This window comes from Nuphar pumila, chromosome 4 (genome assembly GCF_984573655.1).
Source record: "Nuphar pumila chromosome 4, dmNupPumi1.hap1.1, whole genome shotgun sequence".
In the NCBI taxonomy this organism is placed as follows: domain Eukaryota; kingdom Viridiplantae; phylum Streptophyta; class Magnoliopsida; order Nymphaeales; family Nymphaeaceae; genus Nuphar; species Nuphar pumila.
In genome coordinates this window covers 48,094,199-48,166,287 of record NC_143252.1, presented here as the reverse complement: position 1 = coordinate 48,166,287, position 72,089 = coordinate 48,094,199, and the positions used below count along the sequence as shown (strand labels likewise).

Sequence of the window (72,089 nt, the reverse complement as noted above, 5' to 3'; positions counted from 1 at the left end):
GGTACTTTTGACACACCATCGTGTGATGGACAAATATTACCCCTAGAAAGTACTCAGGATGTCGCTCCACCCACTCATATGCCTTCCCCCAACTCACCAATATACACACCAACCCCAGACTCACCGCAGTATATATCAGATACTTCGGTGAACACTCCGGCTTCACCATTGTACATATCGGATTCTTCGGTGTACACACCAGCTTCACCGCAATACATACCAGATTCTCCAGTATACACTCCAGCTTTGCCGGCCTATGCGCTGAATGCCTCGCCACATTACACCCCCACAACTCCTTTTCACTGGCAAGGAGTCTCGAATGAAGATTTGCATCCTTTTCCCCCTCTGCGAGGGTTAAGGCGCACGGGTATCACAAGAGAGTACTTGAAGAAGTACTCTCATCATCCCTAAAGGAGATGAAACTCATTGGTTTTTGTACCCATGGGCAGTTTTTGTTTTTTTGACTTCTTGTAATGCCCTCTTATACCAGCACTGTTGGGCTTTTGTAATCTCTATTACTCGAAAATACGATAACCTTTTTGATATTATTCTTCTCCTTCAAGTGTTGACTTATGTGTAATCTGTTATTTTAAGGATGGTTCGAGGTTCGTCTGACGAATGGTCAGATCAGCGGGGATTCATCATGGATTCTCTGAGTGCATTGGCTAGCGCCATGCGAAATCAAGTGCACAACCAAGTACCTACCCCAGAACCAAGCCACCCTGCGCCAGTATCGTATGAAAAGTTCTTAAAGCTCGATCCTCCAACCTTTACAGGCATGCCCGACCCCGATGCAGCTGAGAACTGGATTTTGGAAGTAGAGCGAGTATTCCAAGTTTTGACAGTCCCAGAAAACAAGAAGACTATTTTCGGTACTTTCAGACTTTTGGGTGCCGCCCGCCATTGGTGGGACACGACTCGGAATATACAGTTCTCGACAGATTTGTTTATTCCTTGGGAGACCTTCAAAAAGGCTTTCTTGGAGAACTATTTTTCTCCTCATGCAAGGGAGAGGAAAAAGGTGGAGTTCTTGGAACTTTTCCAAGGCACATCAAGTCTACTGGACTACATCTCTAGATTCCAAGAGTTGGAGCGTTATTGCTCCAACTTATTCGAAGATGATCGGTAGCGGGCGGGGAAATTCATCCGCAGATTAAAGGAAGGACTCCGACCAAGGGTCCTAAACAGCATGCCATCGACTCTCTCTGCAGTTGTTGCTGCAGCCACTCTCCTGACCGAGGATTGGGAACGCTCCAAGAGCACCCAAAGCAAGAAGCTACCCGTTGCGGGTAGCAATCAAAAGAAATATCCCTCTGGCAGTCAAACCAAGTGACCGCCCTTTTTTGTAAACAAGGAAGGTCGAAGAAAGCCATATCCTCCTTTAAAACGTCAGTGACCTCAGGGCAACCCTCCTGCCCTGCAGCAGGCGAGCGATGTCTGCCCCAAATGCGGACGACCTCACCCTGGGCAGGCATGCCCTCTTCTTATAGGCGGATGCCTGTACTGTGGCAAGATGGGCCACTTCGCTCGTGAGTGCCGCAAGAAGGCGGCTGACGACATCAGACGGAATGGTGGAGCACCTCTGCTCCCCCGACCACTGCCGCAACTGCAACAACAACAACATTCTTACCAGGCGCATCAACCATAGTCCAGCGGCCAGAAGAAAGCACTGGGACACGTTTACACTGCCACAGTCGAACAGCTGACCAAAGGCGAGCTTGTGCAAGGTACCATCTTGATTGCTAACCAAGCAGCTTTCGTACTCTTTGATTGAAGTGCCACTCATTCTTTTATTTCCGTAAAATTTGGTGAACTCTTGCACGTACCTGTAAGTTCGTTAGATAATGCTCTCAACGTCTATAACCTGATTGGGAAAAACACTATTTGTGCGACCTACGTGCCAGTTTTGGACGTGGTCTTGGTGGATCGACATTTGCCAACATGCACTATCCTTCTAGATATGACCGAATTTGACGTCATCCTAGGCATGGATTGGCTGCACAAGTACCATGCCAAAATCTTTTGCCATGAAAGCAAGATTGTGTTATCTCCACCAGGGATGCCTAAGGTGGAATTCAAGTTCGCGAAGGCGGTCCGTGCAAGCAAGTTGATTTTTTTTCTAAAGGCACAAAATTACCTGAGAAGGGGATGCACTGCCTTTTTAGTTAGTGTCGTCCAGTCTAAGCCGACGCAAGTTTATATAAGAGATCTGGAGGTGGTTCGGGATTTTTCGAACGTCTTCCCAGAGGAGCTATCAGAACTTCCTCCACCACGAGAGGTTGAATTCAACATCGAGTTGCTACCAGGTACTGTGCCAATTTCTAAAGTTTCATACCGTATGGCGCCAGCCGAGCTCGAGGAACTCAAGAAGCAGCTACAGGAGTTGATGGATTTAGGATTCATTCGCCCTAGTGTCTCGCCTTTGGGAGCTCCTGTTTTATTCGTTAAAAAGAAAGACGGATCATTGCGGTTGTGCATCGACTATCGAATGCTCAATCAGGTCACGATAAAGAATAAGTATCTGTTACTGCGTATCGAATATCTGTTCGATCAACTGCGGAATGCCAAGATTTTCTCAAAGATCGACCTTAGGTCAGGATACCATCAATTCAGAATTAAGGGAGATGATATCTTCAAGACGACTTTTCGAACCAGGTATGGACATTTCGAGTTTACTGTCATGCCTTTCGGACTCACCAATGCTCCTACAGCCTTCATGGACCTCATGAACCGTGTGTTTAAACTCTTTTTAGACACCTTCATCATCGTGTTCATCGATGACATCCTGGTGTACTCGGAGACCTGGGATCAACATCGCGAACACCTGATCATCATTTTAGAAACCTTGCGGAAGGAGCGTTTGTTTGCTAAATTCTCTAAAAGTGAGTTTTGGCTCAAGGAGGTTATGTTTTTGGGACATGTTATATCCGAGAAAGGCGTATCCGTAGATCCTGCCAAGGTGGAGGCCGTACTAAATTGGCAACAACCGAGGAATGTTCGTGACATCAGAAGTTTCCTTGGATTAGCTGAATATTATCGAAGATTTATCCGACTTTTCCAAAATCTCTCTACCTATGACAAAGCTGCTAAAGAAGGAGGCTAAGTTCGTGTGGGACGATTCGTGCGAAAACAGTTTTCAGTTGCTAAATGAGCGACTTACTACCGCTCCTATCTTGGCCTTGCCTTCAGAACAAGGTGGCTTCGTGATCTATACTAACGCTTCTGGGACAGGCTTGGGCTGCGTCCTAATGCAGAATGGTAAGGTAATCGCCTACGCCTCGCATCAACTTAAGATTCATGAGAAGAATTATCCGACTCATGACTTGGAATTAGCGGTTGTGGTGTTCGCATTGAAGATATGGCGACACTACTTATACGGGGAACAATTCGAGGCTTTTACGGATTATAAGAGCCTCAAGTACTTGTTTTCACAGAAAGAGCTTAATATGAGGCAACAACGGTGGCTAGAATTTCTCAAGGATTACGATTTCACCCTTCCTACCATCCAGGAAAGGCGAACGTGGTAGCTGATGCTCTCAGCCATAAGGCTTCTAGCATTTCCATCAACCTATTATACGTTGGTTTGAAGTTGATTGAGGACTTGGTCTCATGGAAACCGTTTGCAGTCTCGTCAAATTCTATCAGTCTTTCTAATCTAATAGCTCAACGTGAGCTATTAGCCAATATCTTTGCTGGGCAAAAGACTGATGCGCAGTACGAGAAACTGAAGGCTCGTACACAGCAGACCGATACTCCTTTTCGACTTAAGAACGATGGAAGCATTTGGCTCAAAAATCATCTTTGGGTCCCAGATGATCCTGTTTTGAGAAACGAGATTCTCGAAGAGGCCCATAAATCAAAATATACGATTTACCCGGGAGGTACGAAGATGTTCAAAGACTTGCAATGCAGATATTGGTGGAGCGGAATGAAGCGAGACATGGCCGAATACATCTCTAAGTGTTTGACTTGCCAGCAGATTAAGATTAAGATCAAGAATCAACGACCTGGCGGAGTGATGCAGCAGATGGAGATCCCACAATGGAAGTGGGAAGACATTACTATGGACTTTATCATCGGTTTGCCTAGGACACGAAGAAAGAACGATGCGATTTGGGTGATCGTTGACCGACTCACCAAATCGGCTCATTTTCTTCCTATCTGTATTAGTCAGTCCTTGGACAGTTTGGCGAATCTCTACATTCGTGAGATTGTAAGATTGCACGGTGTTCTGGTATCTATCATCTTCGATCGTGATTTGAGGTTTACCTTGAGGTTTTAGAGACAACTTCAAATCACTTTGGGTACGAATTTAAAGTTCAGCACCGCTTTTCACCCTCAGACAGACGGACAGTCTGAACGCACAATTCAGACTTTGGAGGATATGTTGCGTGCGTGCATGATGGACTGGAAGGGAGAATGGGATTCTCATACCAGTCTGGCCGAATTCGCGTACAACAACAGTTATCACGCTAGCATCGCGATGGCCCCTTACGAGGCCTTGTATGGAAAGCTTTGTCGTTCGCCTCTCTACTGGGATTAGGTTGGCGAGCGAAGGATGGAATCTTCTGTAGTATTACAACACTACACTTCGCAGGTGCAGATGATACGAGAGCGACTCCGTACTGCACAGAGTCGGTAGAAAACTTACACAGATCATCGTCGTCGAGAGCTCGCCTTCTTGATAGGAGATATGGTTTTTGTTAAGGTATCTCCCACAAAGAGCGTATTTCGGTTTGGGAAAAAGGGAAAGCTAAGCCCTAGATTTGTCGGACCGTTCGAGATCCTGGAGCGGATTGGTGAAGCAGCTTATCGTGTGGCTTTACCTCTTCAGTACGCTCAAATCCATAATGTTTTTCACATATCCATGCTTCGAAAATACGTTCACGACCCATCACACATCATCCATTATGATGATGTAGACATTCAGAAGGATTTGTCTTTCGAGGAAAGACCAGTCGAGATCGTTGATCGTCGAGATCAGGTGCTTAGATCAAAGATGATATCTCTTGTAAAAGTACGTTGGAAACACCATGGGATAGAAGAATGTACTTGGGAGCCTGACTCTCATATTAGGGAGAAATACCCTGACTTGTACTTTGATCGATAAGTTCAATTTAATTTCGAGGATGAAATTATTTTAAGGAGGGTTGGATGTAAAACCCAGTTTTAACAACAACAAAAAAAGATCGGACCCGGGTCAGGTCCAGACCCGACCCAGATCCAACCCGTAGCCAGCCCCTCGAAAACCCCTTTTCAGAGGGGCTGGCAGCCCACGGTAGAGGGGGGTCTCCGGCGACACAGTGGGCGGGCCCTGTGTGCGCCCCCTCCTTATTAAAAGGTGAGAGGGGAGAGGGGAAGGCTTACGAGCCTCCCCCGACCCCCCGACTCTCTCTTTCATCTCGTCTCTCCACTCTGTCTCTGCTCTCTCCCCCGACTCTATCCCTCACTCTCCTCCTCAGCGAGTCCCGCCGGTGACGTCCCGATCCCGGCGAGCTCCCTTCACGGCGATCACCTCGCCGGCGAGCCACCTTCCCGGCGACCTCCCTTCCCTCAGCAGCCCAGGTAAGCCCCCCTTCTCCCCTCGTTTCCCTTCTCCCCCTCTTTTCTTCCTCCTCCCTTTTTTCGTCAGGCAAGGGGCTCCGCCCTCCTTGCCTTCCTCTTTTTCAGCAGGCAGGGGGTTCCGCCCCCCTTGCCCTTATCTTCTTAGCAGGCAAGGGGCTCTGCCTTTTGCCCTTTTCATCATTCTGGCAAGGGCCATGGCCCCTGCCCTTCCCTTTTCATGTAGGGGCCGATCCCTTCTCCTTAAAGAAAGGAGGCAGGAGCCGAAGGCTCTTGCCTCATCTCTCGGAAGCCAAGCAGGGGCCAATGGCCCCTGCCCCTCTTTTAACCGACAGGGGCCTCTGGCCCCTGTCTCTTTTTCTGTCAAGCAAAGGCTCGACAGGGGCCTTTGGCCCCTACGCTCCCCCTCCCTATTCATTTCCTTGGCAGGGGCCATCGGCCCCTGCCCCTTTCTTTTGAAAAGTTGGCAAGAGACGAAGGCTCCTGTCCCTCTTTTCTTTAAAACCCAGCAAGTGCCTCGAAGGCCCTTGCCCCTCCTTTTGAAGACTCAGCAGGGGCCAAAGACCCCTGCCCCTCTTACTGTTATCACGGCAGGGGTCGATGGCCCTTGCCCTCCTTTAGATATCCGGCAGGGGTCGATGGCCCCTGCACCTATCTCCTTTAACGGCATGGGTCATTGGACTCTACCGCGTTCTTTTTCGTAAATGTAGGGGCCGATGACCCCTGCATTGAGTTACGAAGAAACCGAGTTTTTTCTCTATCTTTATTCATTTTATGCATGTTAAACAATGTACTTTTGCAGTGTTACGCAACGGAGCTCGTTCGCACCCCGCGAACTAAACCAACGATCACCTATGCTCGTAGACGACTTCCTCGCAATACCCCAAGGTAAGAGAAGTTGCACAAGGACTTAAATAATTAAATCAAGCTTAAATAATTAAAGATCGAAAGGACTTAATGATATATTTATATACATATACGTATATAAGTACACTTTTAAATCAAGGACGCGGTTTCGCGATCCTTGTCCTTTGCTTTCGCATTTCCTATTTCTGTTTGTCATCGCGCTTTGCGCCCAGGCTTTTGTTCTAGCAATTACTACTTACTGTCTTTTAATTCAAGGATGCGGTTTCGCGATCCTTGTCCTTTGCTTTCGCATTTCCTATTTCAGTTTGCCGTCGCGCTTTACGCCCAGGCTTTTGCTTTCGTATTTACTACTTACAGTCTTTTAATTCAAGGACGCGGTTTCACGATCCTTGTCCTTTGCTTTTGCATTTCCTGTTTCAGTTTGCTGTATCGCTTCTCGCCCAGGCTTTTGCTTTTCGCATTATTGTCTTTTGTTTTTACCTTGCCATAGACTCAGCATATTTAGGAGGAATACCTATTCCACTATTTTTTCCCGATATGTTTTGGGAAAACCCTTGATCTGGGGCAAGATCAAGTTGTTGGGTGATGGGTTCATTTGTGAAGCACATTTACCAAAACCAGTGTCGTGACTTACATAGCACCCAGATACTGCATCATCGGATGTTAGATTCGAGAAAATCACATGTCATATGTTGGCAAGTTGTGTGTCGTTTCGAAAGATTTGAAATGTTAAAATAGCTTTTTAAAAAAACATTATATCTCTGCGAAACACACTCTTGAGGCTCCTATTAAGGACCTGTATCCCTTTCCTCGTAAGTGTACTCTTGAACATGTGAGGCATGTTAGTACTACGTCAATTGGATGAGAGGGTCTTATGACCTCGATTAGTGCTTTGTGCACGTTGTTGAAAACACATATAAAAGTGGGATCGCCTTCATAGGCAAGATGCTTATTTTGGTCTAATGGACCAGAGCATGATGAATGAGGCAACGGCTAAGAAACCCCGTCGAGCTCAATTCAATCTGGCTTCGTCAAGAGAGAGGACGAAGGGTACCAACTCCGATGGACAAACCATTTATGGCTTTTTTTAAAAGGGCAAAAGACCTGTTTTTTCCCAATCATCAGAGGTTAGGGGGGATTGGGGCTACAATAGTTAGCCTAACACTTCTGCAGAAGTTGGATGCATCCCTATCAGGCCTTGGGGACTTACTCTCTCGACCATCGGTCGTCTCCATAGGAATAGGATTCAGTTAGACAACTGAGGTATCTTAAAATACTTAACATAATGAACACTCGGCTTGGACTCGACTGTTTCGACTCACGTGCCATGTATGTATCCGCATGGCCGGTTAACAAGTAAATACTAAATTGAGCATGCTCGCCTTTTCAGTTTGTTGTGCTTAGCTTGTTTCTTCAGTCTATCGGCTTAGTTTGCTCGTTACTACCTGCTGCATAAATTATTCATGCCTAATTTAGTTCTTTCTATTTTTGTGCTATCCTACTAGTTTTTTGCAAAACTAACTCATTTCATGGGTACAAGTGACGAATAGGTGCATCAGGCGATGGTGCAACTGCGAGATGATTTAAGGATCCACTGTTTCTGCTCGTAGTTCTTCTCCTGGACATTTTGGTTTTTGATACGGTTTTTCTTAGAGGAAATCCAAATTTTGTACAAACTTGATACTCTCTTTAAATAGAAGAAATGGTTTCCTAAGTATTATTGCAGATCGTCCATGGTAAATCTTTTGTTCTCTCACTAACGTGCCCAAGGTTGTCAAACATGTCCTTTTTCTTTTAAAGAAATCGTTTCCGATGATTTTAAAAATAAACTCTGTAAAGAAAAGGAATTTTTCAACTATTTCAAGAAAATTATAAGGTTCAAAATTTTGGGGCGTTACAGATTAAAGGTTGAATCAACTAATCACTTATTTATTAATGAGATATTGAAATCTCCATACTTTATAAATAGAGGGTTTCACCTTAGACTCTTCAAGATATTTTTCTTGTGAAATAAAAATTTTCCCTTTCTTCTGCTTGACCTGTATTCCAAGAAAATATTTCATAATTCCTAAATTTGTCATCTCATAGTCCTTTATAATGTCCTCTTTAAACTTGACGACCATTTTTGTATTTGATCCAACTTAGATCAAATCATCTACATATAAGCAAACAACTAGAAAATTTGTTTCATCTTTCTTCACAAATAGAGATGCTTCGCTTGGGCTTCTTTGAAATTCTTTCTTTTGAAAATATTGGTCTATTTTCATATTTCAAGCTCGCGGTGCTTGCTTTAAGCCATATAAAGTTTTCTTTAACCTAAAAACTTTTTATTCATGTTCTTTCTTCTCAAAGCCAAAAGGTTGCTCAACATATACCTCTTCTTTGAGTTCTCTATTAAGAAAGGTATTTAACATGTTGAATTGTAAGCCGATGAGCACTCCAATGAGTGTCAATGAGAAGCTAACAAAAACAAGTGAGAATTGGCCCCACACTTTGTGATTGCTTCTTGCGAGCCATCTGATCTAATAGGCTCAGATTGAGAGTATTTTCTTTCTACAAAGAGCAAAAAAAGCACTCTCGAAATCATTAATGAATGGGCTGATGCTCACGAGAATGGAACCCTAACCAGCCGTCTAGTGGCCAAGCCCCCTTCGATTGCACCAAACCCCTTGGGGCTGGCCAAGCCCCTTCGACTGCACATCTCATGTTGAAACCGTGAGATAGTTAAGAGCGGGTCCATGCAAGTGTAATTTGTCGTGAAGATAAAATCAAACATCATATATAATAAGACAATTACTACTTTGGCTCATATTGGCCTTGCCCATTAGGTTCATGATGTTGCTCATGGCTCTCTTTCTTACCATTATCTCATTATTCGGGTTTAATTGATTCATGGGTAGTTTACATATAGGTGTTTGACCTATGGGAAATTCACATTTAGGTGCCACTAGTTTTAAGTATTTATGTTAAAAGCTTACTTTTAGATTTTAGATTTTTGTTTGTCCTAGGATATGATCTTAGCAAACACTTGGTTTAGGAAGAGGGAGTCTCACCTAGTAACATTTAAAAGTGGGGTTAATACGAGTCAGATAGATTTTTTCCTACTTAGAAAGAGAGATAGGGGTTGTTGCATCGATTGTAAGGTTATACCGGGAGAAAGTATAGCTACACAACATAGAGTCTTAATTTTAGATCTTAGAATTAGACAATGGCGCAAAAGGGATAGACATAGGATAGATCCTAGAATTAAGTGGTGGGCACTGAAAGGAGCTAAACAAGGAATGTTTGTAGAGCAGGTAGTTAAGGAAGCTGATTGGTGTCTCGAGGAGGATTCAGAATCAATGTGGAATAAGATAGCGGGTGGCATGAGAAAAGTGGCTAAGGAGGTATTGGGTGAGTCTAAAGGCGGTGCACCACTAGGTAAGGATACATCATGGTGGAACAAGGATGTCAAATTAGCTATTAAGGTTAAAAGAGTGTTATAGAAATCTAAGTAAGAGTCGTGATAATGAGAATTTGGAGAAGTATATGATAGCAAAGAAGGAAGCTAAAAAAGTAGTTCGAAACGCGAGGGCTAAGGTATATAAGGAGGTTTATGACAAGTTGGATACCAAAGAAGGCGAGAAGGATATTTATAGGCTTGCAAGGATGAGAGATAGGAAATCGAGGGATTTGGGTATGGTTAGATGTATCAAAGATGAAACGCAAAGGGTTTTAGTCAAAGATGAGGAGATTAAGGAGAGATGGAAAGATTATTTTGATAAGCTATTTAATGATAGTCATGCTCAAGATCTTGGAGACTTCTCCATTTCTTTTCATGAGATAAATCGTGACTTCATGCGCAAGATTCAAAAGAAAGAAATTGCAGAGGCTTTGAAGAAAATGAAATCAAAAAGGGCAGTTGGCCCAGATGGTATACCTATCGAGGCTTGGAAATGCTTGGGAGAGAAAGGTTTAGAATGGTTGAAAAATCTTTTTAACTTGATTTGGTGAACAAATAAGATGCCTAATGAGTGGAGGAAGAGTACTTTGGTGCCTTTATATAAGAATAAGGGTGATATACAAGATTGCACAAACTATCGTGGTATAAAACTCATGAGTCATACTATGAAACTTTGGGAGAGGGTGATTGAGTCTAGGTTGAGGAAGGTTGTCATGATATCGGATAATCAATTTGGTTTTATGCCTGGAAGATCAACTATGGAAGCTATACATCTTCTTAGACAACTTATTGAAAGATATAGAGAGAGGAACAAAGATTTGCATATGGTTTTTATTGATTTAGAGAAGGCATATGATAGAGTAACTAGGGACGTTCTCTGGTGGACAATGATGAAGAAAGGTGTTTCTCTCAAGTACATTAGTATAATTAAAGATATGTATGAAGGAGTAGTAACCAATGTCCGCACTTGTGGAGGGGTGACAACCAATTTTCCGATAACGGTTGGGTTACATCAAGGATCTGCTTTAAGCCCTTTCCTATTTGCGATAGTGATGGATGAGCTTACGAGATCAATTCAAGAAAATGTACCGTGGTGTATGTTGTTTGCTGATGATATTGTTTTGATTGATGAGTCTAGAGCTGGGGTTAATGCTAAGTTAGAATTATGGAGACATACATTGGAAGCTAGAGGTTTTAAGTTGAGTAAGAGTAATACTGAATATATGGAATGTCGGTTTAGTAAGCAACGAAGTAGTGATGGGAGTGTAGTGAAGCTTGGTGAGCAAGAAATACAGATGAATGATTATTTTAAATATTTGGGATCCATCATTCAAAAGTATGGAGAAATTGATGGAGATGTAAATCATAGGATAAAGGTTGGGTGGATGAAATGGAAAAGTGCAACTGGAGTGTTGTGCGATCGTAAAATGCCATTGCAGTTGAAGAAAAAGTTTTATAGGACGACTATTAGACCCGCTTTACTATATGGTACGGAATGTTGGGCTGCCAAGAGACATCATATTCAAAAAATGAGTGTAGCTGAGATGCGGATGCTTAGATGGATGTGTGGAAATACAATAAAAAATAAGATTCGGAACGAGGAGATACGTAAGAAGGTAGGTGTTGCACCCATTGAAAATAAGATGCGAGAGAATCGTTTACGGTGGTTTGGACATATTTGGCGAAGGCCTAATGATGCTCAAGTTCGAAGGTTGGAGAAATGGGAAAATATAATAGTTAAAAGAGGTCGGGGTAGGCCTAGGAAGACTTGGATGGAGATGATAGGAAAGGATATGAATGCTTTGAACCTCACCGAGGACATAGCATTGGATAGAAATGATTGGAGGAAAATGATTCATGTGGAAGACCCAAAATGAATTTCTTTTTTGGTTCATATCGCTGACCCCAATTGTTTTGGGATGAAGGCTTAGTTGGTAGTTGTTGTTGTTTGTTGTATGTTAAAAACTTACTTTTCAAGAAATTGCACAAATGGTATTTTTAATCTTAGTTACCTAAAGCATCAAAGGTCACTTCTCTGAAACTCACTTCACTTCCCTAAAAGAGGGGTAGCGTTGGAAAACTCTCTTCAGAAATATGAGAAACATAATTTCTTTTGGCGGGAATCCCGTTGCCTTCTCATTTCCCAAATCAACTCATTTTCACTTCTTTAAGCCTTATTTCATGCAACATTCTTACAAAAGTGCTGAGCCGACAATCTTTATGTAATCCTTTCTTACCGTAAATAAAATTACTATTGTGAGAGTACAAGCCTCAGTTTTTATCACCACCTGCCACTTTTTGTGTAAATCTTTTTATACCTCTACCCCTACGAAAGCATTAACATGGAAAGGCTAAACTGGTAGAATTTTTTAAAAAACAGTAGCGTTCCCCATGTAAAGTCTTTCTTTTATATGAAAAAAAAAGATATTTTAATGTCTTCCTCTTGTTTCTTGTCATTCTCACTCACTTTTCCTTTACTTTTTACGTTTTTAATATTAAACAATAATATATATTTTTATAACAAGCTTTTAAGTAATAGCATCATGATCAGGTGCAGCAGCATACCAAGCAATTACATGGCACCTGATCTCCCCTCCCACTAGATCAAAATCTATCAAGATAGCATCATGGCAAGGTGCCTTAAGCTTTTTTATTTTAGAGGCCCCTTAAGCTTTTCTTATGCACAAGGCCCTGCTTGTTTGGTAGGAGCAGCTAGTGCACGTCACCTTGTGTTGGGACGTTCCAGGTTCAAAACCCAATGGTATAGTTGTATAACCCGTAAGGGTCTGCCTAACCCCAGCTAGACTTTCCAAAAAAAAATATGGCATTTTCCCCGTCTTTTTCCAACAATATATTATGCATTCCTTTATATTTAAATCATACATGGCAGAATAAGCAGAATGAGCTTATTTTCTTGAAATACTTGACCAAGTTTGGGGGTGAAAAAAATTGGTATAAAAAGAAAATTTTACACGTTTAGTTTTATGAAAATTTCTCTTTTGTTAGAGTGACATGAAGAGAGAGAGAGAGTCCCTAAATGCTTCAGTGACTAACTGGCCCTCAATGATTCAGAAATGAGTTGTGGATGTTTGAGCTTAATTTTCTAAAATGGGTTGTGGGTTCGAACAAGCTCTTTGCGAGCTGAACACAAGCCAAGCCACGAAGGGCTTGTCTTGTTTCCCAACACTATGAGGCATAATCAAACAAAAGCCTTCCCACATTGCCCACAAGGGCTCAGCATACGCAGCTAAGTGGGTCGGCTTAAGGCATTGAAGTTGAAGAGTTTGACATCCAGAGTTTGTGTCCCTTGCCATCAGGCCAAAAGCAGGTTCTCTAGTGTAGAAAGTGCGCAAGAGGTTTTAGTCGCTTAGTGGTGGGCCATACAGTAGTCATTTTTTTGAGCTGCACCACCCGAACTGGGAGGTTTCCCTTCGTTAAATATCCAAAAATAAAAAAATAAATAATACCACATTACTGTATAGCACCACTGACAATGCATTCAAGTGGATTCTCTGAGGCAACTAACATAATTCACTGTAACCTAAAGCTGGAATTAGAGAACAAGCAAAGGTGAAAAATTTTCGCTATTCATCCTTCACTGCATCTTCCCTTGGGCTAACAAAGTAGGGAACTGTTTGTTGATCTAGAAATGCATATATGAAAATCCCGGCTTCAGGCCATGCATAAACAAATAAGTCTTTACAATGAACAAGAACAATTTGAAATTATAGTTAGTAAAACTTCCACAATGGAAGAACTGCAAATGATATGAACATGAAATATCACCAAAATTAAACAGGCTGGTAAAATTTCTCCTTCTAGCCTCAAAAAGATGGATAAGTACACTGATGGATAACGTCCAAAAAAAAATGAAATAATAAGGAATGGCACAAAATACAGCTTATGTGGTTCACAAGCATACACACCATTGGTCAAGAGGAGAAACCCACCCAAAACTCAAAAAGCCCAACCAAAGAATATACAACATACACCCGCTCCCCTCAACCAATATGTGTAAACAGCCTATAAAAAACAAGAAAACAAAAATTATGTCTAGGCTTCAAAAACTGGCCTCTTCAATGATATACATGAGGTATTACTAGGAGCAACTGTAATGCTGCTCCATTTACAGAGGCCATATGGCATGAGGTAATGCTGAATCCCCCAAACCTTTTTTTCAATGATCATCATATAACCATGTTTCTATTTGATGAGAGGACTTAACCCATCACCTTCCCAGCCAAGTCGAAGCATTTGATCTACAACTTTTAAGCTCAACTGCCAACCCAAAAAACATACTGGTCAAAATCAATGACTGAAAACATGCAATCCAACTAAAAACTAGCATATGATAGATCAATCATAATGCCACTTTTGTTTTAAAGGGATGTATGTGTATGTTGTCTATGCAGGCTATTTTGTAGTCAAATAGTTGTCTAGGGAAGCATTTTCAAATCTCGCATGTGTAACATTACATTACACATGCAACAGCAGGCAGTCACATCTGAGAATTATTTCTCACTTAAACACACACATACACAAGAGAGAGAGAGAGAGAGAGGTTATGGCCCTGTGAAAATCTACAAATTTTTCATCTAGAACCTAATTCATATCAGCAGAACATGCCCAAGCTCAAGATAGCCAAACCACATTTTTCTACAAAAGAGTTTTTTATTTTAAAAGATTTCACTTGCTTTTATATTTGAAGCATGCAATATTTTCTTGTTTTTTTCGATTTTTAAAACCTTTTTTCTTCCTCTTGTTTGTATTTATCTAAGAAAATAATAATTATATTCATTGCTTAATTTTATGGTATCTTTCATGTTCTTTTTGGAATGTCAATATTTTTATAAAGATCCCCCCCCCCCCCCCGAGAGAGAGAGAGAGAGCTCCAATAAATAGCAAGGTGTGATACTGGTGACAATGTTGTAACAAACTTACAGCAGGGTCAGTGAAAACCATCAACTGTTTGTCTGCTGTTGAGACAACCAGATTCGTGTTATCCTTGTTCAATGCCAATGCGGTAATATCCTGTCCTTCTCTTAACTCCATAGTGTGAAATACCTGATCAAATATGCACATCAGATATGGTAAGACGATTATTTGAAAGAGAAAATTTGTGGACACAAAACCTTAAGCGTATGGAGATCCAAAAAGCATATAGAGGGCACGGGAACTTTGAATTTGTTTGCTTCTTCATCATCCACTTGTAGATAGAAAGAACCTCTTTCACTTTTATCTGCTTCCAACTCCCTGTCATTTGAAACACCATTATCTTTTTCTGAATCCAAAGCAGATGAGCTCACACCAATCACTGCATTTTCTCCATCAACTGAAACTTCTATGCAGCTTATGTCACCAAAAAAGGGTGATAAGGTTGCAATAGCGATGGGAATTCCATTCACTGTGAAGGTGCACAGCTTCTTATCATACTTGTTCCATGTGATTATAACTCCTTGTGATGAAAGGCAGACTGCATGTGCCATGGAAACATCTAGCTGGCGTAATAGTCGTCCCCTCCTAATAGAATGCAGAAGCACCCCTGGAGCTTGGGAGCAGGAAACAGCAATACCAATATCTGAATTAACGCAACAGCAAAGCACCTCACTGAGATGGCCTCGTAGAACATGTATAGGGCCTTCAATGAAACGCTTCCTGCTGATTTCAGTGACAGCACCCGAGCCACTTAACGGACTACTAGGTGTTGCAGCATTTGTTGAGGGATCTGAAATGTTGCTTGAATGTGATGCAGAAATTTGATGTAATCGCCAGAGGATTAGTGTTGTATCTTGAGACCCAGTAACAAGATTATGGCCATTAGGTGAAATTGCAAGGCAAGTAACTGGGGCACAATGCCCTGCTGCACTCTCAATAGTCTTGGCCCCATCAGATGATATCAACTTCACAGTGTTATCTGCATGTCCACCTGACAGCGACAAAGGGGTTAAAGGCAGCAGTCAAATGATAACTCCTAGATGGCTAAAAAATTTCATCCTAGAACAGGTCACCGATGAATGCAAAAACAAAATGCTTAGGTTGCATTCAATTTTTCAGTGATAGGTAATAAAGGACCATTTGTGTGATGTGAACATTCAGCACCAATATATCAAAGAAGAAACCATAAAAAGATGAACATTTTCAAAACAAGAATCATATTTTGGATTTCATGTACAGTTTGGAGTGTTATGATGAATAAGGAGCAGAAGGATTCAACACAACCACCACTTAAGCCATAATAATCAGACATCAGAAGCATTTCCCTTAAAAAAAGATGAAAATTGGGTATGAAACAACTTGACGATCCATGAAATGTTTTTCCTACTCAAGATAAAAATGCTTTAAGAATCTAGAGGTTTAAAAAAAACATCAAAGCATGTGCATTAACATTTGAATATAAAATAATAATGTACAAACAAGCCAGGATGCTAATTCAAGTTTTGTGTGCCCTTACCGGTGATGATGCCACTATCAGAAGTAATAGCAACCACAGCAGTACTTCTAATACCAGAAGTAGGGAAAGCCAATGCTCGTGGAAAATGCCAGTCATCAGAACCAGATCCAGGCTGCCCTTTGAACATCCGCATGAAAGCTCCACCACTTGAGCTAGCAATACTTTTCCCATGTTGAAAGAGAAATGGCATACCATGGCCATCAGGTGTATTTGACTGCCACTTATGGAAAGCAACATGTACGGCTGGGGCATTTGAATCAACCGTTATGATAGAATCAGGTGAAGCAGAAATAGCAGCAGCAGGCACATTGCACCATTCAGGATTTGGAATCACATATTGTCTAAGCTTAGTTGGGTTCCGGAAGATGGTCTATCAAACACAAGAGCAGACAATTAGTTGAGAAAAATAAGTAAAGCTTTGCTACCCAGCTTGCTCATAAAAGAGCTTCAAAATTTCTAATAAAACTCCACCAATGAATACTGAAATTCAAGTATCAAATAAAAGTAAAATAGATTCATAAGTATTGGCAGCATATAGAGAGGAACAAGTAGTGATATGGAGACCCCATTTTCACTGTAAGGGACGGGTGCTACTATAAACAAACTTTGGAAATTGATGAAAGATATTCAGGGAAATGCTCTTACATTTTTATGCACAGGAGCACCACCATTTAGGATTTGATTTAAATTGTAATATAACTGATCACCTGGTTATTTTCTTTTAGAATTCCAAGGTTTGAAAAGGGTTGTCACATGGATACAGATTTAGTTGGTGAAGTTTTCCATTACAGGTGACATATAAGGGGAGTTAAAACAGGAGTACCCATGTGACATGGCAAAAGAGAGGTCACTGCCAATAATTGATTCTAGAGATGCATGAGCTCAACAATTGTAAAAAGAAGCCAAATATCTGACAGGCAGTTTCTAAAAATACTTGATTAAAAAAAAGAAACTTCAAACAATGGATGGACAAATCAAACCTGCAGATGTAATGCCTCTTCTAAAGGCCGTCTTCTCAAATGAGGAGTAGTTAAAAGCTGAGAAGGAGTCTGCCCGAAGTATGCAATCTGGTCTTGTGTTGCTTGTCTGAGTACCTATACATAAGAACAAAGCAAGAAAAGGTTATGAATAATTCCACATATATATATATATATATAAGAATGAAAATACAGCACCAAAGGAACTAGACTTACTGGATCAAAAATTTTATCAATATCAACAGCTCCTTCATATGTAATGTAGAAGAAAACATTATTAGCTGCAACAGCTTCCTTCCCTCTTTGCTTATACCTTGAAAAAGCAGCCAATGAAAATAAATGCAATTACTAGAATTGAAGATGTTATAGAAAACCACACAGCATAGGGAGAATATTACTAGCAGAGGACCATCATTATTTTAGAAAGTAATTGAAGACACGGCGAGGAATGGACCTACCCAAATATGAGATCAATCCATTCATGTAGGTGTGCTGACACATACTCACTCTCTAAAGCCTTACGATGCTTATGGATAAAATCAACTGGAGTCTTAGCCCAAGGGGGAAGTTTCACTGTATCTGCAAACAAATATTAAGAGTGCTTTTAAACCCCCGCTCATTGGTAATTTTCCTCATGGAAAGAAGAAAATGAGGCATTTTAAACTCGTTAGTAAGATGAAAGACAACACACCAAGCTTCCCTCCAAGTTGTGTTCTGCCAAAATCAATCTGGTTATCATTTGTTAGAGCCTCGGGGAGATAAAATAACTCAGGAACCTGAACTCATGATATAGGAATCAGAATGATCAGAATTCTTCAGGACAGTCACATTTTCAAATCAAAGTACAAAACCAAGATCAAACATGGGATAGGCAGGAGTGACCCATCTGGAAGTCATAAACATAAATAAACAACATTGACAACAAGAATGATGATGACATGGATTCAGAAAACAAAAGCAACAACAATTTTAATATGGAAAGAAACATTGATTCCTCATCTGAATAAAGTAGATTAAGTGATGGCCAATTTTAGAAACTCAGCTCTTCTGAACTGGTTGAACTCTGAGAGACAGACAAATATCTCACCCAGGTACATGAAGAAAGGTGAAACATATATGAACGTCTAAATTCAATGAATTTTACACTAACTGATATCAGCCTATCAATTGAATACAGTCTGTAAGGAATAGATGTACCAACTCTTTGACATCACTCATGTCCTCCAGAACACCATTCCAAGTGGCACCAATGTCCGAAAACATCCGGTCGGCATGGTCAAACTTTCCACCTTGCAGTTGAATTGAAAGAGTTGTAAAAGGTTCAACTCGAGCAAGATAATACAGGACCTGCAACACAGGTTTATGGAGAAAACAAACAGTCCATAAGCATGCATGATTCTTCATGAAAAGTTAATAATTCAAGATACAACAGCAACAGATGCCTAAGATGACAATGTAGGAGATGAAACTAACATACAGTTGAAATCCTAGTTATGTTTAACAACAGAAATCATGGTAGAGAATCGTCCTCTGCTTTGCTCTTGTGACATGCTATGTTTCCTTTATCCATTCCCAAGGGTGAGTCACATACGTTAGTTTGTCAATCACAGTCTCGGGCACTAATCCCTATAGGTGCCCCATAGTAGGCTAGCCATCCTACCTAAACCAATCACCATGTCGGTCCCTAGACTCCGTAGCTGGAAAGGCTTGGGTTCAAAACCATAGGTGAAGCTTTCACCTCTATGGCTCCTCCCAAGATGGTGGTAGGCCCCCACCAAGAATTCTTTCCTAAGTGCACACCAGCACACCACTACAAATGACGAGAAAGGAGCAGACTCAAACATGCTTGGCAGTTACAGTTGTTGTGCAAAGCCTCTCCTTTCAGAGCAAACAATACTGCTATCGGCAATCAGACCCCAGTGACATCCTTGGAGTGGAAATAATTCTTTCCTTTCCTGTTGCCCTTCAGACTGCATCACAAGCAATTAAAGGGCCTCTTGCCTGCATTGAGATGCAACAAGCTACACATGATGCCCTTCATCCCTCAGGCTGCACATTGCAATCTCCTAAAAGACAACAAAACCATAGATTTGGGTGCAAAGAAGAAGAAGCCTTTGAAAGTGAAAGTTTGGGAACCCATATATATACACATATATAGTCCTTAAATCTCATATCTAAGTCATGTATGCATCTAGTAATACTTCAGTAGAAGTTATAAGGGGACTGATTATGCCAACCCCGGCTTGGCTAATCTTGATCATGCAAGTTCCTCAAGAAAGAAAACAGCATTTGAGATATTCTATAAGACAACCTCATTTCATATATCCAGATAAGCCTCAGAATCAATTTTTGGACATTTTACCAAAGAATTTGAAAGATCTAACACTGGCAATTTTAGAAATTTCCTCCCTAAGACAAGTCTCTCTGTCTCTCTCTCTCTGTCTCTCTCTCTCTTGAGGGAAAGGGACTGTCGCAAACAGATGGAAGGTTAAGTTTGAAAACAATGCAGTTACTAGAAAATATTTTTGGTATTTTTGTATTTTTAAATTTATGTGAATTTTGAGTATTAATGCATGAAATATGGGTTAACAACTAGCTATGCAACATACAACTCTTCCCTTTGAATGCAAACTGATTAAAACTGTGCACTAGACAAGACATAATTGTCCTTATCATAAAAGGAGGAGGGCTCAAACTTATGTCACCTAGGTACGGGTACGGGTACAGGTACGGGTACGGGTACAGGGTACGACACAGCAATTTGAAAAAATGAAGGTACGGGGACATGGCGATATATATATATATATATATATATATATATATATATATATATATATATATATATATATATATATATATATATATATATCCAATGCAAGATCCATATAATGGTTTGTAGGTCCAATGCAGTTTTTAGTAGTTTTTATCATGGTTTTAAAACTCGCCGAGTCAACTCGTTGACTCGGCTCGGCTCGGCCCTCCAAAGAGTCAACCCGGTGAGGCAAACTCGGCTTGCCAAGACTCGGGCTTGACTTGGGCGAATTCTGGGATATTTGAAATTTGATTTTTTATTTGAGTTGAAACAAACATGGGACGAAGTACGGTTGTTACAGACAGAACATATGTTTTGTCTATTATGTTCTAAGGGTCTGTCCAATCTTGGACAAGCAATCAGACAGACCCTTAGGGTCTCTTGTGAGTGTTCCCTTAGTGGTCCTTGTGTTGGCTTATTTGGTGGACTGATGTGCTCATTGGATTTGTGGTATGTGTGCTCTTGAATCTTCCCTGTGTGTGTGTGTGTTAACTTCGTAAGAGGTACTAGGTATCACTATCATAGCATAATCAACTATAATATTCATCATGTATTATCAGAAGCATAAAATTAAGGAACTAAGTATATGTTGGAAACTGGTAATTGGCCTTGTGGTAGCCAGTAGCTAGAAGTCACTCAAGAGAGGATTCGTAATGTTTCCATAAATTTCTACCAATAAGACAAATGTCAACAGAGCTTCACATAAGTTCTTGATTGCTTGACAATGCACAGAACCATCAAAATACAAAAATCCCGCTAATTCATAAGAAACAACATTAGGAGCCAGTGTTCATAGGGAAAAGAGTTTTAGCTCTGTTTGGGAGTGAACAACCAGGATTTTATATGTTGCATCTCTTTCGAGAATTTTTGTCATGCCACTTAATTTCATATTTTTCAACTTACACCATAGTTATTCTTCAACTTACTCCATAGTCCTTTGTCTAAAAAAGAAAAGTGAAGGCTATTTAGCAGGCTATCCTAGAGTTTTTTGCTACAGCATTAGTTGCTTTTAATGACCTTTGTTCATTTGTCAAGGATGTACATTTATATATGGTCACATGGACAACAAAAAGGACACATGCCATGCCATTGTTGTTCAATTTTTCATTAAGAATACTGTATAAGGGGGCATGACACAAGGGTAACTGGTAAGTTGGGAATATTCCTGTGAGATAGTCTGGCAGAGATCAGCCTATGCATTTTTCAATGCTACTGCTCTCTATGAATAGTTTAACTAGAAAATGACAAACCCAGGGAGTAATACAAGCAAAAACCAAGCTAATTTAGTTGATGCCAATTGTTATCAGTTCAAAAGCAACCTAAGAAAGAGTCACATCTCTCTCCCAGTTTCAGTGATTACATGCCTTAACACAACCCAAGGATCTCTTGTTTACTGAAAAACATGGTTTGAGACAAATTATAAATTGTTTTTCTTTTAAAATCAAAAGTTAACAAAACCCGGTCCGAGTCACCGAGTTGACCCGCCGAGTCACGAGTCAATAAAGAACGAGTCGAGTCCCGAGTCACGGGTTTTAAAACATTGGTTTTTATTAAAAAAGGGAGTTGTGGGATGATATTTTGAATAAAATAGGGGGTGTATGTAAAAAATGAATAAAGCGGTGTCCTGAAATGATATTTTGAATAAATAAAGGGGTCTAATTAAAAAATGAATAAAGAGTGGGTGTTCTGAAATTTTACAAAATGAATAATAAGAGGAAAGGGTCTCCTCCCACCGCCTCTCTCTCTCTCTTTGGGGTACGAAGAAGGGAGAACAAGAAGAAGAAGATGGAGGGGGTAGGTCTCTCTCTCTCTCTCTCTCTCTCTCTCTCTCTCTCTCTCTCTCTCTCTCTCTCTCTCTCTCTCTCTCTCTGTTTCTGTTTCAGTTTCAGTTTCTGTTTCTGTTTCTGTTTCTGTTTCCGTTTCCGTTTCCGTTTCCGTTTCCGTTTCCGTGGCGATTTTAGCGATCATGGTTATGGATGATTAGGAGTACCCAAAGAGGAATCAGGGGGTTGGACATGGTGGTAGTGTTGGTAACAGGTTGGTGGATTGGAAGAAGGGTTGTTAGTGCCAGAAAGAGGGAAGGGAGCTCTTAGAAGCGTCTCTCAAGAGCAATGGGGGTGATGAGGTAGATAAAACCAGTGCCCCACTTGCACACACGAATCCTTTTTGGGGTTTGCCGATAATCCGGAAGTGGTCATTGATCAAGCCGTTGTCGCCAATATCATCGACAAACTAACCACGTTGATCAAACAGATCTATTTGTCGCCACTTTTCTTCACTCCAAACCCTGAAAGAACAAAAAGACACCAAGATCGATCTCATCCAGAAATTCAAATTGTAGAACGTCATATTAGGATTTCGGGTCTGTGCTGGACCCAAAACTGTGGCATAGTGCAGGACCCGACCCGTGGCGTACCCGCACTATAATCGGTACCTGCGCCCGTGTTGACGTGTGTCGACATGGGTACGGCGACCCTTTTGCCGTGTTGTGGTTACATAGGCTCAGACGCATATCTGATTAAACATTGGAGTCATTGGACCCTACTTTGTCCTTGTTTTATGTATAAATGGATTTAGAACTGAATTGTAACTGGGCCTATTTGAAATTCAGCTATGGAAACCACAAAACAGATCTGACTGAATAAGTAATTCAACCAGCAAAGGGCTAGTTGTTTAGATACCCAATGGTCCTTATACCTCATGTTCTCACTTATTATTCCCTAGAGCAAACAATTAACACACACACACACACACACATGCATGAATATATAATTATCACGTGTATGCATGCATGTGTGTGCATTGGAGTTAACTTCCATAGTCATTCATGGAAATTAACAAGTTCACTGCAAATTTATACCCCTAACAATTCAAAAAAGAGCACTGCATTTTTTATGCACTAATTCTCACACCATGAGGAATTTAGTAATGTCAAAAAGAGAAAGAATGACTCATCTGCTCTAATAAGACAACTGAAATGCCTATGGTGGGTCAAATAATACATCAAAACCACCAGGTCATCCTTAAATTGGTTAAGGGTATATATTTGTGGTGAGCATGTTAATGACCTCAAGAAGTCATAGAAGTTGACATCTCCCTAATACATACAGAGATCTAAGTTTGTTTGTTTGTTTATTTCACAAATATCAGCCACGATAACATCAGTAAAGTTTTTTTCTAAATAAATTTTGCTGTTGGATGTTTCTTGGAAAAATCATGGTGACTTTTCTTAAATGCACAAAATTAAAAATTAAAATGAGACAATTTGTACATATTCTAAAGAATCATACTACATTTTGGAGTTTTTAAAAGTTTATCATGAGGATTTGGAGTTTGCTCCTTTCAAACAGAAAGACCTTAAATATATGATAATTAAAAAAAAAAGTGTTTGTGCCTAATACATACATATACAAAATTTGCAACATTATGTGATTTCCATCATATTATTGGGAAAAAAAAGCAGAAGAATAACTCAAGCAAAAATAGTTTTAATATAACTCAGGTATATAACACCTTGTGTAATTCTATGTATAGCAAGACATAAAATCATTATACTAGTGATATTGCATGTAGATTTATATTTAAACATGCAATGAGAGAACTGAAAAAGAGATGGAACAGAACTTACTGTTCCAGCACTAGAATAATGTGAACCATAATGGAACTTTGGGATAACTGGATCATCAAAGCTGGAGTATCTCTCCAGAAACTTCTCCAAACGTTCAGCATTTAGTGCGCCAATAGGCTGCCAAAAATAACTAAATAAATAATTAAATAAATACATAAAACTCCAACTGCAGAACAATAATTACTTCATTTAGAGCAACACAGGAGAGTGAATGCATGATAACCTTTGAAAGATCCCTATATGAAGATGGTTCATCCAAATCTAAATTTTTTGAGTTGTAGTTCGCAAGAATCCAAGGAAAAACAGGGTACTGTTACAGGAAGCAACTTGTAAGAAAATAATTCCAGTAATTTGAACTAAGGAGCATATTGCACAATTACTGGAAAACGAACCTGGGTGATGTCATTGTAGCTCCGCCCAGCAAGAGTATTTAACTGCATTAGATACTCAAAATTGCTGATCTGCATGAAACATGATTCTGTGAGGTATGAAGTGATTAATTTAATTTTCACCATAAACAAATAATATTTAGCAAACAACTACAGTCTACTTCAAAGTCAAATCACGTCTGTGTTCTTAGATCATTGTTTTACCTCCCACCTAGCCCAATGTTCCATAAGCTGCATTCTCTTGAGTAGCTGTTCCGGTCTCTATGAGAAAAGAAAGAAAAAGGTAATTTAGATTTGCAAGAATAAAATATCGATGTCAGTTCCACAAATACAAACCTGTGTTGCCAGATATATGTTATTGAGATGAGGTGGTTGGGCTTGAACAATTGCTCTGTATGCATTTCTGCGTCCTTCAGCAGACTAGAATAAAATCCACAGTATGCATTTAATAATTGTTCATTGAGCATTGAATTAAAACATAATACAGACATGAGAACTTAGTGTAATACATGACAAAAAGAAGAAATCCTACCCCAAAATCAAAAAAGAAGTTTGATTGGTCAAGCATAAACAACTCCAGTGCACTTCTCCGCAAAAGATATCTGCAAAAGTTTGATTGAGGTTATCCATAAATTGAAACAGCCCATGTTAATTGATTCCCTTTCAATACAAGGTACACATAGGAAGCATACATTTGTATACTATGCCTTGGCATGACACATACACGTGTGTGAGCACAAAACAAACACATGTTGATTAACAATAGAAGCTGAATCAACAAGTGATATGGAAAGCAAATGTGAGAAATGAGGTTTTCTTAGGTCTCTCTGAAGTAGGAACTAAGGAATCACTAGGAAGCATTTTGAAAGTGAACTATGAAGATTTTAGAAATTTTAAAGGATAAAAGTGAAGCCATATTATATGATACCATTGAGTCTAAGATTAACTAACCAATTTCCCATCTCTACAAAAAATAGATTATATGTAAATAAAATATTTATAATTTTTTTTTTATGATAAGGAAAATCCCCACCAAGAACCACGTCACTTAATGGGTCCGCCTCCCTATAATGTAAAACTCTGGGTTGAGGACACAACCACCCAGCCTTACGTGTCCCAGCTGTGATAAAGCAACAGCAGCCTCCAAAAACCAACGGGATTCGATCCTGGAACTTCAGCTTGACACAGAAGCCAGCTGACCACATGGGTAACCACCAGGACAGTTAAAATATTGGATTGGACCTAGGGGTGGCATGTAATTGTTAATATATATATATATATATATATATATATATATATATATATATATATATATATATGTCTTTTTGTAATGCCCACTAAGGACACTTTAGTTTTTTTTCCTATGTAAATAGACATGTCCACTAAGGACTTTTTTGGCTTTTCTTTATTCTTTCTTTCTTTTTTTTCCATTTGATCAAGGGTAAAAGGTCCATCCCTTAGATTCGTTGCGACCCTCCCCAACAGTCATAAATATGACCGTTGGGGAGCTCCCAACAACTCTGTGGGAGCTTCCCTTGGTCCTTGGTTATATAAATAGGGGTCAAAGACCCCCTCATTTCTTAATGTTTTTAAAAGAAATTTTAATATATTGATTCTTTATATTTTAATTCTCTCTCTTCTCACTTTGTGTGTGTTTGGTTATTTTCCCTTTGTGGCTTATTGTGTTTTTCCCATTAGTGGCATCTTGTTTATGTGTTTGTGCCTTCTTTACAGTCACTTTGTGACAATTGTTCTTGGCGCTTATGTTTCATTACAATAATTGAGTTGGACCTAAGGGTGGCATCGGGCTGGGTACCTAGCCCCCCCACAACCCGGGCTCAGGCTGATGTATCAAAAAACCACACGATAAAAATTGGGCCGAGCCTGACCCAATAAGTTATCAGGTCAGGCTCAGGTATAACAATTGAACCTAATCAAGTCCTTATTTAAAAAAAAATAGTTTGGATGGGAGGCAGTTTTGGGTTTCTAAGAAAGTAAATACTATGCAAAGCTTAAATTAAAAAATGCAATTGAAAAAGGGAAATTTTGGGTTTCCAAAGAAACTTAAATAAAAAGAAAAGGAATGTAATTAGAGAATGAGATGATTTTTTGTTTCTAAAAAGTTTAAATAAAAAAGGAAAAAATGGGATTGGAGAATGGCATGGTTTTGGGTTTCTTAAGAAGTTTAAATAACAAAGGAAATGAATAGGTTTTTAATAAAGAAGGTGGTTTTGGGTTTCAAATGCTTCTTGTGATTCTTTCTCATTGGTTACTGTTGCAAGACATGAATCCACACAATGTGCATTTCTTAAACTTCTTTCCTTTATTATCTATACATTCCTCTTCTTCCTCTCTTTATGGTAAGTATAGATGGTAGGCATGGAGATGAAGGAACCAAGACAAACAAGCGCCCTTTCTTCACCTTCTTTTTTTTCATCGAAAAAAAAAGAAGCTCTCTCTCTCTCTCTATCATCCATCCCGATGAGCCAATAAGGCTGGTCAGGCAGATATCGAAAAGTTTCATAGTTTGAGCTCAGGCTCTTGACAGCCTCGAGTCAAATTGGGCTTTTCAGGCCCTTATTGGGCCCTAATCAAGTCCAACAGGGCCAACCCAATAGACACCCCTAATTGGACTTCAGTCAAATGGATAGAATAAACTAACATGGGTTGGTTCAAAGAGAGTTTAGGTTCAGACCAGCCTTATAGGTGTTGGAGCAAATTAAGCAGTAGTAGATATCGAGTTAGGGTTTATCCAGGAGGATTTAATAAAGTATTTGGGTTCAAATGACTCAATTCAAGTGGATTTTGGAGCAAAACCAGGTACAACCCTAGATTAGAAGGGTTACAAGTAGGAGGGAACCAATTCATAGTTGTTAATTCATTTCCTAAAAGTTCACAATGGTGGTTCTTACAGTAGAGAGATTGATGTCAAAATTTTGAATTTGGTTTTGTCTCAGTAGGTACAAAATGTATTTGGGTCTAGACAGGTTTGATGGGGCAGTTATTTGATCCAAACTGGAACCAAAATTGCATTAAAAGGTTAAGTAGAGACTGGAACCCTTTAGAACTCTAAACCAGTTTTCAAAACTAATTCAACTTGGGCAAGAAAATGACTGATGGGGACAAACCGGTTTGGATCCCTTCACTCTCTCGATCGAATGAGGGAAAGGCTTTGCATGGTGGTTAGACTTATCCAATCCATCCACTACTGTCACCTATAGAAGGTCACCCACATCCAGTGTCGTTGTTAGTCGAATATTGACCAACAAAAACCTTCGAACCCAAATTACCACTGATAGAGGGTCATGGTGATTGCGCAAAATCCCTGCCCAAAAGAAAAGAGAGGCGTGATATGGTGCCACCAACATGACACTAAGCAACCGTAATGAACGTGGACAGATCCGGGCTCAATTTAGCCCAATCCCATACATAATGGATCTAAATGCAATAAAATATCATACTTGTATCCAAGGAACCAAAATCCAAAATGCCAAAAACCTTAAAATAAGATTGGCAAGCCCAGTAGATTTGTGCTTGATTATCAAAAAAGATGAGAGCAGCTTGATCAAAAGGTAATAATAGATCGAAAGTTTTAAAAGGCAACATAGCAAGCTCATTGAAGTTAGACTTTAACTCATCATGGATGGAAACTAAAAAGGCCTAAAGCATGAAAGTTTCATCCTAATTCAAAGTTAATAGAAATTTACATTCTCCATCTTTTCAGGTACTTTCCTTGTGCTTAATGTTGTATAACATTCAGGCTCGGCACTATATTCGAAAAGTAGATACGGGGAAAAAATTTATGTTCTACATGACCTAAAGTAGAAATTCAGTATCAATGAAGGTCTAACAAAAAACTAGATTGCTCATTTTTAGATTTCACACTTCTTTCCAGAAAGACAAGCAAAATGTTGGTGCACATTGACATTGAAAAATTAAGTCAAAGATAGAACCAAAATGAAAAGGAAAGCACCAACCTTCTACTAAACACTTGATGAAGAGAGGACATCGGCCAACTCCAATCCTTTTCCTGATTGTTGTTCTCAACCTTAGAACTCACTCCATTGTTAGTAGAGATTTCATCAACTAATCTTTCCACTATAAAATTTATTCTCTTTGTTGTTATCTGGACACAATATTTAACAAATGCATTAATGTCAAGTATTTTTCTAAATTATTGAACATATGCATGTCTTTGCATATGACAGAAAACTAAATAATAGCAGGTGACATGCATATGCACATAGAGACACATAGACTTGTGACTACAACACCTACACAGCTTACTTTTATACATGTGCAAGGTGTCCAATGTGATTATCCAAAAACCAAAAGGTGCATGTGTGAGTGCAAGGGTCCTATATCATGTGTATGTATGTGTATGTGCCTAAGAAAAACTGTTCTCATACGATGTCAAATTTTTCATTAAGTTGCTTTAGTGTTTCCACTCACTTGAAAGGTTCCCCGCATCACTCTTAGTGGACGCACCATTGACGAAGAAAATTCCACAATAATCCTTTCATCTGATTCACTCAGCACATGTCCAGGTGTGGAAGCAGAAGTACTTTGCCTTGGATGTGTTTCATTGACTTCAGCAACAATAGGATCCACTGGATTCTGATAAGACTGCTCAACAGCAAGAGTCAACTGCTCCTGATTGACCCCTACCTCTTCCCCTCCATTTTTCCTATCTTCAACATCATCAGCTTCTTCTCGATCATCATCTTCATTGCCACCTTCAAGTAACAACGCTTCAGAAGGTAAGACACCAGATAACGATACTTCTGTGTCATTTCTGAGACCACTAGGTTGTTCATGATCAGGCAGCAGTGAAATATGCTCTTCATAATTTGCAGCTGCACCAGCATGGTTAGATCCCCTGTAGTTCCTTCTTAAGCATCTTCTCATTCGAGAAGAACTCTCCATAAAGTCCAACTTCCAGAACACCTTCAAAAGAAAGATATTTCAAGTGAACAGTTATTTTCTACTCTTTGATTTTTCATAAGGATCATGACATTGAAGCGAAGAACCAACATATGAAAAATACCAACACATGGGAAGAATAACATCCATCATAAAGAAGTCTGTGTATCCGTAAAAAAATTTAAAGAAATGAAGCAGTTCAAGAATGAAAGTGACTTACTTTATCAGTGCTACATAAGATGCTTCTAAGGGGCCCAAACATTGCATTAATCTCAATTAGGCAATGGATAAGTCTGCGCCATGCACGAGCTCCAACAGAAGCATGGTGCCCATCTACAGTAGCTACTTGTGCACGCCTATCAATCTGTTAAAAACATTGCAGCATCTAACTTACTAAAATGAACACAGTGAGCAAACAAACGAGAGATAGAGAGAGAAATACCTCAACCCGCTGCACATTTCTAGCCAAAGCAAAAGCTGAAACAAGGACAGCCACATATTTATAGGAAAGGGATGAATGATCTTTTCCAGAAATTCCCTTTGTATCAGAAGACTGAAGGCATTCCATCCAGGCAGTCCCCATAGCATCATAAATATTCCATCTCCTCACCCGATCCATATCCCCCACACTTCTCCTTTGTGCTGATGTTGCCATTGCAACAGCACTGAGACCTCTACCAGAACCAATTTTGGCATTCCTCTCAAGATCACGAGCTGCAGCTAAAGAAGCAGCTTTTGCTGCAGCTCGATCCTTTGGAACAGCTGGAGACTTCACAACCCCCTCCAAAGGCTTTTGAAAGCTCGCAAATGTATGAAGCCTTATTGTTTTGCGCTCAAGCAACGATGAGTCACGTCTAAGGTGGGTGTTCCTAGCAGGTGGGGCTGTTTCAGTACCAGCAGCACCAGCAGCTATCATTGCCAAGGCCATTGCAGCAGGTGGGGATGCAAAAGCAGCTGCCCATCCAGGAGAAATCATTGCAAGAGAAGCCTGCAACAAATTAACCAAGAAGGAATCTGTCATAAATTAAGAAGGTATGATAAATATGTTGAACAAATTGAATGGGACACTATCAACGAAGCCTATCATTAAAAATCTACTGATAAAACTAAAAAAGGCCATCAAACAAAATTTCCTAGTGCAAAACCCACACACAGATATGCATAATCAAATGCTATATGAAGTGGTTTTACCAAAAAGCACTGACAAAAAGTAAGATAGAACTTAGATCACCTCAACAGGTAAAGCATCTGCAGCCAGTGCACGATCATCAACAATTAGGGGATTCACTCCATCAGATGATGTAAGCTCATGGATGCCAGCCAAAAGAGGCCTCCAGCGTCTTAATATTGCAACGAAAGGTGGTAATATTATTTCCAAGTACTTCTTGCGAAGTGGTTTTTTGTCTCTGCTAACTGCATGATATACCTACATGACAAAATTGATGAAACATAAATGATTTCTTCCAGAAAGGAATAATTGTAAGAATACTCATTATCAACACACAATCATCCACTTCTTAAACAAGTTTACCTCATCATTTACAATAACAAACAGAGGTCACATTTTTAGAAAGTTTAGAAATTTATAGATGGTTCAAAATTATAAGGCTATATGGTTTCCCTTGTTTAAATAAAAAAATTCATAAGTTCTATGGTCATCATTTAGGTCAAAATTATAACACTATGATTTCCCTTGAAAAATAAAAACAGAAGTTCAATAGGAAGGAACATAAGAAATACGAAACTGAAAACTCAGCTACAAAAAGAAATATAAATAATAGCCTAGAATTTTAAAACTGTTAACAATAATCTAAATTAAAAAAACTTGAATAAACCAATAATTTAAACAAGACTGAGTAAAGCAACCTTCAAGGACAGGATGTGAAAGGTAAAAATCTTAATCAGTGAAATGTAGATTATCAAATTACAATAACTGAGCAAGTCCATGAGGATGATAGACTGAAGACTGAACATTTTGGATATATGCATGTATTTTCCCTTGTGCAGCCACATGCACAACAGGAAAGAGGGGCAGAACCAGCAGATTAGCCACTGGTAGAATTTAACAAAGATCCATTACAATGTTCATAGTCATAAAAAAGATAAGATCTCCCCATTGAATGAGGAAAAGAAGATTTTTGCCGATTAAACATCTTTTCTAAGTAATCATAAGATGAATTTGCAGAATAGGATACTCATCACAAATAAGGCAGGCAGAACACCTAGCATAAATACCCAATCTTGAGTGAAATAAATATTGTGTTGTGACTCCTGTCTTCTTCAATAAAAACATCACATAGTAAATCAACAAAGCCCAAAGTGACATCTCGTTCCCCATCCAGTTTACCTACTACCTCGCACAGCTCCTGCGCAAGAAAAGAAAGAACTCTTCTTTTTCTTTTTATTACCTTCCTCGAGCATGTATAAGACCAATCCATTTAATTTATAAAAAGGGGAAATTGGTTGTGAATGACTGACTTTTTCCATCATTTCGACCTTGGTCCCGTAGGAGCAAGTCAAAAAAATTGTGAAATAGAACCAAACATCTGATTGGATTTGTTCTTAATAGCCATGAGATGATCAACTTAGGGTGATAGATAGATGTACAGTAACATAGGGAGGGTAGTTTTTTACTTTGGAAAAAAAAATCAAAACATACAGGAAACATAAGCTAAACTAACCTCTGAATAAAGGATACAAGATGCAACCAATACTCGCTGACGCTTCGACTCTGAAATTGGCATGTTTAGAACAGGTGATAAAACACTGTACAACATCAAGAGGATATCATTTATGATTCAGTTACATGAAGTTGTAGTGAAATACCCATAAAAAACATGATAATATCTAATAAGTATGATAAAAATGTGAAGATTAAAAGTTTAAAACTACTTGATAAGGAGCTTCCAAATAAGTCTATAGAGTAACTCAGAACTATAGAAAGCAACACAAGTATCATGTTCAATACACATCAAACCATAGTTATTAATTATGCAAATATATCATTTTTATATAATATACATAATATGCAGATATATATAATACATTATGCATCAGTGACTTAGATGGGTCATTGTGTGACTCGGCCAAGTCATGGTTTGACTCGTCTGAGTTTTGTTAAGTTCCCGATTATTCAATAATTTGACCCACTGAATGGCCGAGTCACCAAGATGACTCAGCGAGTTTTTAAACATTGCATCAAACACAAAGGAACAACACATTATTCTAGCTTATTTGTTTCATGGTTATGACACAAAAGAAAACTTCCAAGTTGATAATATAACAGAACCATCACACAACCCAGTAACTAGGATTTCCAAAGACCATAATTGGTAGAGTTTTGGTCCGATCTATTGTTGTTTTTAACTGCTTTTAACATTAGTGACAACTTGTCACCATTTTTTATTACCAGAATAAAATTTTACTTATTTTCAAAAAAAAAAAAAGGATTTCCAAAAACCAAGCAATCATAATCCAAGACCAATAAAATCAAGGTAGTCTCTTAGGAGAATTAAACAGTATGCCTTTCCAAGGAAAGTATGAACATGTTTGCAATATTCAAATAAAGTGAAGTTAAGTCTTTTGGGAGAAAAAAGCAAATCATATAATTTAAAAATGTTTTTTTATAGAAATTAAACTGCTGGCCATTCAAAATTTTCACTTGAAATAATATGATAATAAAGATATTCTTAAAGTCATTTCTTATGAGAAAAATGAAAAAAGAAGACTATGCATGCATACCATCTAATGGGTAAACTTGATGCAGGTTGAAACTGCAATCAATTTAACTCAATAAGGCATGTCTATGCACAGGCAGACATGTATGCCTTTAGGTGTGAATGAGTGTGTGGAGGGATTTAACTCTGAACCATAGACCATGGACACAAGTAGGAGATAAAGGGGGACCTTGCCAAAAAAAACCTTCTTGTCCCTACTTGCCTTGTGAGCCTAAGTACCTAGCATGTTATACACAAAGAGAATGCAAATCCAAAACCAACACTAGTGTCAAATTAATTGAATAAATGAGACACACAATCTAAATTCAAGCAGGATTAACAGATCAAATATGTAAGTCACAAGGTACTATTTATTGCCTCCAAAGCAATGCAGATCTTGGTTTTCTTGATGGAAGGCGGCTAATATTTTCTAGCGGTGTCCCATGACCACCTTGCCGATATGAACCCTCAGATAGTTCATCATTGTTGATGGTGCTCCTCACTAAAATGCCTTCTTCCCCATTGTCTTCTTCCCTCATGGAAACAAGAACCATCCGAAGCATGCACAGGAATGGTTGATCACTGTCCAACAATTGGTACAATCCAGCCATGCCTCCCATCCCGGTACCAGACCCTCCTCCAATACCCAGTCCCCCACCAAGCCCAGACTCATCTAACAACAAGGCTTGGAGCATGGTGATTGACTTTTTAACCAACAGAAGTTCAATCCAACTTCCATTGGGGTCTTTTTCTAAAGAAGATGCCCAAGACTCCCAACCACTGCCACCGCCACCAAAGGTAGCATTTTTGGATGAGAGGCCTACCCCATACCACAGGCGGCTCCTATACTTCCAACCCTCTGCTAGATCTAAAGCACAGCTTCCATAAGAAACAAAAGCACATCGAACAGATTCGTAAGGTTCAGCAGCTGCTGCTGCAGTAAGCCGCTCCATTACTGCTGCAGAAATTTGTCCATTGGCATCAGCCATTGAAGCAAGCACCTGAATAAAGGAAATTTTACAGAAAAATAGTGTCAGGAGATGAAAGAGATGGCTTAACTCTTGTATAAGAGCAGCCATAGCAAATCAAAGCACAGTGCATATTAGAATTGACACCCAAAGATTATGCACTAAATCAAGAGCAGAGGGAACAATACTCACATCAAGAGAAAGCCCACCAGTATCATTCGACAATGACTGACGTCGAGAGCCACAAGTTTCTGGAGATTCTGCAGCAGATTTCCCCAATGAATTTAAACGGCTGCCACTGGACCAACCAACAGAAGTAGGCGAGCTTGAGCCATCCACAGAACGTGAAAAACTAAATAGCTGGCTTTGCAACCGTAAATGATCTTCAACAAGCATTAGGATTACAATTGCATTCTCAGCCAAAGCTACAGAGAGTTGTGCAGCAGACTCAGCCTCCGCTTTCGCCACCTTTGGTGACAAACCCTCAGATGCAACACCAGCAGCTGCAGCTGCAATAACTTGAGTCTGCCAAAGAAAAGAACTTGAATTAAAGAAATAGATAAAATATTTTTAAGCAAATGAGAGCACTTCTTAATAGGAAAGAAGCTAACTGCTAACTGTAGGTTCAAGGTAAGCAATATACACCTGTTAAGGATAGACTGCATTCATAAAACTTCACATCAAAATACACAAGACAAACCAGAGTTACTGGAAGCTTCTTAGATAGGTGGGAAGCTTGCTTCCTAGAAACTCGATTCGCAAGCACGATACTCTTTACTTCGGAAACTTGAAGAGAACCTCAATTCCCCTATGCTTCTCCTATGCTTTCCATACGCTTCATCTATTCTTCTTACATGTTCTCTTACTCAACTTTTCATGTTTTTTATGTGTTTTCTTTCACTCTTCTCACTCACTTCCATGTGTTTTCTCTAAATTGGTAGTCATCATTTTTAGATTTTCTTAAAAAATTAATTTTTAAACTAAAAAATCATGAAATTTAATATTAGTCACTTTTATTTTAGGTTTTATTTTTGTTTCATTTTGATTCACATTCAATTCTTATATTTCTTTTTTTTATTCCTCGCTTCCTGTATCGTATCCCGCTTCCTATTCCTATTCTAGTAACCTTGAGACAGACTAACTTGCCATGCAAATATGCTAGCTGCACGTCGTAAATGGAGCAAAAAAGCCACATGCAGTAAAGACATACTCATTCATTAAAACAAAGTAAAAGGTATACTCAAACCTAATAACAAGTTTCAGCATTCAGAGACACTTAACTATTTCATGATACAGTGTTGAATAATAGTTTGTGATACAGATTCTTTTACCTTTTTTTAAGGACACCAAGAAGAAAATATATTATTAAAAAGCAAAGATAGTGATCAGCAAACACAAAATAGGACAAGGAGCCACCACAATGAAAAAGACAACCCTCTGGGATACACAAAGAGAACTTTCATATCCTACATGTTAGGATAAACAACAATGGCAGTGAATTTTCCCATGCAAGAATAGTCATTGGTAAAAGTCTCTATTCTACAACAGCCAAAAAATGGTAGGCATCTATAATCCAGTTGTTCAGTAATAAAATATAATATATTTCAGTGATGTCATATTATTTCATGTATCTAGAATACTTGAATTTTCAACAAAAAATAATAACAGCAATGCACATAGACTGCAAACTGAGAGCACAATGCATGATTTTATCTAAGAAAGTGGACATGTGCAATGAAAGAACAGGAAGTTACCTGAACTTGGAGTTCTCTAGCAGCAAAGTCAAGTAAACCACCTAGAAGTCTCCGCTTGAAGATAGGGAGAGATTCTTCACGTCTTCAGAAGAAAAAAATAGCAGAAGGTATGAATAATTGAATAATGTGAATATATATATATATATCAGCAACTGTTGAGAAAACTAGAGAAATTTGCAAAAAAACAGTACAGCTTAAACAATGACAACTAAACTAGGTATTAGAACATAAACAATAACACATGAGCATGATTTAGTTTCAACTTCAACCTCAGCCAACATGTCCAGTACCAACATATTGTTCCATATCTAAGGGGATATATGGATCTAGTGAATTGGGAAATGCACAAGACCAGAACAATGAGGGCTCATAAGTCCCACAACTGTTAATATGTGGCTCATTTTTCTCTCATTTTCTCCCTTGCACGGGCATAAATGAGTTACTTCATCATGGCAGAGTCAAGGCGAAGACATCTAACATTGTATCCACCCACCAACTTATCTTGGACACAACAACAAGAGGAATAAATAATCTTCTCTTCAAATTTCTCTTATGCCCATGGATCAAGGAGGATCCATAGAATTGGATCCTTGTCAGAATTCATGATTCATGTTCTATTTTTATTTCATGAAAAGTGTTGTGTTTCCAAAGTCTAAAATAGTACTCACGCTATCTCATGCTGATCATGAAGCCAACAAATGGTCAAGTTATGAACAATATTAAATCAACTTTTTCATTATAAAGATAAATATGAACCAGCCATGTAAAAGTCCATAATGAGGATGATCAACCAGTGCTTTCTTCATAGCTAGCATGGTTATATACTCAAAAACATATGTCAAATCACATAGATGCTTTAAACAGAAATTAAAGTATACACATAAGAAGTCAATAAGGAGTTGAACTTCATGTCATTTTGCTTCACCTTGAAGACTGATCAAAGTATACTTTGAACTCTGATGAAAGATTCAGCCCCTTGGACAAGAGAGAAGCTGCTTTGATAAAATTGCCATCTCTATTCAGAAAGATAGCACTGCTCTACAAGCACGTCCACCTCAAAGGAGATCAAAGAAGCTACATGGAATCTCTCTGATGATAAAACCCTAGGCCTGGATGCCTCCTTAGTGATCTTCTACAATTATTAGTATTTATGCAATCAAAATTTTCCAGAAGTCATATACCAAGGGGACAACCGTAAAAGGACACCTTCATGTTTCCAAGGAGGTGAGGCCACTAAAGTGTCTTCAACTCAAGTATTCCTTGTCCAACAACACCTAAGACCATCAGTAGTAGGATATTGGGCTTCCATAGTAAAAGCAAATTCAGCTATGCACTTGCTCTAGCTACTATTCTTAGCTATTATTTCCTATCCTACCCTCAGAAACCTTGTGAATGAAGGTACCCCTGAAGTTCATAGAGCATTAGTGTTTAACTATACTGACAAAATGATGGTGTCCTTGGGTATCTTTTGCAATTTTCTAGTGAAACATCTTCTTCGTTGATATAATTATATTCATCTCAAATCAACTATTTTATCCTTTTTCATAAGTACATCCCTGTGTTAAGCAGCTTGTTCTCTCTTCCAGTGGTACATGGACAGTTGCAGTAGAAATTTTTAACGAAGACACGCTGGCTAAGATAACCAACACACAAATTATGCAACTCATTTCTAAAATGTTCACTATGAATATGCAGCTAATAACCATGCAGACAATGTCAAACAACATAAGACAATAAGATGTCCAATATGTACTTTGAAAGAAAATCCCAAGTTTGATCATATTGGTGGACTTAGCTCTTATTTGCAATGAAAAATATATTATACACAAAACATTACCACATGTGATGCTCTTTTGGTTAAAACAAATAAATATATAAAGAACAAAATCGTTTGGGCATAAAGATATCACCTGATACGTTGGTCCCCGGCACTAGATCCACCAACCATGGACAACCACTCTGCACAGTGTAATGTAGCTTCAATATCCTGAAACAAAAGAATACCTTGTTGAGAATGTTAAGGACTAAAAAAAGAACAAAAACCAATGAGTAACATATCAATTGTCCTCAATTTAGCACACAAATTAACTCGTGACTTGCCCAAGTTATCTCTGATCAGGACTTAACCGAGTTAAAAAAGTAGTAGAATTCGGTTAGGACCAAACTCGGCTGAGTCACATTTTAACTCAGCCGAGTCAACTAAGTCTCAACTAAGTTTATCATTGACTCGGCCGAGTCTTAGCTACAATGTTGAAACTTTATTAACTAAAAGCATTAACTCAAAGCATGTTTTAGTACAAGCATTAAACATGTTCTTGCTAAAAATTCAAAACATTAACTAAAATCATTAAAAACTTTCAATTTTTCAAAGCTAGATTTGAAAATATTTCGACTTTCCAAATTTGCATTTGGTGTTGGTTTTCGGTGGATGAGAATTTCTTAGCATTCAAAAGAGAAAGATAGGATCTTAGCATTCAAAAGAGAAAGATAGGATGAATTAAATGATAAGGGATCACTAACTAATGCATGTTCCATTGACTTATAAAGGTCATTAAGAGTTTCAATGGTGAATTAATTCATTCCTCACGCTGCATCTAATTAACTCTCATGCAATTATCTATATTATGAAAATTTTATGTTTATAATATAAAATATCATGATTACAATGTGATATTTTGTTTTATCAAGTACATTATGATATTTTGCAAATAACACACTATTTTCCAATTTCAAATAGTGAAAATGTCAGTTTTTTAATATTTTTAATATATATTTAATATGTATAATTTTTAAAGTTATGTTTATTACTATATATAATAAATCACACCTAATATGTTATTTTTATTTTTGTATTATAAATTACATACTTATTACTTATTTTTAATAAATTAAATAAAACTTCTTGACTCACCCGAGTCAACTAAGTTGTAAGTGGCTGATTCGATACCGAGTCCCAAGAATGCCAACCATGTAGAGGGCAGGCAAGCCCATTAAGTGACCCAGTTCTCGACGAAGGTTCCCCAACATAAGAAAAAAAAGGTGAAATGCTTGGAGGCAAAAATTATAACCTAGTTTTGTTTCCTAACTCAAGAGTACCATAAAAGTTGGGGGATGGCTGAGATTTATCATAAGCTAGGCCATTGGCTATTGACCCTTGTACCAAGCTACAACATGAAGAACTAGTTAGATGGACAACTGGATCTACTCATTGCATAGATACATGTCCATAGGTATTCAACCAGCCTAGTAAACCTACTGTCAACTTCATTGAACTTAACTTAGTCCTTGAGGTGGTTTTTGAATGCTCTAGATTTCCAGGGAGATCCAAGGACAAGTGGATCAAGGCATGGGACCCAATGCCTTGATCTGACTCCCTCTCAAACAAGAGATCTCATATATGAGATCCTCCTTTTAGCCTGAAAGGCCCCCAAATGGTGGGTCAAATGGCTAAAAAGGTGAAAGGAAAGAAACTGAACACAGCTAGAGCTCCGGTAGACAGACTTTATAATAACAATGGCTGGGAGGGCATGTTATATATATATATATATATATATATATATATATATATATATATATATAGATATAGATATATATAGATATATATATATAGATATATATGTGTGTGTGTGTGTCATATACTCAATACATTTCAATACCCTCCCCCCTCAAACTTACGGTGTGATCACCGAAAGTTTGTCAAGAAGCCTTGGTGAAGAAGTCGGCTAGTTGATACTCGAAGGTAACATAAGGTAGAGTGATGGTGTGCCTCAGAAATTCTCCATGCGCATAGTGGCAGTCTATTTTGATATGTTTAGTTCTTTCATAGAATATATGGTTGTAAGCGATGTATATTGTACTCTTTTTATCACAACAGAGTCTGGAGGGTGTCTGAAGATGAATGCTCATGTCCTCAAGTAATCTTTGCAACCAAACGATCTCTTATGTGGTCTTAGCCATTGCGCGGTATTCAGCTTCAGTAGATGATAAAGAAATTTTATGTTGCTTTTTGCACTTTCATGACACAAGATAATAACCTACAAAACCAATAGTTGAGCGTCGATCATTTGTATCTCCTCCCCAATTTGAGTCAGAATAACCAATCAACTCAAGAAAGGAAGAGGAGGATAACAAAAGACATCTAGAGGTAGAAGTTTATAAATATTTAACAATTCTCATCACAACACTCATGGGAACTGTGGTGGGAGAAGGTTGGAATTGGCTAACAGTATGAACTGCGTGCGCAATATCAAGCCTAATAATAGTTAAATAAGTCTGGGCACCAATCATTTGGCAATATGAAGTAGGATCATCCAGAGGCGTCCAATCATAAATCTTCATCTTGGCATTAATAACTCTAGGTGTCTACCCTTTTTCACCAGTAATGCCTGACAACCTCAATTCCAAGAAAAGATCTAAGAAATCCAAGATCAGTCATTTCAAACTATTTTTTAAGGATACATTTAATATACATTACTCCTTGTTTGTCTGCACCTGTAACAATCATATCATCAATATAAAAAAGTATGACAATCCATGCATCAAATTCTTTAGTAAACATAGTAGTATCAGTATAACAAGATTTAAAATAAAGCTTTATCATAACAGAACTAAAGTGATCATACCAGGCTTTGGGTGCTTGTGAAACACATGAGAGTATCTCCAGCTAGAAAGCCTAGAATGCTCTCAGATGGCTAAACAGTGAATGCTTACCACAAGGCCTGATGGTTCTTGTTTATGATCTATTCCATAAACTAGAGGAAAGACTACATAGTGCAAATGCCACTACAAACTCCAAAGAACACCAGAAGAAAGTCCAAAAGAAATGATAATTAAGAAAATAAAAGTAGTTATGGGATCTTTCAAGAAACATAAAAATCTTACCTTCCAACCGTCCTTTTGGCGCATTGAATGCTCCAGCATAATGATTAGGAAGTTATGGACAAGATCTTCAATATCCGCAATGTTTACACCATCAGAATTTTTACTTGCACCAGTCTGCATGAAATTCCAACTCGTAAACTGCCAAAGGTGCACTGCTGTTTAAAGGCACTAAGATACCAGAATTGTTAAGCAAGCATGAGGTGAAAATATTACTTTTATCAGTAGTACTTCTCAAAAAGACATATCTCAAGTGCCTCACTCTTAAAATTTGAAGAATATTTAGTTTCTTGTTTTGAAGATAAAAAGACCATCAAATAAAAAGAAACAAATAGAAAGTTTGACCTCATAATTGGAGATGAGAACCTCCAAAATCCACTCAGGCCATTCTTCCATGCAAGTAAGACAGCTTCGGTTTTCTGGATGACTGCAAGCCAAAAACAGAAGATCCTGAAATGATATGAAAAAGTTAACAATTTAGAATACAAAACTCGTGTAAGCAACTAAGACATCAGACATCAGAAAAATTGAATCCCAAGCACTAAAAAATGCAAAGAAAATATTATGTTCTGGCTTTAAAAAAACAAGAGCAACTGTAGCATATTGAACTTTATTATAAAGGCAATTAAAATGGCAAATTAAAAAGATATGATATAAAAAATATCTGAAAAATCAAAATACTAAAACAACTGATGATTATGTCACACAGAGCATGTGTCTCATGCTGCAAAGACAAAATATTAGACACCACAATGTTTCATGGGCATAATTTACTTTATTTTTACTTACTATTTCTATATTACTACTTAAAGATGAAAGAGGGGCATTGGTGTGTAAAATATTTTCATTATAACTTTTGAAAAATGGCATAGAAGTTTTGTTGTGTTAAAACATCTTTTCAAAATTGTCAAAATGTTTTCTCATAGTGCCCCCATCACATGCAAGAGAGAAAAAGAGAGTAACCTACCATATTAAAGTTACTTACATGGCCACATTAGTTTACACACACACACACACACACACACACACACACACACACACACACACACACACACACACACACATATATATATATATATATATAGAGAGAGAGAGAGAGATCTACCATATTAAAAGTTACATATATGGTTATGTTAGATGTGAGAGAGAAGGAAAATCATACCATATTGAGGTTAGCTGTGTAAGGACACTACATGAGAGAGAGATTAAGAAAATATTATTGTAGTTTTTTGCTTAGAATTCAAAAGATAAAGAAAAATAATCTGGGTCAGGGAGACTTTTGATCTTTAGATGTCTAGGGGTTTGAAAAGTACATGGGTTTTTGGCATATTATTTCAAAAGTTTTTTCTCTCAGTGAAGTTTCATCGTCTGTAGGGACGGGCCATTGTCTAGTTTCTTCTTAAAATTTGTCATTTGTTAGATGCATTTCAGTTTTTAACATAGATTTATTATGTACTCTTTAAATTGTTCTTCATGAATTTGCATCTAAGATTTCATGCTTTATCACTTTGGATTAAGAACTTCCAATGTATACAGCCATACATATTTTATGGTGGCCAACCATGTCCATGTGTGGTAGTTTTGTAAAAATGCCTACCTACATAAGGACGTTACATGAGAGAGAGAGATTAGGAAAATTCTATTGTGGTTTTTTGCTTAGAATTCAAGAGATAAAGAAAAATAATCTGGGTCAGGGAGACTTTTGATCTTAGATGTGTAGGGATTCGAAAAGTTCATGGGTTTTTCGGCATATTATTTCAAGCCAACTTTTTCTCTTAGTGAAGTTTCATGGTCTGTAAGGACGGGCCATTATCTAGTTTTTTCTTAAATTTTGTCATTTGTTAGATGCATTTCAGTTTTTAACTTAGATTTATTATGTATTCTTCAAATTGTTGTTCATGAATTCGCATCTAAGATTTCATGCATTATTTATGAACTTTCAATATTCAAACATATTTTATGGTGGTCAACCATGTCCACGTGCTTGTTTTGTAAAAATTCCCTGCTTTACAAGTAAGGGTGTCAATGAGCTGGGTTTGTCCTAAATCCGACCTGGACTAAACACTATAGGATCAGAGATTGGTGATAAATAGAAGGTTCGATTAGAATCTAGGTCAAACCTGAAGGGGTCCGACTAATATATGGAGCCGGGTTGGTTTGTGAAATTTCATACCAGACCTGAGCCCGACCCGAGTTCCAACTAAGATCCGCAACTTTTCAATGTAAAAAAGAGAGAAAATATTATTTTATTGGGTATGGTCCGGGCCTGGTTCATGTAATCTTTATAGGAACCGGGTATGGTTTCTCTTATGGTGGATCCGATTGGACCCTTGTTCAGACCCGATACCATCATCTCAAATCAGGTCTGGGTTAGGTTCAACCTAGGTCCTAACCAAACCCGACCCCTTGACACCTATTTACAAGCAATCCCTTTTTGTGTCTTAAACCCATTTCAGTGCCTATGTACTATAGACAAAAACCAAGTAAATAACATTAAAAAGAAAAATATTTTTATTACATACTTTGAAGAAAAATAATAGTAGTACAGAAAACATGTTATCTACCTGACTATTACATATTAAAAGCATTGAAGCTAATAAGTAAAACAATTGATACCATTTAATGGGAAGGGTGTGTGCTAGACAATGAGTATACCCCAGCCTTGAAAAATAGATAAAAGATCAAACCAAACAAAGAAGACAAGAGCAGCACACTTCAAATGAAACAGAGTTTCACATCAAAAGGATTCCTACATCACATGGCACAATATTTGCAATTCATCTCAGTTCCTATAAGAGTTGCAAGCAAAATGAAAACCATAAGCTTTTGGCAAAATATGCATCTCAGTTCCTATAAGATTCCTACATCACATTGAAACCTACAAAGACACAAGGTACTTTATTTCCTGACTTTGCATGCCCTTTTTTCTATGGCTTTGGAGTTTGAACTAAAGCCCAATTACTATAGTTCCAATGATCCAATCCTTCCTAGTTCTCATACTAAAGCATTCAAAAATAAGTTCCCAATATTTGAGGCATTAATGATCTTCAACATAGTGATAAAAGTTTAAAACAGGAAATTAATGCCACCTGTTTCTCATGAGAAATCAAAAATTTTATTTTTCTCATGTTTTTATCAGCAATAAAATTAACAAAAGAATACAAAAAAAAATCTTTAGAAAACATTACCAATATTTAACATTTTTGTCAGCTGGTAAAATATCACATCTTCACTTTTTTTTCAAAAACATGCTGTTATCACCATGATCTTCAGTTCAATTGCATAGATTGTAATTCAACATAGACAGATGACAGTGGCTGTTAATCAACAAAAAAGTCAGTTATGTCGCTTGTTCAGTCTATATGCTTAATGTTAGAATCCCCCAAAGACAAACCAAGGTTTAAAAGGCACAAGGGAGAGGAGAGGCAGCTAAATCATTTCAGTCAAGGATCAAACCTTAAGGGATCTCACATGTAACCCATGATTCTTTTTTCTTTTTTTTAAGTAAATTTATCATTGTGAAATATGGAAATTTAAAACTATATATGCATTAAGTTCAAGAACAAAAATACTAGTAGTCACAATATTGAAACAAGTTAGTACAAGACCAATCTACATTTTTAATTAACTTTCACAAGTGATTTGAATTGAATTCCAATGTAAATTCTAAATTAAAATTTTGTGTTCAGTTTATATATTTTTTCATTCATGCAGTGGTAAAAATATATGATCATTTTGTAGAAATGTTTACAAATTTTTCAACCCTCTAGTTTTTCACAAGATGATAAAACCCTTAATTTAAAATAAAAGGATAGGGATTAATAATAAAGGACGCCAAAAAAAAGGACAAATAAAAACATTTTAATCATTCAAAATGAAAATTGAAGCAAATAAACTCAACCTTCTCCACATCATCAGGTATTTCATTGAAAAAAATGGTCTTTGTCCTCAAAACCCTTTCTTTGTTTAAAGGGTGAAAAAACACTCAAATCCTGGCATAATTCCCCCAGCGTTATGCATATAATTTTAAAACATATGGCAGCAATGAATAAATGGCATTTACTAAAACCAAATGTAATTTCACATTAATATTGTCAAGAGAGAGAGAGAGAATTCTGCATGTAGTAAAATTCCCCTAAGCATCTAGAGGCGTATAGTTGTATGGGCATCCCTCTTGTTGAGGTGCTCACCTTGAGCCAAACTATACCCCTCAACTAGGGAAAGGCTAATGTCTCATCAAGTTATTGCAAGTCAATGAACTCAGTGCATGCCTCAATATATTGAAGCCAATTTCTATGGGCAACTTGGGGGATAACCCCCATGGGATTTGAAGCTGAGAGCCTGAGACTCCTTGGTTATGATAGTGGTTATGATAATGCAACTTAACCACCCAACTATCTCATTCAACAATTTATTAACACCAAACAGTTACAGTAATCATCCATAGCGTGTCAAATACTATAGGTTTTACACTATGTCGCAGGCACATGCTATTTTGGTGGCATGTCCCCCATGACATGAGCGGACATGCTTGGACATGTGGCCACTGACACTGACACGTACAGACAATATTTTAAATATTATTCTAATATTTTTTAATGGTTTCCAAAAAATAATTTTATGGATTTAAAATTTTCCATGTCCTTGTGTCCTATTTTTTCAAAAAAAATCAAACTTGCAAGTCGAATCCACGTCACACGTCCTCGTGTTGGCATGTCTTTGTGACATAGGTTTTACATGTTTGCTCTAAGAATAGCCAAGTTATTTCTACAAAACTCCAAGATTGACTAAGTTATCAAATTCAAGAAGTTAAAAAAACATGCAACACTAAATCCCCTAAAACAATCAGCTTCAACGCCATCATCATCGTCATAATCATCATCACTATCACCATCACCATCACCATCACCATCATCATCACCATCACCATCATCATTGTCATCATTATCAAGAGTTATACCAATGACATGGGGTTGACTTTACAAGTCTTGGACATCCATTTCTTCCTACTAGAACTATAACCAAGGTTGCCGAACTAGGAAGCGGAAGCGGAAAATGATACAGGCAGCAAAAGCCAGAAGCGAGGTATTTTAAAATTTATAGGAAGCAAGAAGTGAAGTATCAATTTGAAAGCGAAATATGAATAAAAAAGGAAGCAATATGATAACTGAATAGGAATCGAACAAGAAGCAAATAAAAACTAAAATAAAATTGATTATTCTTATATTTCATGATTTTCAGTAAAAGAATTAAATTTTTTTTTAAATCTAACAATTATGGTATTAGAGAAAGCACATGGAAGTGAGTGAAAGCATAAGAAGAAGCGCATGAAAAACATGAATAGAAACATGAGAAAAACATATAGGAAGCATGTAGGGAAGGATGGACAATGTGTGTGGGAAGCATAAAAGAAGTGTGGGGGAATCGAGATTCCCATGAAGTTTCGGAAGCAAGGAGTATAGCGCTTCCGAAGCGAGTTTCTTGGAAGCGAGCCTACCACCTACCTAAGAAGCTTCTGGTAACTCTGGCTATAACCTTCATCAACATACAAAATTCATATCTTTACTTATTGGCTATCTTCAAATCTCCACTGATCTCCCTCTTTTTCCCAATATTGTAATGGTGTTGTGATACTTTGGTGCAGCATTCCAAACCATCTTAAATGACTTTCCCTGCTTTTTTAATCTTTTATTTGTGGTATTTCTGCACATTTTTAAACATCTTGACCTTATCCTTCTTTGGACTCCATACATCCATCTTAGTACAGCATATCTGGTATTAGCTACCAAACTTAAACTATTTCGCCTACACAGAGCAGAGAAATCTTGCAATTAGATTTAGAGTAATAGCCATACCCCTTGCATCAAAACAACAGTCAACATGCTCACCATGCCTGGTCGAGATGATGCTGATGACATGTTTGACACAATAGTTTTATGTACATTAGTAATTGTCATATCCATAGGGAAGGCAATGGCATTTTCAGTTTAAAAGAATCTGCTTGAGATGCAGATACAGGTATAGCTCTTAGGTCCTATACTACATACCATAACAATAAATGAGAAGTATTTATTAAACAAAAATGCAACATGCAGATGGCATGCCTAAACTGAACATTGCTTGCTGCATGAGTAAGGTTTCCTTATTGCAGTTGTTTCAAGCGCCATGTACCTCTGAAGGAACTACCAAAATGAGGTGAAGGGTTAGGTTTGGATAGTTTCAGCAGGCCTGGTTGGATGACTGATGGAATCATTGTGAAGGATCAAATAAACCTCAAGTTTCAGCAGAATTGTTGCAGAAGTTCAATGATTAGAGATAGTAGCAGATATGAGTATTATGTATCACATACACCTCAAAATTTCAGAAGTGTTATTGGTTACTCCCATGGTTACAGGTAGCAACTGATACAAAAGTTTCAGAAGTGTTATTGATTACTGCCATGGTTACAGGTAGCAACTGATACAATTTTTTACACACCATCACCCAGCTTATATTCCACTTGTCAAGACTTGATAATGCATGTCCTCTATTAAAGTGGTTGTGTTATGGGCTAAAAGAGGTAAAGTAGAATATATCCCTCCTTCCTAAGTGTTAACATGGTTCCCTAGTGGTCATAACCCATAACGGTAGTTGGGTTCCTGTAAAAATGCAATATAAGAATTAGAACAAAAAGAACAACAAAAGGCAAATGTCAACATACATCTGAGAAAGTAGTATTAATATTTGTACTTTATGAAATTGAACTGATGTATCACTCCCACAGTGTAAGTTATGGAACCCACAAATAAGTTATTATTCTTTGGTGGCCTAGGTGCTTCCCGTTTGCCTAGTTTGGGACAACCTTTGTAGCTAGCAGCTATGCAGATACCAAATTTTCCATAGAAAATTCAGCCCTTCCCCGACAAAGGAAGGAAAAAAAAAATCATAAACCACAGGTTACTCGGATATCCAAAAGATGGTATACTTAATACATACTTCATCATGAAACAATTAAAAAATACATTACTTGATTGATGAATGATGATGGATAAATTGATAAGTATTTAGTGAGATACAAAACCACAACACCATATACTTTCGTATTAGTTATTATCTCTTTTAATTTTAATTTTTTGTTCATTTTGTTCATAGTTTTTTTTCCAAAATTTTCCTCCCTCTTAATTCCATCACTATTTTTTTTTCAATCTGTTGCAATAATGACTTTCACCTATTCCTTTTTTAAAACCGGGAGGTACTTAATCACCTAAATCAAATGCTTGGCCCTTGAAAGCCTTGATCACATGCAATCTACCCTGGAAAACATTTCAATGAGACTGATGCAAAATATATCAATTAGCAGACAATGAACAGAAATGACAAATTACAAATACCTGTATAGCTTGAGCTTGGAATGTTCTTGAAGCAAATGGAAGGGAACGGAGGAGAACCAACAAAAGCTGAACATGTTCGAAACGATGTCCAGAATCATAAAGGTTTAAGCCATCATCAGATGAAGATGCATTAATCTGCATGTCTCAATTTTTTACACAAAAGTCAGAGTGCAGAAATACAGCAAACGGCTATATGTCAAGCAGAAGCAATATAAATGAAAAGTAAAACCGAGGCTACATTAAAAGGGGAGGAAAGAAAGAAAGAAAAAGATACAATGCATTTGTTAAGATGATCTATTGTAGATATATTGACCTTAATGTAGAAAGACAAGCAGAACCATGAAAAAACACATCTTTAATACTCTTCATATGCCTGCCATTATTCACAAGTAGGACCGACAAATTTCATAGGTTGATGCATGTTATTTATTCCAAAACTTTGTCCCTAAATTTGAAGTGTTAAATCATCGTCGTTTAGAGGAAGAAAAAAAAAGGCATCATGCTCCAATTTGGATGCAAATGCTTCTGTTCTGGAAATAAAGAAGTATACAGCATAGCTTTCAAATCTTTAACCATTTCTTCCAACAGAAGATAATGAAATCATATAGACAAACTACAGATTGCAGAAAACAAATAATAGAAATATAATCGAGGTTAAAGAGTGATAATCTATGTATAAGGACTCATTAGGAAATTTACAGACATCATGGAAATATTGTTAAAATATATACATATTTATATATGTATATATACTTGTTTATGTATAGATATATATATATCATTGTCACCGATATCACCGATATTTTGAAAATATCATGATATTATCGGCTATTTCAAGGTAGTGGATAATATCGAGAATATATCGCGATATTTTCAAAATATCGTGATAATATCGCGATGTTTTTTGAGGAAAATTCTTATTTTTTTTATTTTAAGTTTGCATTTCCTATTTTTTGTTTCTTTTATATTTTAAAACCTTTAAAACATATTCTTTTATATTTTTGAAAGAAAAATAATGCAAAACTTATTGTCTTCTTAGCCTTTTTGTTGTTATTTATATTTTTTTAAACTCCCAAGATATTCCCAAGATTTATCAACTTTTGAAAATCTCTCCGAGAAATACCCTCGCCAAGAAATTACCTTTAATGATACAAGTGACTATGATATATATTATGCTTCTATGTTTTGTAATTAGTAATGCCCTCTAGGGGCATTTCTGTCTTTTTCCTTCTATGTAATGGGCAGCATTGTATTTTTTCTTTTTATTTTTTTACTTTTATACCTTTCGCATTTGTGAAAGGGCTTTTTTGTAAAAGGCTATTAGAGCTGTTGGGGGCTTCCCAACAGCTTTAATTATAGTCGTTGAGAGATCCCCAACAGCTCTAAGAGCCTCTTTGTGGCCTATACAAAGAGGCATTTTGCCTGTCTCAAGCATTATCAATACGATTTATTTTTTATATTTTTGGTGTTCTATTACTCTTTTACTCTTTGTGAGTTGTTTATATTAGCTTTTGTGGCTTATTGTATTTAGCCCATTAGAAGCTTTTACGTATGTGCCCTCTTTGTAGCCCATTAGTGGCACCGTATTTGTGCACATTTGGTTTCATTACAAATATATGACCTGAAATGATGTTACAAAACACAATCTAAAAGCAATTGAGGATACTATAAAATAATTAGAATGTTTTCATATTTCACAAAAGAAATATTGGAACACATGCATGTAATCAATAGACTCAGCGAGTGATTCAGCAACCTAGCCCAATATGCCAACAAAGTCATCATGTGCCCAGTTTGCTCCACACCACTTCTACCCAAGCACACTAGTTAATTTGCTTCAAATCATAGAACACAGAACCTCCACCATACAAAAGAGGACCACAATGGGTTTCAGCTGAAAATTTAAATTAAAGATGCTGGCTTTTTTAATTTTTGTCAACAGTATATGTTTTTTCTGACAAAACTTACACAGAAGCTAGGGATGTTTGTTTAAATCCAGTGCAACCCAAATGAGAGAATGATTCTTGTCGGCTTCATTCTCTTACTTCAAATCAAATGTGAAATAATGGAGCGTGAGAAAGTGACTCATTTGTGGTGGCAAATGAGATTTGTTTTCTCAGTTGCACCAGAAACTGAATCGCAAGTGCCCCCTTCCAGCTCTGAATCACATGGCTGGGCAAAGCAAATGTACCCCTGATATAATGCACTAGGATACCATCCCAAAACCTAAATTCCAAACTTCAGCACAGGACAATATTGACAAATCATATAAACAAGACATCAAGAAAGTTTCATGCTCATGCCACGTGCATCAATAGGCAGATGAATATTTTCAAAAGGCTCACAAAAATGGTGAAACAGAAACCATAGAATCACATGGGAAACATCCATACCGTAGCACCAAGCAAAGTCATGTATATGTTGGCAGTCATCAGTCTCTGTGGTGCTGCTTGAAATGCCTTCTGTAAAGCAAATAAAAGAAGGGACACTTTATCTGCAAACATATTTGGGCCTTCATCAGGCAATTCATTTCCTAAGATGCTATTTGGAATTCTTGAAGCGGAATGAGCAGCAAATTTTATGTGGCCCGATGTCACAAGTGCTCCCAAAAGGCTGATAATCCCAACAACTATCCCATCATCATTATCCACATTATAGACATTGTTCCTGGCACTGTCTGCACTTATTGAAAAGCTTATGCCACCCAAGGTCCTTGATAATAAACCTTCAGACACAGATGGCATCCTCTCAATCCTGGGATCCACAGAAACCTTAGGAGCGCACCTTTTTCTATCAAAAGTTTTAAAATTAGATTCTTTATGAGAAACAGATTTTGTTTCCTCAGCAATGCTAAGACGATGATCTGGAGATTCATCCTGGCAACTAATATTCTCAAGTACTGACTCCTGATCCATCTTCTTTACAGAACCACTGGAGCTCAACTTATTAGACATAACGTGATCACCAGTTTTTGCTTCCCTCTGCAGAAGGACAAGAAGCGTTTCTATGCCACCACATGAAATAAATGACTCTGCGAACATGTGAGCCCTAGATGCATTTGGTTGTACAATTAGCCTGTAGATAAGGTGCAATACCCTGGCAACCTGGAAAACATTCACCCATCAGCTGCATTCAGCTTGCAAAACCAAGTTGCTTAAAATACACTAATTTCTTTTGGGTCATGCAGATGAATATCTCTGCACAAATCAAAGGATGTAAAACTGAACCAAATATACCAAAAGCCTAAACTCGCTCTTTGTCTTAGAAATTTGTGTGCACATGGGCATGCATTTGTTTAGCACACACACATATGTATGTGTGTGGGTGTGTATGTGTGTGTAGGGGGGGGGGGGGGGGGTTAATGTTTGCTACAATTATGGGTGAGGAACCCTCTAGTGAAAAACTGTAATTTTTTTTTTTTTGCACTATGACCCTAAAGGTGTGATCTACATGTTTGGTTTAGTAGAAACCAACCCTTCCACTATGCTTATCCAATGTGTATGTCAGATATTCTGAGGGCTGAAAAATCAACGGCATACAACGTACCGAAGTTTTTACCCTCAAAAAATCATATTTTTACATTGGAAAATATGAACCAACGGTCAATTCCTACTATTATCACCATGTTGAAATAACTTCTGCATACCTGATTTGGCTGTGGACAGTCAACCAAAAATCCTATCAAACAGCGGACATCATCCATAGCCTTTGAAGCAGATGATGCTCCAACTAAGAGTTCGATAACCACTAAGAGCTCATCAACAAGAGCATTCACTTCACCCACTGGTCGTAGAGCTCCTTGCAGTGAAAATGAATCAATAGAATCTGGTTCACGAATAACCCAGTAGCATCGCCTGCAGCCATCCAAAAGCATCTGTACAGCATTTGTGTCTCGCATTGTCAATGACTCAGTGAAAACCATATCTGCAAGGGAAGATAGCAGCTTCTTCTGGAGCCCATAACCACACAAACTCCACATCTTTAAATCAAGCAGCAAATTATGGAATAGTTGCACTTTAAGTGCAGGGTTGTTTTTCTGGGACTGACATAAAGACACAACTGCTGCTACAAGCTCCTCATCTTTCACTCCACTTTGATGACAAACATCCAAAGAGGATAGTGTTTCCAGAAGGAATTGCAGCAGTGAAGCTAAAATCTCTGATCCATGGGCACGGCAAAGTTCTTCATTATTCCCAGGATGTTGGATAGCAAGAGATAGGATTCTTAAGATTGGGGCAGAAAGTGTTGTTGTAGCTACAGACAAATCTAGGCTCTCATTTTGCGGTTTTAGAGTAGCAGTTTGCACATTGCTGACGGATAGTGGCAACAAACACATTGGACCTCCTTCAGCCATGGCCCATAGTGACTCTGATGGACGGACTCGAGGGGCAACATGAACTTGTCCAAGTACTTCAGCAGGTCTTCTATGAATTCCTGCAATGCATATTGATGTCATGTTCCAACTTCAATGAAATCTCAAGACTTCATCTAGAAATAGCACAAGTGGTTCTACTGGATAAAAATGTACGAGAACAGGAGAAGTTTCCACGATGATACAAAAAACATCATGACAAAAGTTATTGCATAAGTGGAACACAAAAGAGTAAAATTAGAGAACAGCATATTATAATTACTGTACCCATACCAAACATTTCTATTAGACACCTTATCTAGGCCCCCTGGGCCAGGACTAGAGGAAAAAGAAACAGTATATATATATATAGTCACTAGAATATGAGAACTAGAAATATGGGCATTTCTAACGCTTTTTTTGCAAATCCAACCATGTAGATGTGTTCAGCATGTAAATTTGCTGGGAATCAACTGTTGGATCTTGTATTTTCAATAAAAAAATGTAATTTTTGAATGCAAGAATATTTTCAACCATGTAGATCCTTAAAAAATCTCGTTTATGCATCGTAATCGAATGATTCAAGAGCTGGTCCTCATAAAACCAAGCATATACATCACATCCATACGGTTAGATTTAAGAGAAAAAAAAAACATGAAAATCATGGTTCACTTCACACGGTAGTTCTCATATTTTCAGTTTTCATAGCTTTTCTATTAACAAAGAGTTTGAGTAGCATTAGTGGTTTTACGCAATTTGATGAGATGGGCAGCTCTAGACAGGGCTTCTACAAAGTTCTACAATATGCTTTAGAGAGATCCATATGTTCTACAGTATGCATATTCCTATTGTGTTCCTGTGTGTATGTGTCTTTGGGCATGCTTATGCATATACATGCATCACAAACACACACATGCACGTGCACCTGCATGCATAGAATCGCTCAGAAAGCACCGAAGTTTCTGCACCCAATACCAACAAATAACCTACATCATAAAAGGAAGATTCAATTTGAAAATCAGCAAGGTCTTTGTTGCCTCAAGTTCCAGTTCTATCTATAGAGCAGCAAGTCTTCTGATTTGCAATAGAATCAGAACTTGAGTACTTTGCATGTACTTAATTTGGTGAATGGGTAGTCCAAAGTTCATACTCATTTGCGTCACTCCGCTGGAACCTGTTCAGAACAGCAGCTAATGTTTCATCATATTAACTGGCAAGGCAAAAGATCACAAGACCAGACCGACCCATCTCTGAGATGCTTTTGTACCCCTTTTTCTAATATCTGGGCTGCGGGATAACCTCCTCGAATTTGAACCAAGGCCCCTCAGTTATGATAGCACTTGTTTCTCTAATAACATATAACCATATTATTTAATATGTTTATGCTTTCATGATATTCAAGCAAAAGTTGTTTGAACTTTGACGACTTTCAAAGCAGCTAACCATGTAAGAACATGTAATATATATATCCGATAAGAGGACATAACTCTCATTGAGAGAGAGAGAGAGAAAGAGTAAAATAATCAAAGTGTGTTGGCTGACCTGTGACACCAGAAGGAGAAGCATCAGGGCAGAACCGCCCATTTAGCAGGGAAGGATGGTAAAGAAGGTGCAATTTTCCTCCAATCTCCGCATCCAAGAGATAACTTTCTTCTGCTAAAATCCTTGAACATTCATTTGTTGCAAGCCATGGATATCCTGCACCACTGCCAAAAGAAGGCAACACATCTCCCCCTCTTGACGCTAAACGAGCCATTCTCTCTGGTCCAATGGGTTCCTTAAAAATGTATATGGGTCCCATTTCAGCAAATAGAGGGCACTGCCGACGTCGACGCTGCAATCCAGCCATTGTAGGCGGAGGATTCGTCCCAATGCAGCAAAAAGCAAGAGGCTTGGAGATCCTTGGGAACTCAAAAGGACGGGTTTCGTACAATGCTCCATCTACGTATAGTCTCAGTTCACTTTCAGCTTTACCTAGAAGGTTTTGTTTGTATGTATGCTCTAGACCTACAAAATACCAGCACTGTGGTTTGAATGCATGCGTGAAATGCAATGAGGCTTTTTTACCCTTTCCAACACCGCTTTCAACCACCAGGAATTGTCCATGAAAATATGCTTCTACTCCTTGATTATCGGCAGAGAGGAAACTATATAGCCGTGGCATATGTGCGGTACCCTCCCCAGCAAGAGCACTTGCAGCAGCTGCAGCAGACATAGCTGATGATTTGCCCGACTTTGCTGCTGCTGCAGCAGCAATTGCTGCGGCAGCTGCTGCAGTATTTACAGTATCAGCGAACGACTCAATGTAAAGCCACGTTGCAAATGCATAACCATTAGAGAATGGCCAACGGCTTTCACCTGGACCCAGTAAACCAGAACTCTCACCATCAAACTCAAATGTGCAAGATGGGCCTTTTGTTTCTCTCCCAGAAATGGATTTCTCCAATGCCAGCATCAGATGTGATGACCAACCTGTAGTTATTGTATTGGTAACCACCTCAAGCCATCTGCGCAATTCAGTCACACTAAGTGAATGTTGTGCCAACAACTGAAGGCATTTAAACAACCAGCTAGCATCCCATGCCTGATCCTGCTCCTCCTTGTTGCCTTCTTGCATTAAAACCTTCTCTGCAGCTGACAAAAGAACGCCTAGCAGAGATTCCTTTGAGCACATTGTTCTATTCCTGGTGCAGGCATTCAATATCAGAAACAAACCTTTTACCATCCTTGTCCTCGGTGACATATAACCTGCAGAATCTCCCTCACATGGAAGCCAAGGGATCAATTCACCCGCAACGACTGCTGCCCTTGCATTCAGCATTATGCTAGGAGGATTGCCATCTCCGCTGTCATCAAAACCTTCAACACCGCCCATCGTAGCAAGAAGCACATCCACTACCAGCCTCGAGATACCGACGACCTCTTCCTCCTCCCTCATAAGAGATTCTTCACTAGAAACGGTTTCTCTAAGCTTCTCCAAGCTATCTGAGTCCCCCTGTATCGCACTCTCTACCAAATGCACCAGCTCAGGAGAAACATCGGGCAACACAGGCTTTGCCCTTACCTTCGGCGGCGTATCTACTGGAGATCCAACATCTCCAGGCTGGGAAGACGCAGAATCAACACTCACAGAAGACATAGACTTGAGCATCTCGCCGGGATGCTTCGCCGACCCCGGACTAGAACCAAGATCATCTTGCATGTTGGCCATCGATGAGTCCAATTCCGCCAGACGGACCGAAGGAGAATCAGAAGCGTCCTCATTCCCGGAAAACTGGCTGACTGCATCGGAAACAGAAGATCGCATCGAACCGCCTTTCTCCCCCAATTCCGCAACACTCCTCTCGTGATCCTTCAACGGAACCTGCTCGAATTGGTCCTCTTCATCCCGTGAACTTATCAACTCAGTCAGATTTCCAGATCCCACGGACGAACGCCCGGTTACGCCCAATCCAAACGCATCGCCGTCGTCCCCTTCCATGATTCTTATATTTTCCTAAGGTTCTATCTTCATCTACCGATCTTTACATCCCTCTGATACAAATCATTTAAAAAACAACAAATCAAGCAATCCAGATGTCACCGACTATATGGAAAGAAGAGAAAGGATGCCGATGGGAGAAAAAAAAACCTAGAAGAAAGAAAAGGGTGCAAAGAAGCAGAGTTTTGATTTGTGAAACAGATCGACTTTTGAGAAGACTGAAGCAGATTGTTCTGTGAGTGAAAGACAAATAAATGGAACTGGCGAAGGAGACTCCGTCCAGATCGAGCTTTTCTTTAGGACTTGATTTGCTTCATCTTCTGGCTTTAGGAGCCAACAGGTGGGCGATTCGAACGCGAGGCCTGGTGTTTATCTGCTCCACTTAACCGCAACAGTTTGTTTCGAGAATCCTTTCGTGGTTTTCGGAAATACTCCCTTTGGTCAAAGTCTACATGGGGTTTTAAACGGGTCGGGATCGGTTCGGATCATGAATTACTGGATCTGAACAATCGCATCTTAGATGTGTCAACGGGTCGGATGTAACCCGACACCTTATGACGGTAGCTGATTCCGAATCTGACTAAAAAAACGGATTCGACTTCGGTATTGAGTTTGTCATTGAAACCCAACCCGAATACGACTAAAATCATCACCCAATTAAGTATAAATATCGAGTTTTAAACTAGTTAGATCTGGATTCTGTTTTAACTTTTTTTCAAACAAATCAAAATCCCGTTATGTCGGATTCTATTCTTCAATATAAATAAATCTATTAACTGACACTTATTACAAACTTTTTTAATGTGTAGATTGGATTTTTATAATCTAAAAAATTTCAAATCATTTATTAAAAAACCTTGTGTATACATAAAAAAAAAATTGTTACAAGAGCAGGTTCTCAAGTTTTTCACTATGAAGGTCCCATCTTTACAATCATATTTGTCAAAAAATACTTATAAAATCAAATTTTCAAAGTGGTTTGAACAGTTTGTACTTTTGGTTGGATAATCTCTCTTTTCTCAAGACATTAAGTAACCTTATTCTTAAGTTAATATCTCTTTTTTAAATATATTTGTAGTTTGCATAAAATAAAAGATTATATAAAATTGATGAAAACATTCTTAAAAGGAAAGTAGGTTGAGTGCTTATTAATGCAATAATTCTATAGCAATGCTTAGGCCCTTCATTTGACCTCCTGATATACCTCTCCTCATGTGATCACCTACAATTGTATCTGCACAAGTAGAAAGACCAAGTACCTGAAATACACCATAACCATTCAATTGCTTTGTGGGCATATCATTTCCTATGTGGTCTTTTTTTATCTTGAAATACCTCTTAAAAAGGTCATTATATGCTAACCCAACCCTTAATTAAGCACACATATGCTACCAAAACTACATCTATTGTTTTTGTGACGACGAGAACCAGTTTACATAATGACCCACCTCCCTATAAGGTAAACTCATTACCAACGTTGTTAAATGCGATGAGGCGAAGCTAGGCGTTGAGCCTGCGCTTCGCCTCTCACAACTGGAATGGAAGTGAAGCGGTGGGAGGGGAGGCAGTAAGAGAAGGATCACCCGCCCAGCTGGTACGGAAGCGAGGGATATGCCGGTCGTCCGGTGGTCGGAGAAGACTGAGCAGCAGCTGCAGCACAGCAACTCCGGTGGTCGGTGGTCACAACTGGTCGGAGGTTGATGAGGGGCGCATCACAGCAACGCCTCAGTACCTTGAGCGTGCGCCTCGCCTCTGAGGCGTACGCTTCAGGTACTGAGGCGTACGCCTCTCACAACACTGCTCATTACCACCCAGCCTTAAATGCCTCAGCCATGATAAAGTTGTTGTAGCCTCCATGTGCCAGTGGAATTCAATCCTACAGCCTTCAGCTTGACACAAGACCCTGCTGACCACATGAGCAACCACCACGATAGTAAAACTGCATAGGCTCCTTGTCTAAGAGTGAAAATTAAATGACTACCGATTCATTAAATATTAAAGACTTTATCACATTAAACACAAAATAATGACCTTAATAAGTTTATCAATTATGGGGTCAAGTTTGGCTCTTGTTGCCTCTTCTCTTCTTGAAATTTCAAGCAGAATTTTTTCAAAACAAAAAACAGTCAGTAAGTGTGAAAATGAAAATTGAATGCAACAAAAAGAACCAATGCATAGGACATGTTTTGCCATACAAAAGATCAATGTATTTCTTTGTATGCTTGGCTTGACTAAACTCAACATTAATAGAGAGCCCATAGCAGGTTTAGAATTTGACTAACTCAATATCAATAGCTTAACATTTATTATTGATAATTTCTTTATTTTATATATTTTTAAATTTTGTTTTTTTTATGTATGTTGATATTTTTCTGAGATTCTTGATAAAATCTATTTTTTTAAAGTACACATTTAGAAGCGAGAAAGATGTAGGAAAAATAATGCAAAATAAAAATATTGTGTAGATTTTCCAACCCTTCCAAATGAGAAAGACTTTTTGGCTGAGTTTTTCTAAAAAGTACATTTTTTGATAGAAAACATTCTTCTATGGGAGAGGTGGAGAAATGTTTCCTACCAAGAGAAATTTTATCTTTACAATTCCCACCACCCACCATTTCACCATCCATCTCACCACCACCATCATCCTCTCTCTCATTTTTTCACATTTTCTTACTCTATTTATCTAATGCTACACAAACAATTGAAAAGCTTTCTTTTAGAGAAATTCTGGTATCAAAACTCTCATATGCAAAACTTTCTTTTCCTATGAAAGTTTTTCTCTCTTCCAAACTGCCCAAAATGTAATATAATTTTTCATCCCCGAGATTTTACCAAATACAAGGTTTTGTGGCAAACTCTTATTGTCGTTTATTCACTAACTAGGATCTGTGGATTTGATTATTGAGTACAAAGCCATTAAATCCTAATGAAAATCACCTTTTGTATACTCTTATTGTCATTTATTCATATATTTACCAAAAGAGTTTGCAAATGGTTTTAGTCTTGATCATATTTTTGAAATTTTTAAAATTAGATGGCTTATTTTGCTAGGTTTTTTCCTATGAAAATGCAAAAAAAAAATGACAAAAAATATCACAATAAATTAACAATTAAGTATTTTCCATTTTAAACTTTTATCATTATGAAAATTTGGGTGTAGGTTCACTGAACACTTACCGGATAGAGTGGTACCACCAAACAAGTGATGCGAGAAGTCCAACGTCTCACCGACAGTGAGCTGGGCCTGGTGAAGGTCATACTGGCCCACATATGCACTTGCCTTTTTTGAAACTGATCCCTTCACATCCGAACCGTTGTAAGCTACCATACCTTTGACCTTTAGACCTTATTTAAGTTTCTCAGCCAATGCTTGCAGTAGGGTTGACTTCCCTTCACCCGGACGTCCAAGGACAAGAACCATCTTAGCAATACCAACCCAAAAAGGTTGAAAAATGAGTCCATGAGGCTCAGACTTGCCCAAAAAGAAAAGCTTGTATTCTTGGCCCCTAGTCTAGCTATCAGATTCAGGCCCAATTCATGTCTGAATATCAAAATCCATAACATAATGGGCCGAGTCTATATGGAAGATGGATCAGGTTATTTGACAAAACACAATTTTTTTTGTGTTTTGAAATCACTACTGTGCTGGTCATCCATCACCAACATTCATTGTTCAGGCAGTGGGCCTACCAAAGTGCTGATGTCATCATTTTCACAAGATTGAAGTCATGAATGGTGGTGATTTCAAAACACAAAAAATTGTGTTTTGTTGAATTACGGTCCATCCCCATGCAGATCAGGTGTAATCACAGTGCACAGAACAGGCCATGCACCTCACAAGACAAGGAGTGCAAGTTGGGATCAGGTGCAACGACAGGCTGTACAACAACAGAGGGAAGGTGATAAGGTGCAGCAGCAGAATAATGTGAGAGGATCTGATCCGCCTCACAAGCTATCAGACAGGTGTGCCATGTCAAGTGCAGCAGCAGGTTTTCTGTGCAATGTTACTGCACATGATCTAGACTCGGTCAGGTACTTGAACTCACCACCTGGCTTAACAACATCATACGGTACTAAAGTAAGAACAGTTATGATCGTATTGTAAATAACCAAAATACTAGTTATATTTCATCACGATGCATCTCACTTGATGGAGGTGTGTCATCCCTACTTTCACATTTTCCAAGTGAAATGCACAAGTTAGATGCGCAGTTAGAGTTTGAGTATTACTGACGATCAGTTATATACAATATGACAGTCACTGCTTTTGTAGAGCAATAAGTCATACCAAGATGGGCTTATGATTCCTGATAAGTCATCCAAAATCTTCACAACGGCCTTTTTGTCGCAAAAGATTTGCACGTAGCTCGTCAATTTTTCCCGTATTGGTATCAATGCACAAATCAACAAGATCATTATGCTCTCAAAATGCAAGTTTACATTCACTAAGAGGTTCCACAAAAGGTTGTCAATATCAGAAAATCGGCCCTTCAAACTCGAACCACTCAACCATTTTTACTTTTTTTTTTAAATATTAAAATCATTAAAAATTAAATTTTTATTATTTCTATATTAAATTATTTTAAACATATTAAAATATTAAAATTTGGGTAAGGGCTGAATTGGCCATCATTGAATCGGTTTTGGACCGATAGGGTTTGAATCGGCCAATTGAAGGTGATTCACATCGATACTGGCAACACTGCTTTTACAATATAAGCATAGTCACAAATGTTGGAGATTTTTTTCAAGTCCTTGTGATTTTTTGCAGTAAATTAATAAAATGATAATAAAGGAGAAAACGTGATGAATTGGATTTACATTTTTTTATCAAATTTATCATGATTAATAATCTGTTAATCTAAAATTGTAAAACCTCTCTCTCTCTGAATTGTTGGAGCCTTGTTGAACAGTCAACTCCTAGCAAATTAGATCACCATGTTGGGAGGGGGGGGGGGGGGGTCACCGTCGGTCCGGAGTCGCCGGCACCTCAGCCACCAGCCGGTATAGAGCTCCGGCAAAAGCAAAACATACAGAATGCATACCTGAGGCGGCCATTGCCGGAGGGCGGAGGATGTTGTCGGAGAGGGGTTTCCTTCAACTCAGCCGGTCTGCAGCCACCACAAGCGCAGGCCTCCGAATGCCACCGGTGAGTCGACCATATTCTCTCTTTCACTGTGTTTTTCACTGTATACACAGTTTTGATTTTTCCACACTGTTTTTTCTCCCGTATGAGGTTGCTCATGAAACCTCCTTCTTATAATCACCGAATGAGAACGGTTGAACAACCGTTCCCCCTCTTATTCGGTGATGGGTTTAACGAAAGGAACACTTTATGTGGGGAAACGTTACCCATATCGTGGGTAACCACCACCAACGTGGTGGTTTAACCCAGCATTCTTTCACTTGTTCCGACGATAAACTCTTTAACCAGAAAACCTTATGGGAATAACTTCATGAATAGAATGGCCTTTTTATTCTATTTTATAGGTCCTTTAGTTGAATCTCTAATCCTTATGAGATTAACAACAACCATAATAAGAATAAAAAACTGAAAGTGATCACTTTATTTATGTGCATATGTCACAAAAAAAAGAGTTTAACAATCTCATCCTTATTACATGTTCGGAATATAATCCTGGTGCTAGCCCTTTAGTAAGAGGATCAACGATCATCTCTTTGGTACCAATATTGACAATATGCACTAAATGATTCTCCGTCTTTTCTTTAACAATAAAATACTTCAATTTCATATGCTTACATAACGTAGTACTTTTGTTGTTGTTCGAAAAAGATATTGCAGCTTCATTATCACAATAGACCTCCAGTGGCTTCCCAATGAAATCGACCACCTTTAACTGTGATATGAAGTTCTTTAACTATATAGCCTGCGAAGTAGTCTCGTACAATGCTATGAATTTTGCTTCCATGGTGTGGGCAACAGTGGTCGTTTGCTTTTCACTCCTCCAAGAGATCGCGCCCCAGCAAGTAAGAAGACGTACTCAGTAGTAGACTTTCTACTATCAAGGCATCCTCCTAAATCCGCATCTGAATAGCCAATGACCTCGAGGTGATCAACTTTATGATACGTTAAGATATAGTCTTTTGTCCCTTGCAAGTACCGTAAGACTTTCTTGGCAGCCTTCCAATGGGGTAAACCTGGGTTAGACTGAAATCTGCCAAGTACCCTTACTGCAAAAGAAATATCTGGTCGAGAACATGTTTGCGCATACTGCAAGTTGCCAACAACTGATGCATATGGATAAGCACTCATCTGTGCTTTGTCAATATCGTTCTGTGGACAGTCTTTTAGGCTCAGCTTGTCACCTTTTAATATGGGTGTAGAACTAGGAGAACAATTCTCCATCCCATATCGCTTTAACACCTTATCTATATAGGATCTCTGGGAGAGGCCTAGAACACCTTTTGCTCTGTCTCGACGGATCTCAATGCCAAGAACATAAGCAGCCTCACCCATGTCTTTCATATCAAAATGTGATGCAAGAAACTATTTTGTCTCTGAAAGCAACTTTATATCGTTGGTTGCAAGTAAGATATCATCCACATACAACATCAATATAATGAACTTACTCCCACTTTCCTTAAGGTATATACATTGATCAATCATGTAATCTGTAAACCCGAAAGTCACAATGACTTAGGAAAATTTAATATACCACTGTCGGGAGGCCTGTTTAAGTCCATATATTGATTTATTAAGCTTGCAAACCAAACGATCATCTTCAGAGAAACCAAGAGGTTGTTCCATGTATACCTCTTCATTCAAATCCCCGTTGAGGAACATTGTTTTTACATCCATCTGATGTAGCTTTAAGTCATAATGAGCTACGAGGGCCAAAATTATCCCCATTGACTCCTTAGTTGAGACAGGAGAAAATGTCTCATTATAGTCAATGCCCTCCATCTGGGTGAATTCTTTAGCAACCAATCTTGCTTTATGTCTCTCTATGTTACCTTTGGAGTCCTTCTTGGTCTTAAAGACCCATTTACACCCTACAGGCTTTACTCCTTTAGGTAACGTGACAAAATCCTATACTTGATTTTTAGGCATAGAGTCTAACTCTTCTTTCATGGCTTCTATCCAGTGCAAAGATTGTTTGCTTTCAACAGCTTCCATAAAAGTCAACGGGTCATCATCCATATCTATGAAATCACCAGGATCCTGAAGGTACACCACATAATCAGGATGTATGGCAGATCTCCTAATCCTTGTGGATCTCCAAACAGATCATTCTTCAGGCTCAGATTGAACTTGATCATCATGTTCATGCTCTTCCGCATTGTCCACAATAGGTTCACTTTGGATTTGTGCATTAACAATTGAATGATCAACCACACCATCATTAGAAATAACAATGTGGTATCTTTCGATGTTTTCCTTAACAGGTGAAGAAACTGGATCATGTACTTCCTCAAAAACAAGGCTTTGAAGTACACTTAATCCTACTGAATCATCTTCTAGGAATCTTGCCTTATCTATTTCAACAATCTGTGGTGAGTGAGATGGGCAATAAAACTTGTACCCTTTTGATCTTTCTGGATAACTAATGAAATATCTACTGGTTGTTCTTGGATCAAAGGCTTTAATGTGGGGGTTATACAATTTAGCCTCTACAGGACATCCCCATATGTGCATATAAGACAGTGATGGTTTCCTACCCGTCCACAACTCATAAGGAGTTTTAGGTACAGATTTCGTAGGAACCTTATTCAAAATATGCACAACAGTCCTTAAGGCTTCACCCCACAACTTTATGGGAAGTGTTGAATAATTCAACATAGCTCTGACCATTTCTTTAAGCGTACAATTTCTCATTTTAGCTACACCATTCTGATAGGCACTACCAGGCATGGTATATTGAGGCACAATGCCTTCCTCTTTGAGAAATCACGCTAATGGTTCTTCTCTTTGCCCCATCTTAGTAAATATACCATAATATTCACCACATCTATCAGACATGACTATCTTAATAACTTTATCGGTTTGTTTCTCTACTTCTTTCTTAAATTTCTTAAACATCTGAAAAACATCAGATTTTTCAAAGATCAAGTAGAGATACATATACCGAGAATAGTCATCAATAAAGGTGACAAAATATTTTTCGTCTGTGTAACAGGGGGAAAACGGTCCGCATACATCCGTATGGACTATCTCCAATATCTCACTGCTGCGTTTGGCACCCTTTTTATATGTGTTTTATGCTTAGCCTTTATGCAATCAACACATGGGTCATTATCGGTAAAATCTAGAGACTTCAAGATCTCTTCATTTACGAGTCTCTTTATTCTCTTTTCAGAGATATGACCCAACCTTCGATGCCAAAACATGTAAGATTTATCATTTATCAAGCTACGTTTATTTCCAACCAATGCGTACTTAGAAGTCAGAGACTCCTGAGTTTGAATCTTCACATTCAATCTATATAAACCATTATAAACTGATGCAGAACCAATTTCAATTGAATTTCTGAATATGAACAATTTAGAATTTTCAAACTTAAAACAATATCCAAATTTATCCAACTTTGAAATTGAAATTAAGCTTTTACTATACGATGGAATATAAAAGACATCATGAAGATCTAAAACTACGCCTGTATCTAGAATAATCTTGCAGGTTCTAACACCCTTCACATGTGAACACATCTCGTTTCCCGAATAGATGATTTTCTCATGCATTGTTGGTTTCCTTCTGCTCAGGAAAAACTGTAGACAGTTGAAAATATGAACAATAGCACCAGAATCAATCCACCAGCTATTTTCAAGAATATGTAATAAATTACATTCATGAGAAACTAATGACAAATTACCTCTCTTTTTCAACCACTTCTCATACTTTATGCAATCTGCCTTTATGTGTCATTTCTTCTTTCAAAAAAAGCACTTTATGGGAGCAGAGTTGGATTGCTTGTCTTGGGATGACTTATCCTCAATTGGCTTCTTCCTAGAATTTCTATTAAATGCATTCTTCCTTGGTCCTACATTGGATGTATGAGAAGCCATATGTGCACTCTGCACCTTCTCCCCTTTCAACCTTTCTTCTTCTTCAACACACTTGGACATAAGTTCATTAAACATTCATTCATCATTATGTGTGTTGTAAGAGATTTTGAAAGGTTCGTATTCCAAAAGTAAAGACATTAGAACTAAATGCACTAGGAAAGAATCAGAGATGGTGAGCTTCATGTCATTTAGCTGAGACGCTATGTTCCTCATCTCCAAAATGTGCTGGCGAATGTTTCCCCCTCTAATATATTTCATAGATATGAGTTTTGACATCAGGATACTGGCTCTGACCTTGTTTGAACTCACAAACTGTGCCTCAATGGCATTCATGAATTCCCTCACTGTTCTGCATTGTGGGATAGCACTACGAATATTCTTAGCTACTTTAGATTGCAAAAGCAATAAGCTAAGCCTATTCGAGCGCTCCCACTTCTCAAAAACAATCTTTTGATCAACAATGCTCTGATCAGTGAGGGCAGCGGGTTCATCTATCCTTAGGGCTATATCTAAATCCATATACCCTAATGTAAAAAGAACAGTTTTTTTTCAATCACTAAAATTATATCCATCAAGAAAAGATATAGAGCTAGAGTCATCTAAAATCACAGAACTAGAAACTGCATGACAAAAAGACATGTATCAAGAAGCATTCATATGAGACTAAACTTTAATGGAAAAAGCAAAAGAATAAAGACCCTTGATATGCTTAGTTCCAGACGAGTGAAGGGGGTCATCGGAGTCCTACTTTGGTAAGAGCTCTGACACACGAAACCACTTCGCCTACCGACCATATTCGGTAAAACTAAGGTTCTTGTGAAGTTAGACCATCAACACAAAGTACCTTTGGATACACACGTGTCATATATCTCAACACATTTACCTTATTTTACCCTACTTAAGTTCCAAACACGATAAAACTACCTTTAGGTCGTTTATCGTTTCATGAATCTAAATACAATATGGATATTGGCTTAATCTGTGTGATAGTATAAAAATTCTTTGATGACATACGTGTTTTCAGTCACTTGGTAACATGAAAACACTAAGCCATCTAACTATCCTTAATGCCAATATGAAAACAATATCTTGAAATGGTTCATAAACGGAATGAACCAGTCATATGACTTTCGAAATGTTTCGAAAACTGAATGAACCAGTCATATGTATCACGAACCGGTCTTAAAGCACTCTGAACCGGTCTGAAACAACCCTGAACTGGTCACCCAAGGGTTCAAACCAGTTCTGAACCTTATGAACCGAGTCAAGTATGAACAAAAGTTCATCAAAACCCTATAACCGTATGCCAAAATCCCTGTATACTCTTATATTTAAGAAAACATGGTCTTAGCATCTCAGAACCGGTGAGAAACTGGAAAGAACCGGTCAAAAATGGCTCTGAACCGGTCCCGGAAGGGGGCCGAATCAGTCCCTAATCCGGTTCAGGCCAAATAGTGCCTGGACCCTACTAGATTCGGGTCAAACCCGACTATAACTGGATCCGGGTCGGACCCGAAAAAATTTGGATCCGGGTCGGACCCGGTTGGAACCGAATCTGGGTCGAACCCGGTTGGAACCAAATCCAGGTCGGACCCGGTAATATCTGGATCCGGGTCAGACCCGGTAAGAACCGGAACCAGGTCGGACCTGATAATATCTGGATTCAGGTCGGACCCGGTAAGAACCAGATTCGGGTCGGATCCGGTAAGAACTGGATCCGGGTCAGACCCGATAATATCTGGATCCGGGTCAGACCCGGTAACAGCTGCATCTGGGTCGGACCCGATATTTACCGGATCCGGGTCAGACCCGGTTTAACCGGATCCGGGTCTGACCCAGGGTTTTAATTGGATCCTGGCCAGACCAGAGAGGGTCCCCACACGAATCCCAGATCCGATCCAGAGGAGCCTTATGGATCGGTTCAGGTGGGGCTGGTCCAGATCCAAAATCGGGACCCGAAAATCCAAAACAAGTTTAAAATAACCTGAAACACGAAATAGGGTTTCAGAAAACCCCATTTTGTTCTATCTTCTCCAAATGCAGAGAGAGACTGTCTCCTGCCGGCGACCCACGTCGCTTGCCGGCGATGCCCTCTGCCGACGACCAACGCCACCTGCCAGCGATGCCCCCTGCCGACGACCAACGTCGCCTGCCAGTGACCAACGTCGGTGCCCCAATGGCGATCTTTCTCTAACAAAAACAGCCACCTGTCGGCGAATCATGAAAAACAGAGGTCCGACGTCGATTCCAACGACTCCTTAAAGGCGGATGGAGAAAGAAAACGTCGGCGATGCCCTGGCCGACAGAAAACCTCCAAATTTTTTTTGAGGTAAGCCGGTGCTGGCGACTGGATGCAGAATCGCCCCACGATGATCTGCCATGCCGGACGACCAGAGCACACCCCGCAGCGGATGCGGGGTGTAGGCCCATAACCCAATGTTGAGAGGGGGGAGGGGGGGGGTCACCGTCGGTCCGGAGTCGCCGGCGCCTCAGCCACCAGCCGGTACAGAGCTCCTGCAAAAGCAAAACATACATAATACATACCTGAGGCGGCCATTGCCGGAGGGCGGAGGATGTTGCCGGAGAGGGATTTCCTTCAACTCAGCCGATCTGCAGCCACCACAAGCGCAGGCCTCCGAATGCCATCGGTGAGTCGACCCTATTCCCTCTTTCACTATGTTTTTCATAGTATACACAATTATGATTTTTTCACACTGTTTTTTCTCCTTTATGAGGTTGCTCATGAAACCTCCTTATAATCACCGAATGAGAACGGTTGAACAACCGTTCCCCCTCTTACTTTATGTGGGGAAACGTTACTCACATCGTGGGTAACCACCACCAACGTGGTGGTTTAACCCAACACACCATGCTAAACACATCTGAATGACCAGATTCACAAAAAAAAAAATGCCTAGTTTTACATGGTAGTTCTTATATTTTAGTGGCTCTTAAAATCTCTGTCATATTTGAATGTTGATAGATGCATGTCAGTTCAAAACAGAGATATCGAGCTGAAATGATCCCATCCACTATATGTATCCTCTGAACCATTAATAACACCAAATATGTTTTTAATACCACACTCGTGCTTTTAATCTATGTGATAATATCAAATGTAATTTATAATGATGTTGGTGATACCTCTAAGAAGTTGGCTGTAGCATTCCATAGAGCGGGAAGAGCACTTCTTGGCTTTTGTGCTTGGGCTTCCTCAGTGAGCTTATCAAAATGAATCTCCACCTTCGGCATCTCAATATTCAGACTGCAAAAAAGGATTTCATGCATCAATCATCATTTTCATTAGCTGTATGATTTTGATCCCACTTCTGTATTTCTCACCTCTCTTTCCCACACGAACACACAAATCCCACCTAACTTTCCAGCATGAAACAAACATCTTATAAAATTGAAAAGAAAAACCTTTTTATGAAAATTCTTTCACCTGGGATGGTCTTTTCTCATTGGTATGGATGAAAACAATCGAGGCCTCAATTTTTTATATTTGTACATATTTTCTCATATATTTCTAAAATTCAAATGTACCGACATTTTTCTTGAAAAAAAACATTTTTTTTAATTTAGAAAAAAATGCTGATAACCATATTTGTGATTATGCTTTATTCTAAAACTGGTTATGTGTCTCTTACCTATCAATCTGTGCCCTGAGCCTAGTGAGAAGGATCCGTTGATCCTCCTCTGGCATGCAATACCCTGCCTGCAGCATTCTCTTCGCCGTGGGAGCCCTCCATGTCAAAAATTTCACCAGGTGAGTGTGCCATTCCTCGGCCTTACTAATGAAGGTGCTGTATGTATGTATGTATGCATGTATGTCACCTACTAACATCAAAGTCATGCATTTGCTGCAGTTAGATTTCATTAACAATTCTGTGGAGCAGTACCAATTTTCTCAAGCAAGATAACATGGTGAAGTAGTTGGAGGATCCTGCATCACGGTAATTCGTATTACAACATGAAAAAAGAAAGGTAGGAGATTGACAAATCAGTCCATCCCTCGGTGTTTCGGCATATTCACTGACTCTTGTGATGATCAGTGGCCATCATCATGGCCACTAATGATGATAATGTCATCAGTGAATTATGGTGAATCCCACAGGGGTTAGCTCATGTTAGGCTCATAAAAAGTGTGTTCAAACTCGTAAAATAAGCTCCGTAAGCTGAATATGATCAATGGCTACTCGGCTCAACTCGGTCGTAAGAAATGTATTTTTCATGTATTTTTTTTAATCCTATTTCTTCCACTTCTAAAACAATGTAATTTTTTCTGTAAACGAGTCATCTCGAATTCGGCATGTTTACTTTGAGCCGATTATGAGCTTGAACCCAGCTTGGCTCACCACAAGAATGAGTCAAGCTTGAACACTTCAAGTTTAGTTTGTTTAGCTCGATTACCAGCCCTGCCCACAACCTATGCCATAAGGACATGCATTTTTTGGCTGCATGTCCCATGCAACATGTTGATTTGGATAGGGGATTTGTGCGGTCATTATTCTGATATTTTAAATAAATTTTTACCAATGTTAATACAATATTTTTAAATATTAAAATATATTAAACCTATTTTTATTGATTAAAAAATAAAAAAGTTCTTGTCCTTGTATCCCATTTTTGAAGTTGTGAATCGAGCCTGCATCCATTGTCTTCATGTCCACAAATCCTTGAGACATAACTCATAACTCGTATAAGGAGATGGTGGTCATCAAAGAATGCTTATTAGGTTAGAGCTACTCTGATGGTAATCCGTCAGAGCTTGCTCTTATGCCATTCATCCATGTGATGAACAACATCCCAAATACCATAGATGGACTCATTTTCTTGGCATCTACTGCCATCCCTACACAACAGTGTTAAAGAGACCTTTAGTTAGGAATGCCAATGGATTAGATTTTATCCAGTATTCAAGAATCTAATTCTATTTAGAATTGAAGGTTGCCCGAAAGAGGAACAAAAACGTCTTGGGAACAAAAACGAGAAACAAAGTTTTTCATATGCATATGTCTGTATAACAAGATAGAGGAAACTAATAAAAAAAAAATGAACAAGAAAATGAATTGAGAAATGATTGGAAAACGAATGGGAAACGTGTGAGAAACATGTATCCCACAAAAGGAAACTACGTGAAAAACATGCAAAAAAACTTTCTTTCATCGTAGGGGAGCAGGGAACTATCTGATCCTTAATCATGAAAAAGGAAGTCAAACCCAACTCGTGATGTGCTCAATCTATCTTCATTTTCATTTTTTTCTTTATTAGTAGTAGTTTAAATTTTGCAAGTATATCTAAACATTAGAACAATGTTTGTTAAAATTAGGTCACTAGGTGAATAGGTTTCTTAAGAAAACAAAATAAAGAATTCACCAACAAATGACATGTTATTTCAAAATAAAAAATACTACAAATATATTAAAAAGTTTTTTAACCCCTTTAAAATAATATTAAAAAACCCAATTCAATCGTTTTAGCTAGAATCTCTGTTGGGCTGATTCTATTTGAATTGGCCGATACAGATCGATTTAGTTTTGTTGACATAAAAGCTGGGGTTAGGCAGACCCCTACCGGTTATACCCATTGAGATTCAAACTTGTAACGTCCCAACACGCTCCTGCCAAGCAAGCTGGGAAGCAGATCAGGTCATGCCGAAGATGAGAGTTTTTGCTCATGCCGACATCGTGGCCGTCTATTTGCATTTTGTTGACTTTTGTGCTTTTTAAAATGCAAATTGGATGGCCACGATGTGAGCATGAGCAAAAACGCTCATGTTCAGCATGACCTGATATGCTTCCAGCAAGCTGAGCCCCTGTTGGTGATACAGATCGATTTTAAAGACATTAAATTGGAGCAACTGATATGACAAAAACCAAAGAAATCTGAACGCAACACAAAGTGCAGGAAAACGCAAACTCAGAAGTGTGTGCACCCTTTTTTGTTGTCTTTTTGGGACTGCTGAGTTTGTCCAAACTGGAAAATTGAAGATTGATTCGTTCATAAGAAGCAAAAGAAAGAAAATTGAAGATTGAAATTCCTAAGAATGCAAGGAATTGCGATATTCATTGTTTGCGAACACTCAAGAATTGACAAGCGGAGCACCAAATAATTGTGGAACCAATGTGGATATTTTCTCATCAAGGGAGAATACCCCAATAAATTGAATTTTTCGTTTAATGTGGGATATTATCGGAATGCACGTGATTTTAAAAGTTTGAGAAAATGTACAAGACGGTAAAGAACATTAATACAAAAAATATCAAAATCATGATAGCATATATCACAATAAAAAGAGTAGTGATACTCTAAAAATACGCAATATTTAGAAAGCATTACAATTAGGGCTGGTGGTAAACGAGCCGTAGGAGCCAAGCTTGGGCCATTTGGACTAGGCTCATTAAGGGTGAACACTGCCCGTGCTCAATCATGAGCTGACATTATATATACATATATATATATACACACACACACAAGAAGGTTGACCGTCCTAATCTTTTTTTGGTTAGGTCCCTTTAGGACCTTCCAAAAATTATACTTTCAAGTGTTTTTTGCTTCATCTAAATTGTTAGATATGTTTATCATTGTTTACTCAATAGTAAATATATATTTGGTTATTTTTTTTATGCTTAGATGCCTATTTTAAAAAAGTAAAATAATCAATGGTACACATTATACTAAAATTTGATGATAAAATATTAAATTTTTTACATCAAATCAATTTGAAAGAAAGCTTGTTTCGTAGTAAATAAGCTTGAACACATCTAACAATTAAGATTAGCTAAAAATACGATTTTTAGAGTGGTAGGGCCATCTGCTCTCTCTCTCTCTCTCTCTCTCTCTATATATATATATATATATATATATATATATATATATATATATATATATATATATATATATATATATATATATGTGTGTGTGTGTGTGTGTGTGTGTGTGTGTGTTGATGAGCCCACATGAACCGAGCTGAGCCTAACACCCCTTCTTCATGCTCAGCTTGTCAAGATCGTTTTCCGAGTCCAAGTGAGATTCAAGCAAACCTAATGAGCTGAGTTCACGAGCAACTCATGCATCTTGTTGTTAGAATCAAAACCAGAATCATGATATAAATCAAATTTTCATATAAAATGATATGCAAATACAATATTTGATTCACATCGTAACAGGGTTCAAGCATGTCATATCCGGTTCGAAACCAAAATTCAGACAAAGGCAACAAATCAAACATATGCACAAAACAGAATAAGAACAACAAATAAAATATATTATTCTGCGAAAGGCTAAGGCGTATAAGAATACTCTACTTTGAGAAGATTCGCCCCCACATACAGAGCAAAAAGGGTCTGGCATCCTTCTCCCAAGATACAATAACCTCGACGATCTGAACCGGTACACTCCGATGGTAGATCGTCTTTCGAAGACAACCTCAACGAACGGATGTTGCAGAACTTCCCTTTCAGAGGAACACCCACAGGAAAAACTGAGAGAGA

General features: G+C 38.4%; 1 protein-coding gene across 2 annotated transcripts; it reads right to left on the bottom strand.

Annotated features, from left to right (window-relative positions):
• Positions 1-13,755: 13,755 nt before the first annotated feature.
• Positions 13,756-55,925, bottom strand: LOC149840174 (WD-40 repeat family protein / beige-like protein). Of its 2 annotated transcripts, XM_090003063.1 has the most exons (32): positions 55,720-55,925; positions 53,631-55,622; positions 51,384-52,171; positions 50,131-50,841; positions 47,738-47,872; positions 40,713-40,817; positions 40,371-40,484; positions 37,400-37,476; positions 35,490-35,571; positions 33,928-34,260; positions 33,146-33,768; positions 31,733-31,817; positions 30,283-30,477; positions 29,494-30,039; positions 29,272-29,415; positions 28,581-29,075; positions 28,106-28,254; positions 24,661-24,730; positions 24,465-24,548; positions 24,333-24,389; positions 24,132-24,200; positions 23,963-24,049; positions 23,740-23,856; positions 18,497-18,646; positions 17,991-18,075; positions 17,758-17,878; positions 17,516-17,612; positions 17,303-17,416; positions 16,323-16,692; positions 15,004-15,797; positions 14,813-14,935; positions 13,756-14,149 (listed from the first exon to the last, which is right to left on the bottom strand). In XM_090003063.1, the coding sequence occupies exons 2-32, from the start codon at positions 55,567-55,569 to the stop codon at positions 14,075-14,077; spliced, it is 8,934 nt and encodes a 2,977-aa protein (XP_089859189.1). In that variant the 5' UTR covers positions 55,570-55,622; positions 55,720-55,925; the 3' UTR covers positions 13,756-14,074. The 2 variants fall into 2 exon arrangements, 1 of the variants encoding a protein (XP_089859189.1); XR_016431387.1 differs by lacking the exons at positions 13,756-14,149; positions 14,813-14,935; positions 15,004-15,797; ... (1 more) ...; positions 17,303-17,416; positions 17,516-17,612 and having other exon boundaries at positions 17,763-17,878; positions 18,501-18,646; positions 53,631-55,925.
• Between the last annotated feature and the right edge of the window lie 16,164 nt (positions 55,926-72,089).

What these genes read in the sequence shown, in the direction of transcription:
- LOC149840174 (XM_090003063.1), bottom strand. Translation starts at nt 55,569, where the DNA reads ATGGAAGGGGACGACGGCGATGCGTTTGGATTGGGCGTAACCGGGCGT. An exon ending in CAGATGCTTTACCTGTTGAG is followed by an intron (nt 30,040 to 30,282) that starts GTGATCTAAGTT and finishes AATTTGTTGCAG; the next exon opens with GCTTCTCTTGCAATGATTTC. An exon ending in GAAATGTGCAGCGGGTTGAG is followed by an intron (nt 29,416 to 29,493) that starts GTATTTCTCTCT and finishes TGTTTTTAACAG; the next exon opens with ATTGATAGGCGTGCACAAGT.